A 72,089-nucleotide genomic window follows, 5' to 3' on the forward strand; every position below is an offset into this window, starting at 1 on the left:
TCCTGTTGATCGGGAGGGATGTGGCGTACTGCAAAACGGAGGAAACGGACTTGTGTTGGAGCGCTGCGGTCGAAACGGGGGTCCTGTTCATCGGGAGGGGTGTGGCGTACCGCAAAACGGGACTCCACGGGATACTGTTCATCTCCACCGTCGACCCCCTCCAGCCTCCACGGGCTACTATTCATCCATCGTCGACCTCCTCCAGCCTCCACCTGCGACTGTTCATCCACGGGCTCCTGTTCATCCAGCCTCCACCACGCGCGCTACTCCACCGGCTACTGTTCAACCAGCCCTCTCCACGGGCTCCTGTTCAACCACCCCTCCACGGGCTACTGTTCTTCCAGCCCTCCACCGTCTACTGTTCATCCTGCCCTCCCACGGGGTGGTCCTGTTCATCCTGCCGTCCACGAGGTCCTGTTCATCCAGCCCCAACCGGCTCGATCGATCGGGGTCTTGTTCATCCAGAGGCAACGTCACGGGGTCCTGTTCATCCATCCCCACCGGGAACTGTTCACCCAAACCCCCCCAGCAACGCTCACTGTTCATCCAGAGGCAGCGTCGATCGGCTTCAATTAGCAGCATGGACGGCCCAAAGAATGTCATGCAGCTGCGTCTCCGGCCCGCCCAGAACGAAAAGCCCATTTTCTATCATGATTTTTTGTCATAGAAGTAGGACCCCACCACATCTACGATGATACCGGGTTTTGTCACAATTATCGTCATAGAAGTGTCATAAGTATGACAGAAAAAAAAATGTTCGGCCGAAAATGTCACGGATGTGTCTTTTTTTTGTAGTGCCACATGTATAAACAAATCAATCAAACCAACTACACCAGCCTCTCCCTCTTCCAAACAAGTGTTTTTTAATTGCCTCAGTCCTCTCCCTCTCCCACGCAAGTATTTTTCATTGCGTGAGTTAATTTGGCATCGGAGCACAGTAGGTGATCCAAATTGGGGCACCGGATGCACAATGGAGGGCATTGATGCCCTATGCATCAAAAGTGAATTTGGCACGTGTTTTGGCCTACATAATGGAGGGTCATTATAGCCCACTTTTGTACTACCTCGTATTTAGTGTAAAATTTTGACCATAGATTTACCTAAGAAAATATGAATGCATGTCACCAAAAATTATACCATTTGAAATTATGTTCAAATATGAATCCAATGATATAATTTTTAGTGACATGCATTAACATTTTGTCAGTTAAATCTATGGTCAAAATTTGAAACTACAAAATACGAAGAGTAAACCAGGACGAAGGTAGTACTTGCTCTTAGGCTAACCATAGCGTTACTACTAGTCTAAGTTACTCTCCACTATGACTAGCCTAGGCTCCTTAGTACAACAAAAAACATTGCTGGTGATCACGTGAGAAAAAAATACTAAAAACGTTTCTTTTGGTGCAGTGCGTAGATGCAGTTTTGAACACTACACTTGTCATCGTAATTTGGAAAAAATACGAAAAAATTGAGCTCCGTTGTGATTACCATTTACTAATAGGAAAGAAGTTTCACCTCGATGAGTAGCTTCTCTGTGCACGGAAAGCATCTAAGGAATCCAACAACTTGATCCAGATTGGGGCCGATAGATTTTATTGCCAAGATCTTCACTTTGCGCACAGACCGGGTCGAGCTTATGGGAATCATTTTTTGGATGACAGTCGTAAATACATCAAGAAGAAATTTAAAAATGTGAATTTCAAAAAGACGAAGAAGAAGATGAGTGTTGTACCTGAACGATTATGGATCCAATAATGAGTTCGAAGAATTTGGCAGACGAGTAGACCAACGCTGTCAATTTCGGCGCGTCAATGACCCTGATTTTTTGTTGGACCTTCTAGATCAGATACAAGCAATCTCTCAAGGAAAGGCGCATTCTCAATGACCATAACATGGAACATCTCAAGTGATCTCTTCCCAAGTAATGTCTTGTCGCGGGGCCAACAAGACACATAAATGTTGGGGAATGTAGTAATTTCAAAAAAAATCCTATGCACACGCAAGATCATGGTGATGCATAGCAACGAGAGGGGAGAGTGTTGTCCACGTACCCTCGTAGACCGATAGCGGAAGCGTTATCACAACGCGGTTGATGTAGTCGTACGTCTTCACGATCCGACCGATCAAGTACCGAACGCACGGCACCTATGAGTTCAGCACACGTTCAGCTCGATGACGTCCCTCGAACTCCGATCCAGCCGAGTGTTGAGGGAGAGTTTCGTCAGCACGATGGCGTGGTGACGATGATGATGTTCTACCGACGCAGGGCTTCGCCTAAGCACCGCTACGATATTATCGAGGTGTAATATGGTGGAGGGGGGCACCGCACACGGCTAAAAGATCGTTGATCAATTGTGTGTCGAGAGGTGCCCCCTTGCCCCCGTATATAAAGGAGCAAGGGGGAGGCCACCGGCCAAGGGAGGAGAGGCGTGCCAGGAGGAGTCGTACTCCTACCGGGAGTAGGACTCCCCCCTTTCCATGTTGGACTAGGAGAGGAAGGGGGAAAAGGTGGAGGGGAGGAAGGAAGGGGGGCGCCGCCCCCCTCTCCTTGTCCTATTCGGACTGGGGGGAGGGGCGCGCGGCCCTGCCCTGGCCTCCTCTCCTCTCTTCCACCTAGGCCCAATAAGGCCCATTAAGTTACCGGGGGGTTCCGGTAACCTCCCGGTACTCCGGAAAAATCCCGATTTCACCCGGAACACTTCCGATGTCCAAACATAGGCTTCCAATATATCAATCTTTATGTCTCGACCATTTCGAGACTCCTTGTCATGTCCGTGATCACATCCGGGACTCCGAACAACCTTCGGTACATCAAAACATATAAACTCATAATATAACTGTCATCGTAACGTTAAGCGTGCGGACCCTACGGGTTCGAGAACTATGTAGACATGACCGAGACACCTCTCCGGTCAATACCAATAGCGGAACCTGGATGCTCATATTGGTTCCCACATATTCTACGAAGATCTTTATCGGTCAGACCGCATAACAACATACGTTGTTCCCTTTGTCATCGGTATGTTACTTGCCCGAGATTCGATCGTCAGTATCTCGATACCTAGTTCAATATCGTTACCGGCAAGTCTCTTTACTCGTTCCGTAATACATCATCCCGCAACTAACTCATTAGTCACAATGCTTGCAAGGCTTATAGTGATGTGTATTACTGAGTGGGCCCAGAGATACCTCTCCGACAATCGGAGTGACAAATCCTAATCTCGAAATACACCAACCCAACAAGTACCTTTGGAGACACCTGTAGAGCACCTTTATAATCACCCAGTTACGTTGTGACGTTTGGTAGCACACAAAGTGTTCCTCCAGTAAACGGGAGTTGCATAATCTCATAGTCATAGGAACATGTATAAGTCATGAAGAAAGCAATAGCAACATACTAAACGATCCAGTGCTAAGCTAACGGAATGGGTCAAGTCAATCACATCATTCTCCTAATGATGTGATCCCGTTAATCAAATGACAACTCATGTCTATGGCTAGGAAACATAACCATCTTTGATCAACGAGCTAGTCAAGTAGAGGCATACTAGTGACACTCTGTTTGTCTATGTATTCACACATGTATTATGTTTCCGGTTAATGCAATTCTAGCATGAATAATAAACATTTATCATGATATAAGGAAATAAATAATAACTTTATTATTGCCTCTAGGGCATATTTCCTTCAGTCTCCCACTTGCACTAGAGTCAATAATCTAGATTACACAGTAATGATTCTTACACCCATGGAGTCTTGGTGTTGATCATGTTTTGCTCGTGGAAGAGGCTTAGTCAACGGGTCTGCAACATTCGGATCCGTATGTATCTTGCAAATTTCTATGTCTCCCACCTGGACTAAATCCCGGATGGAATTGAAGCGTCTTTTGATGTGCTTGGTTCTCTTGTGAAATCTGGATTCCTTTGCTAAGGCAATTGCACCAGTATTGTCACAAAAGATTTTCATTGGTCCCGATGCACTAGGTATGACACCTAGATCGGATATGAACTCCTTCATCCAGACTCCTTCATTTGCTGCTTCCGAAGCAGCTATGTACTCCGCTTCACACGTAGATCCCGCCACGACACTTTGCTTAGAACTGCACCAACTGACAGCTCCACCGTTCAATGTAAATATGTATCCGGTTTGCGATTTAGAATCGTCCGGATCAGTGTCAAAGCTTGCATCAACGTAACCATTTACGACGAGCTCTTTGTCACCTTCATAAACGAGAAACATATCCTTAGTCCTTTTAAGGTATTTCAGGATGTTCTTGACCGCTGTCCAGTGATCCACTCCTGGATTACTTTGGTACCTCCCTGCTAAACTTATAGCAAGGCACACATCAGGTCTGGTACACAGCATTGCATACATGATAGAGCCTATGGCTGAAGCATAGGGAACATCTTTCATCTTCTCTCTATCTTCTGCAGTGGTCGGGCATTGAGTCTTACTCAATCTCACACCTTGCAGTACAGGCAAGAACCCTTTCTTTGCTTGATCCATTTTGAACTTCTTCAAAACTTTGTCAAGGTATGTGCTTTGTGAAAGTCCAATTAAGCGTCTTGATCTATCTCTATAGATCTTGATGCACAATATATATGCAGCTTCACCGAGGTCTTTCATTGAAAAACTCTTATTCAAGTATCCCTTTATGCTATCCAGAAATTCTATATCATTTCCAATTAACAATATGTCATCCACATATAATATCAGAAATGCTACTGAGCTCCCACTCACTTTCTTGTAAATACAGGCTTCTCCAAAAGTCTGTATAAAACCAAATGCTTTGATCACACTATCAAAGCGTTTATTCCAACTCCGAGAGGCTTGCACCAGTCCATAAATGGATCGCTGGAGCTTGCACACTTTGTTAGCTCCCTTTGGATCGACAAAACCTTCCGGTTGCATCATATACAACTCTTCTTCCAGAAATCCATTCAGGAATGCAGTTTTGACATCCATTTGCCAAATTTCATAATTATAAAATGCGGCAATTGCTAACATGATTCGGACAGACTTAAGCATCGCTACAGGTGAGAAGGTCTCATCGTAGTCAATCCCTTGAACTTGTCAAAAACCTTTCGCAACAAGTCGAGCTTTATAGACAGTAACATTACCGTCAGCGTCAGTCTTCTTCTTGAAGATCCATTTATTTTCAATGGCTTGCCGATCATCGGGCAAGTCAACCAAAGTCCATATTTTGTTCTCATACATGGATCCCATCTCGGATTTCATGGCCTCAAGCCATTTTGCGGAATCTGGACTCACCATCGCTTCTTCATAGTTCGTAGGTTCGTCATGGTCTAGTAACATAACCTCCAGAACAGGATTACCATACCACTCTGGTGCGGATCTTGATCTGGTTGACCTACGAGGTTCAGTAATAACTTGATCTGAAGTTTCATGATCATTAGCATTAACTTCCCCACTAATTGGCGTAGGTGTCACAAAAACTGGTTTCTGTGATGATCTACTTTCCAATAAGGGAGCAGGTACAGTTACCTCATCAAGTTCTACTTTCCTCCCACTCACTTCTTTCGAGAGAAACTCCTTCTCTAGAAAGGATCCATTCTTAGCAACGAATGTCTTGCCTTCGGATCTGTGATAGAAGGTGTACCCAACAGTCTCCTTTGGGTATCCTATGAAGACACATTTCTCCGATTTAGGTTCGAGCTTATCAGGTTGAAGTTTCTTCACATAAGCATCGCAACCCCAAACTTTAAGAAACGACAACTTTGGTTTCTTGCCAAACCATAGTTCATAAGGCGTCGTCTCAACGGATTTCGATGGTGTCCTATTTAGAGTGAATGCAGCCGTCTCTAAAGCATAACCCCAAAACGATAGCGGTAAATCAGTAAGAGGCATCATAGATCGCACCATATCTAGTAAAGTACGATTACGACGTTCGGACACACCATTACGTTGTGGTGTTCCGGGTGGCGTGAGTTGCGAAACTATTCCGCATTGTTTCAAATGTAGGCCAAACTCGTAACTCAAATATTCTCCTCCACGATCTGATCATAGAAACTTTATTTTCTTGTTACGATGATTTTCAACTTCGCTCTGAAATTCTTTGAACTTTTCAAATGTTTCAGACTTATGTTTCATTAAGTAGATATACCCATATCTGCTCAAATCATCTGTGAAGGTGAGAAAATAATGATATCCGCCACGAGCCTCAATATTCATCGGACCACATACATCTGTATGTATGATTTCCAACAAATTTGTTGCTCTCTCCATAGTACCGGAAAACGGTGTTTTAGTCATCTTGCCCATGAGACACGGTTCGCAAGTACCAAGTGATTCATAATCAAGTGATTCCAAAAGTCCATCATTATGGAGTTTCTTCATGCGCTTTACACCGATATGACCTAAACGGCAGTGCCACAAATAAGTTGCACTATCATTATCAACTCTGCATCTTTTGGCTTCAATATTATGAATATGTGTATCACTACTATCGAGATTCAACAAAAATAGACCACTCTTCAAGGGTGCATGACCATAAAAGATATTACTCATATAAATAGAACAACCATTATTCTCTGACTTAAATGAATAACCGTCTCGCATTAAACAAGATCCAGATGTTCATGCTTAACGCTGGCACCAAATAACAATTATTTAGGTCTAAAACTAATCCCGAAGGTAGATGTAGAGGTAGCGTGCCGACCGCGATCACATCGACTTTGGAACCATTTCCCACGCGCATCGTCACCTCGCCCTTAGCCAATCTTCGCTTAATCCGTAGCCCCTGTTTCGAGTTGCAAATATTAGCAACAGAACCAGTATCAAATACCCAGGTGCTACTGCGAGCATTAGTAAGGTACACATCAATAACATGTATATCACATATACCTTTGTTAACCTTGCCATCCTTCTTATCCGCCAAATACTTGGGGCAGTTCCGCTTCCAGTGACCAGTCTGCTTGCAGTAGAAGCACTCAGTTTCAGGCTTAGGTCCAGACTTGGGTTTCTTCTCCTGAACAGCAACTTGCTTGTTGTTCTTCTTGAAGTTCCCCTTCTTCTTCCCTTTGCCCTTTTTCTTGAAACTAGTGGTCTTATTGACCATCAACACTTGATGCTCCTTTTTGATTTCTACCTCCGCTGCCTTTAGCATTGCGAAGAGCTCGGGAATTTTCTTATTCATCCCTTGGATGTTATAGTTCATCACGAAGCTCTTGTAGCTTGGTGGCAGTGATTGAAGAATTCTGTCAATGACGCTATCATCCGGAAGATTAACTCCCAGTTGAATCAAGTGATTATTATACCCAGACATTTTGAGTATATGCTCACTGACAGAACTATTCTCTTCCATCTTGCAGCTGTAGAACTTATTGTAGACTTCATATCTCTCAATCCGGGCATTTGCTTGAAATATTAACTTCAACTCCTGGAACATCTCATATGCTCCATGACGTTCAAAACGTCGTTGAAGACCCGGTTCTAAGCCGTAAAGCATGGCACACTGAACTATCGAGTAGTCATCAGCTTTTCTCTACCAGACGTTCATAACTTCTGGTGTTGCTCTTGCAGGAGGCCTGGCACCCAGCGGTGCTTCCAGGACGTAATTCTTCTGTGCAGCAATGAGGATAATCCTCAAGTTACGGACCCAGTCTGTGTAATTGCTACCATCATCTTTCAACTTTGCTTTCTCAAGGAACGCATTAAAATTCAACGGAACAACAGCACGGCCCATCTATCTACAATTAACATAGACAAGCAAGATACTATCAGGTACTAAGTTCATGATAAATTTAAGTTCTATTAATCATATTACTTAAGAATTCCCACTTAGATAGACATCCCTCTAATCCTCTAAGTGATCACGTGATCCATATCAACTAAACCATGTCCGATCATCACGTGAGATGGAGTAGTTTCAATGGTGAACATCACTATGTTGATCATATCTACTATATGATTCACGCTCGACCTTTCGGTCTCCGTGTTCCGAGGCCATATCTGCATATGCTAGGCTCGTCAAGTTTAACCTGAGTATTCTGCGTGTGCAACTGTTTTGCACCCGTTGTATTTGAACGTAGAGCCTATCACACCCGATCATCACGTGGTGTCTTAGCACGAACAACTTTCTCAACGGTGCATACTCAGGGAGAACACTTTTATCTTGAAATTTTAGTGAGAGATCATCTTATAATGCTACCGTCAATCAAAGCAAGATAAGATGCATAAAAGATAAACACCACATGCAATCAATATAAGTGATATGATATGGCCATCATCATCTTGTGCTTGTGATCTCCATCTCCGAAGCACCGTCATGATCACCATCGTCACCGGCGCGACACCTTGATCTCCATCGTAGCATCGTTGTCGTCTCGCCAACTATTGCTTTTACGACTATCGCTACCGCTTAGTGATAAAGTAAAACAATTACATGGCGATTGCATTTCATACAATAAAGCGACAACCATATGGCTCCTGCCAGTTGCCGATAACTCGGTTACAAAACATGATCATCTCATACAATAAAATATAGCATCATGTCTTGACCATATCACATCACAACATGCCCTGCAAAAACAAGTTAGACATCCTCTACTTTGTTGTTGCAAGTTTTACGTGGCTGCTACGGGCTTAGCAAGAACCGTTCTTACCTACGCATCAAAACCACAACGATAGTTTGTCAAGTTGGTGCTGTTTTAACCTTCGCAAGGATCGGGCGTAGCCACACTCGGTTCAACTAAAGTGAGAGAGACAGACACCCGCCAGTCACCTTTAAGCATGGAGTGCTCGCAACGGTGAAACCAGTCTCGCGTAAGCGTACGCGTAATGTCGGTCAGGGCAGCTTCATCTCACAATACCGCCGAACCAAAGTATGACATGCTGGTAAGCAGTATGACTTATATCGCCCACAACTCACTTGTGTTCTACTCGTGCATAACATCAACGCATAAAACCAGGCTCGGATGCCACTGTTGGGGAACGTAGTAATTTCAAAAAAATTCCAACGCACACGCAAGATCATGGTGATGCATAGCAACGAGAGGGGAGAGTGTTGTCCACGTAATCTCGTACACCGATAGCGGAAGCGTTATCACAACGCGGTTGATGTAGTCGTACGTCTTCATGATCCGACCGATCAAGTACCGAACGCACGGCACCTCCGAGTTCAGCACACGTTCAGCTCGATGACGTCCCTCGAACTCCGATCCAGCTGAGTGTTGAGGGAGAGTTTCGTCAGCACGACGGCGTGGTGACGATGATGATGTTCTACCGACGCAGGGCTTCGCCTAAGCACCGCTACGATATTATCGAGGTGTAATATGGTGGAGGGGGCACCGCACACGGCTAAAAGATCGTTGATCAATTGTGTGTCGAGAGGTGCCCCCTTGCCCCCGTATATAAAGGAGCAAGGGGGAGGCCGCCGGCCAAGGGAGGAGAGGCGTGCCAGGAGGAGTCCTACTCCTACCGGGAGTAGGATTCCCCCCTTTCCATGTTGGACTAGGAGAGGAAGGGGGAAAGGTGGAGGGGAGGAAGGAAGGGGGGGCGCCACCCCCCTCTCCTTGTCCTATTCGGACTGGGGGGGAGGTGCGTGCGGCCCTGCCCTGGCCTCCTCTCCTCTCTTCCACCTAGGCCCAATAAGGCCCATTAAGTTACCGGGGGGCTCCGGTAACCTCCCGGTACTCCGGAAAAATCCCGATTTCACCCGGAACACTTCCGATGTCCAAACATAGGCTTCCAATATATCAATCTTTATGTCTCGACCATTTCGAGACTCCTCGTCATGTCTGTGATCACATCCGGGACTCCGAACAACCTTCGGTACATCAAAACATATAAACTCATAATATAACTGTCATCGTAACGTTAAGCGTGCGGACCCTACGGGTTCGAGAACTATGTAGACATGACCGAGACACCTCTCCGGTCAATAACCAATAGCGGAACCTGGATGCTCATATTGGTTCCCACATATTCTACGAAGATCTTTATCGGTCAAACCGCATAACAACATACGTTGTTCCCTTTGTCATCGGTATGTTACTTGCCCGAGATTCGATCGTTGGTATCTCGATACCTAGTTCAATCTCGTTACCGGCAAGTCTCTTTACTCGTTCCGTAATACATCATCCCGCAACTAACTCATTAGTCACAATGCTTTCAAGGCTTATAGTGATGTGTATTACTGAGTGGGCCCAGAGATACCTCTCCGACAATCGGAGTGACAAAACCTAATCTCGAAATATGCCAACCCAACAAGTACCTTTGGAGACACCTGTAGAGCACCTTTATAATCACCCAGTTACGTTGTGATGTTTGGTAGCACACAAAGTGTTCCTCCGGTAAACGGGAGTTGCATAATCTCATAGTCATAGGAACATGTATAAGTCATGAAGAAAGCAATAGCAACATACTAAACGATCGAGTGCTAAGCTAACGGAATGGGTCAAGTCAATCACATCATTCTCCTAATGATGTGATCCCGTTAATCAAATGACAACTCATGTCTATGGCTAGGAAACATAACCATCTTTGATCAACGAGCTAGTCAAGTAGAGGCATACTAGTGACACTCTGTTTGTCTATGTATTCACACATGTATTATGTTTCCAGTTAATACAATTCTAGCATGAATAATAAACATTTATCATGATATAAGGAAATAAATAATAACTTTATTATTGCCTCGAGGGCATATTTCCTTCAATAAATCCATCGGAGATTCGTCGAGGCGATGTGGAGGCTAATGAACGCATGGATCTGCCGAAGACGAAGGTACTCGAGCGCAGTACAGCTGCGGAGTTGGTGCTCTATAGCCTTCTTCGAGATGGCAATGCCGAAGTGGTCGAGCTACTTGAGTTGAGGGAGAAGAAGGGCATGTGCGACATTAATCTGGGGAAAATAGCAGGAGCTGAACCTGGCGCGGCGCAGCATTGGCGCGAGGCGGAGCGAGGACGGCGGCAGAGAGCGACATCGTCCAGCTTCAAACCTGAGCTCCTCGAGCTGATCTAGGGCGGGGGATAAGAATCACTCATCGAACTTGGCTTGGACCTTGCAGTTGGTACTAAACATGTGGATGTCAAGGTGACTGGCTGGCCCAGGGTGTGATGCAAGGATCTTGGATACTGCAGCCATGTGTTTGCTTTCCCCGTCGCAGAGGCAGCTGTCGACGGTGAGGTTGAGGGGGACGCGGCGCCAGAGGGGGCGCCACCGTCGGGAGAGCAGGGTGTTCCGCATGGAAGATTTGGTGGGGAGGATGGCGATGATGACGAGCAACATGTCATCGGGGAGGCTGCTGATGAAGTCCAGGCTCGCCGGATGTGGTTTTGGCTCGAGCTACCTCCGCTTGTTGGCTGCCTCGCTGTCCATCTCAGTCGACGGTGACTCCGGTGTACACGTGTGCTGGTGTGTATTGTGTGCTGGGTGTGCGCGAGTGCGTCCTTGTGTGCATGCCGCCGCGCACTGGTGTAGTGTGCGCGAGAGCATCCTTCACACGGAAGAACTGTGCCCTCAATTTACTAGTGTGCAGGGTGCTACCGCGAGTGGTTTAAACTTTTTTTACTTCACCTTGTCAGATGGGCCTCTAGTTTATATATTTTCACCCACTACCACATGGGCTAGCACACCAAGATAGAGAACACGAGCTGACAAGGCAGCATGTGGACTGGTTGACCCATCAACTAAACAATATATGGAGCTATACGCTCACACAGTGACCGTATAATCCCTCGTAAAGAGAGATCGAGTGAGAGGGAAGGCCCGTGAGAGATACTTAGTAGACAGAGAGAAAGAGATACTCCCTCCATTCGATAATGTAGTGCCTATGATTTTTTGAAAAGTCAAACTTTTGAAACTTTGACCAAGTTTATAAACAAATTACTTATATCTACAATACCAAAGATATATGATGTGAATTACTACACCTTGTGATGAATCTATTGATCGTTCCGGATGTAAATATTTTTCTCCACATATACCTGGTCAAACTTTTGTGAGGTTTTGCCTTTTCAAAACATCCATAAGTTATGGACCAGAGAGAGTACCTAACTAGAGAGAGAGAGAGAAAGAGAAAGAGTATGTGTGTGTGTGTGTGTGAAAGAGACATGGACAACACACGATAAAGTAGAGAGAAAAATGTGTGAGTCTTATGCAATCATATCATGCATGCATCTTGAAGGGCGGAAGCAAGGTGAGGAGATAGTGTGTGGTTGTTTCCAACAGAGAGAAAGTCCGCCAAACAAGGGAGAGAGGTCGAGATAGACTTATGGAGAAATTGCACGCATGGGGAGGGAGTGTGGCACTGATACGTCCATTTTGCATCATGCTTTTATATCGATATTTGTTGCATTATGGGCTGTTATTACACATTATGTCACAATACTTATGCCTTTTCTCTCTTATTTTACAAGGTTTACATGAAGAGGGAGAATGTCGGCAGCTGGAATTCTGGGCTGGAAAAGGAGCAAATATTAGAGACCTATTCTGCACAACTCCAAAAGTCCTAAAACTCCACGAAAGTCAGTTTTGAAATATATTAAAAATATTGGGCGAAGAAAGCACCAGAGGGGGGCCACACCCTGTCCACGAGGGTGTGGGGCGCGCCCCTGCCTCGTGGGCCCCCTGGCAGGCCTCCGGTTCCCATCTTTTGCTATATGAAGTCTTTCTCCCTGGAAAAAATTAGAAGGAAGATTTCGGGACGAAGCGCCGCCGTCTCGAGGCGGAACCTAGCGAAACCAATCTAGGGCTCCGGCGGAGCTGTTCTGCTGGGGAAACATCCCTCCGGGAGGGGGAAATCATCACCATCGTCATCACCATCGATCCTCTCATTGGTAGGGGGTCAATCTCCATCAACATCTTCACCAGCACCATCTCATCTCAAACCCTAGTTCATCTGTTGTATCCAATCTTTGTCTCAAAACCTCAGATTGGTACTTGTGGGTTACTAGTAGTGTTGATTACTCCTTGTAGTTGATGCTAGTTGGTTTATTTGGTGGAAGATCATATGTTCAGATCCTTTATGCATATTAATACCCCTCTGATTATGGACATGAATATGATTTGTGAGTAGTTACGTTTGTTCCTGAGGACATGGGAGAAGTCTTGCTATAAGTAGTCATGTGAATTTGGTATTCGTTCGATATTTTGATGAGATGTATGTTGTCTTTCCTCTAGTGGTGTTATGTGAACGTCGACTACATGACACTTCACCATTATTTGGGCCTAGGGGAAGGCATTGGGAAGTAATAATTAGATGATGGGTTGCTAGAGTGACAGAAGCTTAAACCCTAATTTATGCGTTGCTTCATAAGGGGTTGATTTGGATCCACATGTTTCATGCTATGGTTAGGATTACCTTAATACTTCTTTTGTAGCTGTGGATGCTTGCAAGAGGGGTTAATCATAAGTGGGATGCTTGTCCAAGGAAGGGCAGTATCCAAGCACCGGTCCACCCACATATCAAATTATCAAAGTAACGAACGCGAATCATATGAGCAAGATGAAAACTAGCTTGACGATAATTCCCATGTGTCCTCGGGAGCGCTTTCCTTTATATAAGAGTTTGTCCAGGCTTGTCATTTGCTACAAAAAGGATTGGGCCACCTTGCTGCACCTTGTTTACTTCTGTTACTTGTTACCCGTTACAAATTACCTTATCACAAAACTATCCGTTAGCGATAATTTCAGTGCTTGCAGAGAATACCTTACTGAAAACCGCTTGTCATTTCCTTCTGCTCCTCGTTGGGTTTGACACTCTTACTTATCGAAAGGACTACGATAGATCCCCTATACTTGTGGGTCATCAGGCACCCCGGCTCAGAGAGACCGGAACGCCCCGTATTCCAGCCCATAGATCGATGTATGTCTCTGGAATACGACACTGCTTGGCATAGAACAAATCACCTCTTATTACAATCGATAGGGGTACAAGGGGACTACATCGACACGACGACACTACACCTACCAAGGTTTCTCTATGCAAGCAGCAGAACAACTCATAGCAGTGGGATAGATTCTAGCAGCGGAACAACGATGATGACGATGGACTCCACTCCGTAGGGACTCTGGCTGGAACATTTATCCTAGCTCGCAGACACAAGATTATCGGCAAAACAAGCAAGCAGACAAGGCATGACCTGCAAACTGGCATGACATGCTAGGTCAGTACATTGAATGTACTTGCAAGCTCACAGCAACCAAAGCAATCAAGACAAACAACAGCATGGCAATTACAGGTTACTTAGCAAGGATGAACATGATACAGCTAGAGGAACAAGGCATGGACATGGTGAACAAGATAGCACTAGAACAAGAACAGATGAGCATGGCATTAGAACATGATGATACTAGCATGCAACATGTTAACAATATCATGCACCAACTTACTCTGTTCGGGGTTACCTCGTAACCATCACATGAACCACTTACCATCATGGTCATCACACGATCACCTCAGGATCAAATCGAGCTTGGTATTAACAATACCGTAGTAATCATTGCATGACCACAAGGAGCTTGATCTTTACCCTTGATTATCGCATAATACCATAAACCTCAACCATCTTCGGTATCCTCGATACCACTGTGATCCTCTCGCGATCACATAAGAATCAACCACTTCTTTCATCATCAAACCAGGGTTCTTATTAAACAGGTTATTATTACTGTTGACCCATAGTGTGACCTACTACGAACTGGGCCCATATCCGCGGGCGCGACTATTGATAGATTATACCCACTCTCAGAGGTTAGCACACTGTACCCACAACACAGAACCCATGGCCTCGTGCTCCCACTCGGGTGGACCAACGGCGTTCCGACAAAACCGATCTGTTGCCATGACACTCTCCCGGCCACTCCGACAAACTCCCCTTTGGGCTAAGTCATGGTGGCCCCGATGTCACCTCGTGACATCCAACGGCCACCGTCGTGGCAAAACTAAACAGTCCCAAACGGGGACAACCCGGGTACAACAACAATGGGCACACAAGGCTTATGTCCGCCTACCTGATCAGGGTAGCGCGCGCCCATAACCTTCCCTAGTTGGAGGCACCGGCGAGAGGCACGACAATAGACTGCATTAGGGCCTTCTCATAAAGGCAAATGCGACTGCACTGGTCAGTTCAATTTCGATGGCACTATGACTCAGCTAACAGGTGTTCAAGTTTAATAAATGTCCGGTTAAACTTGAATGCGAAAGATGCTGAGTCATAATATGACAAAATAATAATGCACATGAGCATGATATTAACATAAGCATGGAGGAGCAACATAACCATATGAATCACTAGCATCAATACTAATGCAACACTTAGACTACTAAATGCAGATGAACATGGCATCATGATCATATATAACACATGTACTTTCATAACAAATGTAATAATGCATCGAAGAAGATCACTATCACTAGCATGTACTACCAACCAACATGACATAAGAGAATAATACCAGCAAGTAGCACATACTAACAAGGTGCATAAGGGCATAACATGAAGATGAACATGGATCCACAAGCATAACCGAAACAGCAATAGCAATAGTTAAAGGAGCAAACATTTATTAAATATTCAAGTGGAAACCATGGCTACTGCAAATCCATCATGCAAGTGACTGTCGTGGCTTGCCTGGGGATGAAGGAACCCTCGGGGAGAAGTGCGGAAGGATCGCAGAAAGATTCGCTAGAAATAGTTCTCTCCCGGAGGGGGCTGTTTATGGGCAAGGGAAAAATGGTCATTTTCACTGTATGGAAACATTGTGAAAATGATACCGACAGAACGGGCTCGACGAGATGAATATGTGGGCTTTGGAATCACCTCAATCGGAGCTACGATCGCGAAGATACGAGGTGTGGAAGTATAGGGGCCAATCTGTGAAAAATCTTCTACAAACAAGTCCCTGGTGGAGTAAAACAGAAACGCATTTCTCAGATTACGTTTTCAGAAAGTGAAAACGTATTGTAAGCCGAAGGAGAAGAGGAATGCGTTTTCTTCAAAGGAAAGCGTATTTCAGGAATACGCCTGCACTGAAAACGGTCAGCGGGGCCACTGGGTCAAAGGGTGTGTCACTTACAGGTGGGGCCGGCTGGTCCTTTCTTCCTCCTCGCGCGCCCGTCTTCTTTCTCCCGACGTCCAGAGCAGAGGAGCAGGGAGGGGGGGCGGCCTGGCTAGCTCCGGTTGTCTCCGGCCGAGATCCAGCCACCGGCGAGTGCGGGAGATGCTGTCGCACTTGACCAGGGGTCCACGCGCGTCGGGGGAGGACGGGACGAGGGCGGCGATGGCGTACATAGGAGGGGCACCGGCGATGGGGCTCGCGGCTCCGGCCACCTCCAGGCGAGGGAATGGCACCAGCGGGATCAGCGAGGCGTGTCGCGTCCTTTCAGAGGGGAAACGGACGTCGGGGAGGAGCAGGGATGAGGTGGTTCCGGGCAACAGAGGAACAAGGCGAGCGGTGGCCGTACGCGGGATGATGTCCATGACTACTCCAGCGAGGGGTGAGGGGTGGAAGAGGAGCTCCGGAGAGTGGGGAAGAAGATGTTGGTGGCTAGAGGTGGAGGAGGGGCTCGGCTGGCTCGAATTTGAGCCGAGGCCGAGGCGGCAATGGTGGACGCGGCGAACAGAGGCGAGGTGAGGCCGTTCCGGTGGACTAGAGAGGCGGGGGAGGGGTGAAGAGCTGCGAGGGGACTCGGGGGCGCTTACATAGCCACGGGGAGGGTTCTAGCACACACGGGAGAGCTCGGGCTCGACGCCAATGGAGGACAGGGGAGGCTAGCATCACGGGCACGGCTGCCAGCGCTCGATGACAGCGAAACAGGAGAGGGGCTGGCACAGGACAATGCAGGAGCTCACGGGGAAGCTCTAGGATAAGGATGGGCGTCGAGACGAGGAGGAAGAGGGCGGCTACAGGGCACGCGGGCGGCCACAACCCGTGATTTGGCTCGTCCGCCCCATGGTCACCGCGTGCAAACAGTGCTAGCCCATGCTCTGATCATCCATACCTTGTCTCGGAGGTGTACCATAGTACCCCGAGTGCCAAGGAAGAAACAAGCAAGGGCAGGGGCAAAGAAAAGAGTAGCACCTAGCTCCAAAGCAGAGCAACAGGAAGGTTTTTGTGCTGAAAGGAGACAAACACAGGAGGGGATACGGGAGAGCTTTGGCATGGCTTGATCACATGCTAAAGCCACTGTGATGGCAAAATATCACAAGAAATGGAGGAGTCTAGATGGGGGTTGCTATGGAAAGGGTCCCACTGGTCAGATTTACAAGATTTGAGGTGGCACTCACATACCAGCTTGGATTGATCTAAAATTGGTAGGAGATGAATTATTTGATGATATTAAGCTTATGTAATAGTTTAACGCCATTTGAAAATACCAAAATAGTACTTGCTTCACAGAGCTTCAATCTGGACAGAGACTTAGGAAAATTGCACAAGGCAAATGGCTAGATGGAATGATCCCACATTTGGTGGAGATAGGTAATATGGATATGCGAATGCCTTGGTAAATGTTCAGCCATAATGAAGCGATATAAAATATAGTTTCTTCACAAACTGAAATTCTGACCAGAAACCAAGATTTGATAGTGAGCTCACATGGAGAGGTGTCATGAGCTCAAATTTGGAGGAGAGTCATTATTTGATCGTAGGAAGGATGTGGAAAAGTTTCAACTCATTCGAATATGCCTAGATTGCACCTCCTTCACAAAGTTCCTTTCTGGATAGAAACTTTGGAAAATAGCTGCATAATATTTACTAGGAAAATTGAGTTGAATCTTGTCATGAGGCAATGATATGGACAGAAAAGGTGTCCAAAAAGTTTGGGGTCAATCAAGAAAAGATAAATAACACTTCCTTCATAAAGTGCCATTTAGGGCAGAATAGGAAAAGAATTATTTGAGGATTATTTTTTAACATGGCAATGAAAAGTTTTGCCATATTTGAGGAATATATGACCCAAAAAAATTATGAGAATTATTTGGGAATTTTTAGAGTGACAGAAAGGTAGGTTGCTTCACAACCTAGGGCAAATAGGGTTATTCCTTTAATAGAAAAGGAATATTCCCAATAAAAAGAATATTCAGATATGGGCTAGGATAAAATGACATAAGATAGGGATGGTTTTGGAGGATGATAAGCCACTATGAAACCTAGGAAGGCATGCTCTTCCCAAGTTTTAGGATCACAGAGCCACGGAAAAGCAAATCAAAGCAGAAACTCAAAGGAAATCAAAAGAAAAAGAAAAGGCCAAAATCCAGGGTGTTACAGGGAGAGAGTGTGTGTTTTTGATAGAGAGATCCCCTTGAGATCGTGATGGGACTACATGGGTGGGACATTGAGTGTGACAAGGTGTGTGCGCGTTAGAAGATACCCCGAGAGGGATCGTGATTGACCTAGGGATGGTAGGAGACAATACGTGTGTTAGTGATGGATAGTGAGAGGTAGTCATACCTAGGAGGGAGTGCATCTGCCTACGATGGAGTGAGAGATTATGGTACATAGGGGGGTGCGTGTCAAATAGAGAGAGAACAAGAGGGGGTGTTAGATTGGTCTATGTGGTGCGAGTGAGATATGTGTATGTGTGACCAAGGGAGATATAAAGTTTGAGAGAGATAGAGGTGCCCCGATACGGCTGAGTGGTGCGTGAGAGAGTTGAGAGAGAGAGAGAGAGAGAGAGGGAGGGAGAGATACTCCCTTCGTTCGATAATGTAGTGCACATAATTTTTTTAAAGTCAAACTTTGGAAACTTTGACCAAGTCTACAGGGAAGGTAATTTATATCTACAATACCAAAGATACATCATATGAAACTACATCTTCTGGTGAATCTAGTGACATGTGTTTGTTGTTCTAGATGGAATGTTTTTCTCCACATACCTGGTCAAACTTTGTGAGGTTTGACTTTTCGAAAAATCTATATGCTATGCACCGAAGAGAGTACCTAGCTAAGTTGAGAGAGATCAAGTGTGTGTGTGGAAGAGAGAGGGATAACACATAATAAAATGGAGAGAAAGTGTGTGTATCTTATGCAAAAATATCACACATGCATCCCCGAGATAGAAAAGTGAGGTGAGGAGATACATCGAGATAGCTAGTGTGTGATTGTTTGCAATGGAGAGAGAGAGACCCCCATAACACCTGTCCAGTAGAGGTTTGGCCAACAAGGGACAGCAGTCGAGAGGGGCGTATGGAGACGAAGATGGAGGCATGGGGGAGAGAGGGTGTGTTTGTGACAGAGAGACCCCCTCGAGATTGTGATGGGACTATATGGGTGGGTGAGGGAGTTATGGACTAAGGGGTCCTTGGGGTGCCAGCCCACTGAATATGGGCCGGACTAGTGAAGCTGTGGTGTGTCCTCCAAGTTAAGGATAGACATGATCTTTTTATCACTTATTGTAATCTATCTCCGGTAACCCTAACCCTATCGGTGTCTATATAAACCAAGGGTTGTAGTATTTGGGGGGAGGACATATTCATTACCTCATACCCTTAGGGTTTAGCTCATGCTGATCTCGAGGTAGACCTACTCTGTAAACCATACTATACATCCAATATAATCAAGCAGGACGTATGGTATTACCTCTTCGAGAGGGCCCGAACCTGGGTAAACATTGTGTTCGTCGTCCCTTGTTCCCCATCGATCCTAGATCCATAGCTCGGGACACCCTACCCCGAGGTCTGACGGTTTTGACACCGACATTGGTGCTTTCATTGAGAGTTCTGCTGTTGGATCGCAAGAAGAATCGATGGCTCAACCGGTCGTTGGAGACCACACCCGCGCCGAGGGCTTCCCCGCCCTGGTCATGTCTTTGTCTTCGGCGGCATATTAGTGCGCGCCAATCCCACTGGTCGCCTTGACCAGATCGAAGGCTTCACCCCCATAAAGGGACTCGCGGGTTCAGGGGCATCGATCCCGGGACCAGCGGACTAACAAGAATCAGGTATCTCTCAGAGTCCGGCCTTGAAGCCCGACTCCGATAGACCGCCCACAAGATCTCCCGCCGAGTCACCGGAGTCTTCGGCACCCCCATGTGCCTCGCCGGTAGACCACTTGGGAAGTCTATTCTGTGCAATGGGAATCTCCGTTATCAAGCCCACGGCCTATGATCGGATAGGGCTTAAGCCCGACGACCGAGAAGTCAACACCCCTCCGGTCACACACCTCGTCGCCGCCGTCAAAGAGGCCCAGGAGGGGCCACAACCTTACAAGCTAAAGACGGTGTACACTCGAGTCTCTAGCTCGAAGTCAGACACCAGCCCAGATGTATGTCCGGACTTGATCCCCAATTCAAGATCCGGCCTCGAGCCGATCCTGTCGCATACCAGTCCGGATGTGAGCCCGCATGATTAGAACTGGACATGACTCAAGCGCCCATCAAGGATAGCCCGGGTCCGCTGCAGGAGGGAATCCTCGAATTTTTCCCACCCACCCACCATACTGAATACTCCCCGGATTCGGGAAGCCCGGACATATGGGACCTCATGTACATCAAACAGCTGCCAAACGAGGCAGTCCATCATTATTGGGCTAGATTTCTACTGGTGAAGAACAGGATAGCGCCTTGCTGTGACAAAGAGATAATTAAAGCCTTCTAGTTCAACTGCAAGGATGAGGGCCTCTTAAATGCCCTCGCACGTCGCCGAATTCAAAGATTTACCGAACTATCAGACATGGTACGCAAGTATTGTGCCATGGAGAACACGTGGAGGGCGCAACAGATGAACATGGGGCTGCCGCCCACCGCGTAGCACGGGAAGTCTCGTATTAAATGAGCATACACACATCGATCACCAGAGCGTGGGCCCGACGAAAAGAAAACTAAGCCTAGATCAGTGCTGGACGAGTTGCTGGATAAACCATGCCCAATACACTCGGTCCTGCTAGACGCAAACCCAACCCACAGACTTCGAGCCTGTTGGGTGGTGAGACAGGTAGCCAAACATGGTGAGTCAATCTTGGGCCTTACACATCCAGATAAACAGTTCGCAGCTTCACCACAGGACCACAATGTCCTTACGGTCTACGAGACATTCGCCTCAAACAATAAAAGGAAAAAGGCTCTTCGAGAGCTCAGCCATATATATCTGATACGTCTCCAACGTATCTATAATTTTTGACTGCTTCATGCTATATTATATTCTGTTTTGGATGATTAATGGGCTTTGTTATACACTTTTATATTATTTTTGGGACTAACCTATTAACCAGAGGCCCAGCCCAAATTGCTGTTTTTTTTGCCTATTTCAGTGTTTTGCAGAAAAGAATATCAAATGGAGTCCAAACGGAATGAAACCTTCGGGAACGTGATTTTCGGAACAAACGTGATCCAGAGGACTTGGACCCTACGTCAAGAAAGCAACCAGGAGGGCACGAGGTAGGGGGCGCGCCTACCCCCCTTGGGCGCGCCCTCCACCCTCGTGGGGCCCACGCTGCTCCACCGACGTACTTCTTCCTCCTATATATACCTACGTACCCCCAAACCAACAGAAGCATCCACGAAAACCTAATTCCACCGCCGCAACCTTCTGTATCCGTGAGATCCCATCTTGGGGCCTTTTCCGGCGTCCTGCCGGAGGGGGCATTGATCACGGAGGGCTTCTACATCAACACCATAGCCTCTCCGATGATGTGTGAGTAGTTTACCTCAGACCTTCGGGTCCATAGTTATTAGCTAGATGGCTTCTTCTCTCTCTTTGGATCTCAATACAAAGTTCTCCACGATTCTCATGGAGATCTATTCGATGTAATCTTCTTTTGCGGTGTGTTTGCTGAGACCGATGAATTGTGGGTTTATGATCAAGTTTATCTATGAACAATATTTGAATCTTCTCTGAATTCTTTTATGTATGATTGGTTATCTTTGCAAGTCTCTTCGAATTGTCAGTTGGTTTGGCCTACTAGATTGATCTTTCTTGCAATGGGAGAAGTGCTTAGCTTTGGGTTCAATCTTGCGGTGTCCTTTCCCAGTGACAGCAGGGGCAGCAAGGCACGTATTGTATTGTTGCCATCGAGGATAACAAGATGGGGTTTATTTCATATTGCATGAGTTTATCCCTCTACATCATGTCATCATACTTAAAGCATTACTCTGTTCTTATGAACTTAATACTCTAGATGCATGCTGGATAGCGGTCGATGTGTGGAGTAATAGTAGTAGATGCAGGCAGGAGTCGGTCTACTTGTCACGGACATGATGCCTATATACATGACCTAGATATTCTCATAACTATGCTCAATTCTATCAATTGCTCAACAGTAATTTGTTCACCCACCATAATACTTATGCTCTCGAGAGAAGCCACTAGTGAAACCTATGGCCCCCGGGTCTATTTTCCATCATATTAATCTTCCAACACTTAGCTATTTTTATTACTTTGCATCTTTATTATAAAAATACCAAAAATATTATCTTATCATATCTATCAGATCTCACTTTCGTAAGTGACCGTGAAGGGGTTGACAACCCCTTTATTGCGTTGGTTGCGAGGTTTTTATTTGTTTGTGTAGGTGCGAGGGACTCGTGCGTGGCCTCCTACTGGATTGATACCTTGGTTCTCAAAAACCGAGGGAAATACTTACGCTGCTTTACTACATCACCCATTCCTCTTCAAGGGAAAACCAACGCAGTGCTCAAGAGGTAGCAAGAAGGATTTCTGGCGCCGTTGTCGGGGAGGCTTACGCAAGGTCAAGTCAAGATTTGGACTCCCGACAATGAGCCATTTCTGGCGCCGTTGCCGGGGAGTCTACGCAAAAGTCAACATACCAAGTACCCATCACAAACTCTTATCCCCCGCATTACATTATTTGCCATTTGCCTCTCGTTTTCCTCTCCCCCACTACACCCTTGCCGTTTTATTCGCCCTCTCTTTTTCGTTTGCCTCTTTTCCGCTTGCTTCTTGTTTGCTCGTGTGTTGGATTGCTTGCTTGTCACGATGGCTCTACCTAGATTTGGTGATCTTCACCTTAAAAGGTTATAAGAGATCGAAAGCAACGTCAGGAGTTTTATGACTTTACAATTTAAGCATAATAATTTCTTTAAGAACGAGCTTAAGGAATAAAAAACTTCATGGGTTATATGAATAAAGAGCTCGATGATATGTCTAAAGAATTTTATGGTTTGAAATCTCAGATTGCTCATCTCGAAAAATTAATAGCTGAAGTTTCGGATAAGCAGGCCACCTTAGTTAATAAGATGGCCGCTAAGCCAGAAAATTTTGAAAATAAATATGAAGATCTAAAAGTTATTGATGTGTCTCCTATTAAATCTTTGTTTTGCAATATGAATCTTTAACAAAATTGTGGGTTTATGATCAAGTATATATAAGTCTCTATAAAATATACGATAATAGTAATAATATAAATATATATAATGTGGTTAAAAATACATTGGGCTGCCGATCTTTAAGAAAAAGCCCATAGGCCGGTATGGGCCTCAAAAAATAAGTTGAAACCACTGTCACCGTATTTCATGGGCTACGCATGTTAAAATACAAAACCTAGGCCTAGCTAATACTTGTTCACCCTCTAGAAAAAAATGATACCAGATCCTCGAGCGAACTGTATTATAGAGGGGGCCGGCGGCACGACTGAAGAAGCACATCAGGAGCGATTTTTTTTCTTCAGTGGATGGCTCTCGATGGCGTTTTTTTACTTGCCTCTGCACCATACAACTTGTATTTTTAGCCTCCCAGTCCATGGTGGACTAGCAGCCCATTTTCTGGGTGGGCCAACCTACAGAAACCAGCACTCGATTTTTCATCAAGCCCCAAAAACAATGTAGTACTCTGTTTGTTTTGAGGCCGAAAACATTACGGCAGGGGTTGAGCGGGGGAGGGGGCAAGACAGAGCAAAAATATTAAAAAGAGCTGATCCGCCGTTGCTACCCTAACAAATCAGGTGCAATTCTTCTCGGGAAGAAGGTGTGACGTTGACACCCACACGTCACATACCCCACAGTAGGCATACTAACAAGTTCACACACAAGCACAACAGAAAAGGTAAACATTCGTATCAAACTCAGGTTCACGGGACACATTCATATTCATAGCCAACATTCACTATCAACAACTCAAAAGATTCATATATACACAAGTTCAGCATGTCTATGGATCCAAATGATTGATAGATCACACAACAATATTCATAGATAATTCACAAAAAGATTCAGATATACACATGTTCAGTATGTTTATGCATCCAAATGATTGAGATCACAGCCAATATGATCCATGGACGAACTTTAATTACCTAGGGTACAGACTGGTAAATGGTGTTCAGTCGGAGGTACTTCTTACTAAAATTAATGCTTGTACGAGTAAACTTTCAAGTACATAAGAGGCAACACAGACAATCTGAACTTTGCTTGTAGGTTTATCCTCAAATTGTGGCCTCGTGCCGAGGGAGGTTTGAACAACTTGGCCACTACTTTCATCCAACTAGTTTACTGGCTCATCTTGGTCCTGTAGCTCGCCAAAATTCTACATTGCAGACTGGTAAATGGTGTTTAGTCAGAGGTACTTCTTGCTAAAATTAATGCGTAGAGAAAAAGAGAAGAGTTTTGCGCGGCAATACAATGTCATGCAGACATCGCTCCATGGCGGGTTCAATGGCAAACCCTCCCCACCCCTCTCCAGATTGTAATCCAGAGGAAGATATATGTTCTGAGGCGGATTCAGACGCCGCTGACCACTCCTATTTACCCCCCAATGTGTTTGCTCTACCTTGGCATGATGATGTTAGTCATATCATGCATATGTTGCCTTGCAGTGCCTACTTTTGACATCATATATGTCATCTGCTTAGTTTAGACATGTTCTGTAATGCCACCTGTTTAGTTTCTATATCATATATGGGAATTATGCAGTCTCATGTCTTTTAGCCAGCCATAATATACGTGAAATGTGCAATGCCATCCTATTTAACCAGGCATCATATATTTGAATGTTATCTTGCCCATCCTTTTATTCATTACATTTCCATTTGTCGACAATGTTTGTACATTAAACTACTCTTCCTGTGAATCAGCCATTTGGGTGGGAGATTGAAAAATCTGGAGTGAAAACAAGGCCTTCAGAGCAGAAAGTGCTACCTGTCGAAGCAGATCTCTTGTTGGGTCCCGATAGCTCCTCAGAGATGGATTCAGAGACAGATGACCAGTCCTATTCCCCCACCGAGGTGTATGCTCTAACTTGGCATGGTTATACTGCTCATATCATGCATATGGTGTCTTACATTGCATAGTTTAGACATCATATACACAATATTCAACACCATGTTCTTAGTTCAGACATCATATCTAATGCCCTCTGTTTAGCATATAAATCACATATGTGAATTAAATGATGCGATCCTGATTACTTAGATAACATGTAGGTGAATTATGTCATGCGATCTTGTTTAGTTATTCATCATATCTTTGAATTATGTTATGCTATGCTATCCAGTTTAGATAGACATCATATATGTGAAATTATGTCATGCTATCCGTTTTAGTTACACAATATACATGTCAACTATTTCATGCCCTCTTTTTTCCACACTATCTATTGCATCTGTCTCTCATACAATGTTTGTACATTCAACTATGTTTCCTGTTTATCAGCCATTTGAATTGGAGCGGGTGATGCCAGCATATAGCGGACTAAAAACACGGTCTTCAAATAAAACAGTGCTACCTCTTGGTGGAGATAGCACCCCGGTCGTACATGCACGAGAACCAGCCCTACCACACATAACCCAAACTCTCGCAGATTGTACCCCTACTGTGATGGACAGAGAACCAGCTTCACCAAATCTAACCCCAACCCCAGCAGATAGTAACCCAGTTCCTGTTGACACAGCACCATCTCCACCACAGAGCTCCCAAACAAGAGCAGTTAGTAAGGCAGCTCCAGTGCCCAAAGGGCCAGTACTACCACGGCGAACCCCAACTCCACCAGTTAGTACGGCTATTCCTGTGGAGGAAGCACAACCAGCTAGTCGTAGTTTAGCATCTATCGCATTTGATGTTGTTAAATCGTATGTGTGTATCTTCCCATCTTGGAAATATTATACTGAAGATGAAGGAAAATGCAAGTTGCAGGTGTTTGTCCAGGAGTTATGTGTAAGTAATGTTATTCATGGCAATTACTTTGCTTTGTCCCATACATCCTACCTCCATGATTGTTATAATACATCAAATTTTCCCATTTTTCTCTATAGAGAAGGACCAATTTGGAAACTCAGGATGAGGTAACCTGTGCTAATACCTCTGCTATCTTCAAGAATGCTTGGTGGCAGTATCAGAATTACCTAAAGAAAATGTACTTCACCGGCAAAGAAACTCATCAAATTCCCTTATGTTCTCCTGAGACACATTTACTGGGAACGCCTTGTTCTGTACTGGTCCCGAACCAAGAATGTGGTAAGGTCTATGAGCTCATTTTCTATTTTAAGTACTATATTGTTGCGTCTTACTGTACTTTGTTCATGTAGAACAAGTGCCTAAACCTGAAGAACAACTGTTCTAATTTAAGATTCCATTGCTATCATAGTTCAAAAAAGTGCTAGGCGTTAATTGTGCGTTTTGCCACCGCCTTGTGCTTTACTGACCAAAGCGCGTGATTATGCGCAGTTATGCACAGATTAAGCGTAGTTATGCGCAATGCGTTTCGCCAACGCCTAGAGCCTAGGCGCGCTTAAGCGCTCGCTTAGGCGCGCCTTTTTTAACTATGATTGCTATCATGCATACTGCTTTCCTCTTGTACCACTGTATTTACTCATACAAACTTAATTTTTAATTGAAGGATCCAATCGAAACTCCAATGGCACAACAGGTATGTTCACGCATGTTTCTTTAACAGGCTTGCTCTTATCAATAGCTCTGTTGATTTCAATTTCAATTGTGTATACAGTTGACTTCTCATATCATGCACATTACTAGCATCACAACAGAGCCAATAGTGTTGTTGTACATGTAGACCCGTGGTACCCATCTGAAATCTTGTTGTGCCGTGTAGTTTCCCACGCTTTGTATTCTTTCACTGCTGCTTTGTCTTGAACTGATATGATTTGAACCGTGTCTCTATTTTGATTTGGCAAGACAATGCAGTGACCATAGGACATAGATATATGTTTGTTTGATGCTTTTATTATGTATTAGTACTTGGCAATAGAAGACTTGGTAGTTTAATCCTGTCCACCTTACTAATGAACTGGTTCACCGAAATGAGTTTCATATACTAGTACGTGCTAAACCTGTTATGTGTCTGCTTGTTTCTTCTTTTAGAATGCTGACAGAATATTGGGGAAGAGTGCCTTATTAAGCAATGGTAAAGGAAGTAATGCAGATAAGGTTCAGGATAGTGACACATCCTTGTTGGTCTCCAACAAAGCTGATAAAACAGCTAAGGAAGACTATCTCGAAGACAGTGAGACAACCCCAAAGTCCTGTCTTGGTTTAGTGTTCGAGTTACTGGCCACTACCGCTTGCACAAGCTATTCAAACTCACTGTCTGAATCAGTTCGGTTTCTTGAGTCTCAACTACAAGCTGAAAGACATCGATCAGCTGTGCTGCGACAAGAAGCGGAAGGACTGTGGAAGTCCCTGGAGCATTCAGATGCATACTTTCTGGTGCAACAGCAAGCGTTGGAGTATTTTAGCGCCAAACAGGACAAAGCTAATAAGCTTGCTAAGCTTATTGCCAGCATGGTGGATACCACGTTTCTTGAGCTCTTCTGAAGTTGTTTCAGTTATGCTCTTGTTTTGCTGCCGCGTTTATTTGCACTGGTAGCCAATTTTGACGGCCAGTGTATGTAATATGCTGCTTTGTTCCCTATATTTGCACTGGTGGCGAACTTTGATGCCTAGTGGATGTAATATGTGTAATAGCGGTAATAGGCTAGCGTTAATTGCTTGCTTATTTATTTCCTTATTGTCTTGTTTAGTTGTTTGCTTGTAGTCATTGCAGTTCTTTTTCTGTGTTTTTCTAGTGGCCACAATAACCTATTTTTGGAAACTAGGCCAAAATAATCATGGCAACACAGGGACTGTTGTAACCATGGGCCTCCTGCGGGCCGTACGATCCATGGGCCTTCTACGGGCCATAGGATCCATTGGCCTTCTATACGAGCCGTACGATCCATGGGCCTTCTACGGGCCGTACAATCCATGGGCCTTTTACGGGCCGTAGGATCCATGGGCCTTCTACGGGGCATGTCATCATTTCGCCAATCATGGGCCATACTATTCGTGGACAATAACGAGCCGTTAATAGGCCGTATTTGATAACTCTATGAAAACAGCCCAACGGGTTTTTTTCGACATGAAAACGGCCCAACGTATTAATGGGCCACAAACGGGCCGACTGTAACCACGGGCTGAATTTGGCCCACAAGCAGAAAATGACAGTAACGGGCCGTAAGTAACCGAATGCTGGAAATGAGCCCAAGAATAAATGGGCCATGAGAAGGCCGAAAGATAACATGGGCTGGAAACGGCCCAACGGAATAATGGGCCATTAATGGGTATAAAGTGATACACTGTTCATTACGGGCCAGTTTTACCACGGGCCGTTAAGGGGCCAAGGGTTACTAAGGGCCTCATATGGGCCGAAAGACGTCATGGGCCATACATGGGCCGGAAGTTAAAACGGGCTGGAATTATATTGGACGGCCCAGATGACGCTACTGGGCCTAATTCGGATAGGCCGTAAACGGGCCCTGGGATAGCGGGCTATAAATGGGCTATATGCGAACAGGTCATTAATAGGCTTGCCGTGGGCTGGCCCGCCACCTTTTGACCAAGTCAAACGGGCCGGCCTTTTCACAGGAATGGGCCTCTGTTGGTCCGTGCCATGTGTCGACGTATCATAGGCGCTTTCGGTCCAATGAGTGGATGGCATCTGTCCCAACGGTGAGCCGACATGTGTTTCCTCCAGCCAATGATGATTTTACACGTGGAAAATCCCCATTGGTCGGGGCTGTTAACGGGTTATCGGATCCAAAACCGGACCCGATAGCTTAACGGCGTTCCGTTACGGTGGATGTCACCCTTGACGAAAGCACTTCTGTGACGCGCGATTTATCGTCATGGAAGTGGACACTTCCGTGATGATAATTTTGGTAATGTCATGGAACACTTCTACGACAGCACATGTATGACTATCTTGATTCTGTCATAAATTTTTCATGGATGTACATGCATGACAGAAAACGTGACATACTATGACAAACACGTATCATCACGAAAGTGTATTTTTTTGTAGTGTGTGGTTGTCAAAACCAAACACATAGACCAACTGGTAGATGACCTACGCCAAACCTTTGACAACCTGCGGGCTTACGACATACGACTCAACCTGGAGAAATGCGTCCCTCGGGGTCCCCGCCGGAAAGCTACTCGGATTCATCATTTCCCATAGAGGAATCGAGGCCAATCCAGCCAAAATTAGAGCGTTGTCTCAGCTCGCAATACCAACAGAGCTCAAGCATGTCCAGAAGCTGGCAGGATGCGTGGCAGCCTTGAGCCCCTTGATTCCTCGGAGAAAAGGCATTGCCACTCTACAAGCTGCTCAAAAAGACCAATAACTTCCAATGGACAGACAAAGCAACTGCGATGCTTGAGGAGATTAAAACACTTCTCGTCGGCAACCCTATCCTGGCCGTACCTAGTGTCGGCGAGCCCATGCTACTATATATTTCAGCCACCAATCAGGTGGTCAACGCGATGCTCGTCGTGGAGCGGGAGTATGAGGGCCACAAGTTCCAAGTCCAGAAGCTGGTCTATTATGTGTCCGAGGTACTTACACCATGCAAATAACGATACCCGCATTATCAAAAGATAGCCTACATGGTTTTTATGGCATCCCGAAAGCTACGACACTACTTTCAAGAATATTTGGTCACAGTGGCATCAGAGGTCCCCTTGAATGATATAATCAACAATAGGAACGCCACGGGCCACATCGCCAAATGGGCCATCGAGCTCCTCCCCTTCGAGATAACATACAAGCCACGCCGAGCCATTAAATCTCAGGTGCTGGCCGATTTTATAGCTGAATGGACCGAGGCCGAACTACCCCGGGAGTACAGTACATATTCACACCGGACAATGTATTTCGACGGCTCAAAGATGTTAGCCAGACTGGGGGCTGGGGTCATCCTAATCTCCCCCACAGGCGACACTGTTCGGTATGTCCTCCAAATAATGTATACAGACTCCAACAACGCAGCAGAGTACGAAGAGCTACTACACGGTCTTCGTATGGCCACGTCAATGGGCGTGCAGTGCCTCGAGGTAAGGGGAGATTCAAACCTGGCGATCTCTCAAGTCAATGGCGAATTCGATGCCAAGGACCCCAAGATGGCAGCATAAAGAAACGCGGTCCTTCGGATATCGTCCCGATTTGAGGGCCTAGAATTTCACCATGTCGCTAGAGACAGCAATCAAGCAGCGGACGTCCTCGCCCGCATGGGCGCCAAGTGCGACCCGGTTCCCAAAAACACCTTCCTCGAGCGGCCCTTTAAGCCCTCCGTGGTGTGGCAGGACGACGTCACCGGCACACCACCCAATGAGCCCACTCACAATGTCTTGCCTGAAAATGAACCGGACGATCATGTCATCGGCGGCTCCGCACTCGAGGAAACACCGTCGGCGTCCTGGGACCAGGGGTGCCCAGACTTGCCTGCCTGCGGCCCATGACGTGGCTCCATCAGCGATCTGGTATGACCCAGCTTCAGGATCAACAACCCAAGACCCTCGCGAGGGGCCAAGCCTCGCGAGGCAGACTACACCAAGACCTCCTCGAGGGACGGCCTTCTCAGGCTGACTCCCGAGGAGCAGAGATCTCTATGCAAAGCTCACCTCGCGAGGTTCAGGTGACGTGAGCCATGACGATCAAGGCCAGGCGGGCGCTAGCGGGCGCAGTGTATCAGTTTCCTCTTTTGTGCTAAGGAGGAAAGCGCAGGCGCGGAGTCCCGAGGAATCAGCCAGAGGTTTCCATTTCGGTGCAACAAGACAAGACCGCCAGGGCAGCAGGACGGAGGTCATCGCCGAGCCCACCACGGCGTCATGACCAGAGGCTTTTGCAGGCGAAGACTAATTTTGTCAGGGTAGCATGTACTAGCTCTCCCCCTTCAAATTTGGTCGTTGTGGGATCCCTTCCCGCCTTACATTTGGGAAGAGGACCAAGGCCACTATAAATAGGACCTAGCCACCACCATAGAGGGGGACGAGACGAGACGAGGAAAAGGGAGGGAAGATCATCCTCACCCTCACCAGCTCATCCGAGCCCAAGAACACTTCTCCTCCTGAGGCTATTTTTCCCACTATACTAGTTCATCCTCAGCCCTTCGAGGCGAATCCACCACAAAGCAGGAGTAGGGTTTTACACCGCAAGGTGGCCCGAACCTGGGTAAACTGCCGTGTCCCTTTTCCATTCGGTTCATCGAGCTAGGCCGTGAGATGAGCGAGTAGGCAGACCGGGAGGACGAGTTCTTCGCACGCACCCCAGAGTTCGAATCTCTCAAGGGTCTGCGGAACCCTGAATCTGACATTTGGCGCGCTAGGTAGGGGTGCATCGGAGCCTCTCTTCCGCCGGTCGACTCGCCACCACTCCACTGCTTCCATGGCTGACGCTCGTCAAGCCCCTGCTGAGCGTCGGGCCACCCTCGCCGCCCGCGTCGCCCAGACGGCGCCTGCCAGCGGGCCTCCCCATCGGTCTCCATCGCTTGTCGCCAACGCCGCCACTGGCCAAACAGGGCACGAGCAGCAAGCTTCGCCGCTGCACCCCTCCGTGCAGCGTGATGGACGCACGGCCACCCCGTCGCTGACTCCGGCTGGTTCATCATCTCATGCTCTTCACGCCCCAGCGAACGCGCAGGCTGTGTTGCTCATGGAGCGCGAGCTCCTGCGCTATCACCCCGTCGACGACCTCTACAAAGACTGGCTGGACCGCATCGCCGAGCTCGTCAGCGCCGCCGGGGGCTCTCATGCACCGTCTCTTTTGCTACCTCACCCATCGCCTGCGGCGGGTGACGTAGCCCACGGATTGCCTCCTCCACCACTCCCTCATTAAGAAGTCGCCCTCGCACGAAGGCGCGAGGCCCCGCGGCGCGACCCGTGATGTCTACTACACAACCTTCTTCTTGTAGACGTTGTTGGGCCTCCAAGTGCAAAGGTTTGTAGGACAGTAGCAAATTTCCCTCAAGTGGATGACCTAAGGTTTATCAATCCGTGGGAGGCGTAGGATGAAGATGGTCTCTCTCAAGCAACCCTGCAACCAAATAACAAAGAGTCTCTTGTGTCCCCAACACACCCAATACAATGGTAAATTGTATAGGTGCACTAGTTCGGCGAAGAGATGGTGATACAGGTGCAATATGGATGGTAGATAAAGGCTTTTGTAATCTGAAAATATGAAAACAGCAAGGTAACTAATGATAAAAGTGAGCATAAACGGTATTGCAATGCTAGGAAACAAGGCCTAGGGTTCATACTTTCACTAGTGCAAGTTCTCTCGACAATAATAACATAATTGGATCATATAAATATCCCTCAACATGCAACAAAGAGTCACTCCAAAGTCACTAATAGCGGAGAACAAACGAAGAGATTATGGTAGGGTACGAAACCACCTCAAAGTTATTCTTTTCGATCAATCCATTGGGCTATTCCTATAAGTGTCACAAACAGCCCTAGAGTTCGTAGTACAATAACACCTTAAGACACACATCAACCAAAACCCTAATGTCACCTAGATACTCCAATGTCACCTCAAGTATCCGTGGGTATGATTATACGATATGCATCACACAATCTCAGATTCATCTATTCAACCAACACATAGAACCTCAAAGAGTGCCCCAAAGTTTCTACCGGAGAGTCAAGACGAAAATGTGTGCCAACCCCTATGCATAGGTTCATGGGCGGAACCCGCAAGTTGATCACCAAAACATACATCAAGTGAATCAATAGAATAACCCATTGTCACCACGGTTATCCCACGCAAGACATACATCAAGTGTTCTCAAATCATTAAAGACTCAATCCAATAAGATAACTTCAAAGGGAAAACTCAATCCATTACAAGAGAGTAGAGGGGGAGAAACATCATAAGATCCAACAATAGTAGCAAAGCTCGCGATACATCAAGATCATATCACCTCAAGACACACGAGAGAGAGAGAGATCAAACACATAGCTACTGGTACATACCCTCAGCCCCGAGGGTGAACTACTCCCTCCTCGTCATGGAGAGCGCCGGGATGATGAAGATGGCCACCGGTGAGGGATCCCCCCCTCCGGCAGGGTGCCGAAACAGGGTCCCAATTGGTTTTTGGTGGCTACAGAGGCTTGCGGCGGCGGAACTCCCGATCTATTCTGTTCCCCGAAGTTTTTAGGGTATATTGGTATATATAGGCGGAAGAAATACGTCAGGGGAGCTACGAGGGGGCCACGAGGGTGGAGGGCGCGCCCAGGGGGGTGGGCGCGCCCCCTGCCTCATGCCTCCCTCGTTGCTTTCCTAATGTGCACTCCAAGTCTCCCGGGTTGCTTTCTTTCCAAAAATAACTTCTCTAGAAGGTTTCATTCCGTTTCGACTCCGTTTGATATTCCTTTTCTTCGAAACACTGAAACAAGGGAAAAACAGGAACTGGCACTGGGCTCTGGGTCAATAGGTTAGTCCCAAAAATAATATAAAAGTGCATAGTAAAGCCCATGAAACATCCAAGACAGATAATATAATAGCATGGAACAATCAAAAATTATAGATACGTTGGAGACGTATCAACCCGCCGCGCAGGGCGCTGGCGCGCGAAGAAGAAAGCTGCCAGGTGGTCCAACGCCCGCAAGGAGAGGCGTGTGCGCTTCCAGCACTGCCGTGTCAAGACCGCGCGCCGCCTATGGCGTTGGTGCGCGAGCTCCAAGATCTAGCTCCACCTCCACGACGGGCTCGTGTGACCACAGCAGGCTGCCGCGCCTTCACTCCCGAGCTTCGCAGCTCGCCTTGGTTCGCTCACCGTGCATGGTGCGCCGCTGTCTAGCGTAGTCAGAGGATAATAGTAGGGACCCACCAGAGTCATGGCAGTACGCAAGCAACTGCCTTGTTATTACAAGCCAAAAAATGCTTCCTCCTAATGGTTTGACATCTGGGTCCCACGCCATTGTCAACGTATAGTCAATAAACGAGAGAATTACACAACGAGTTGCTGACACCAGGGACCCAGCAGGTCGCGCAGTTGTTATTTAGTTTTAGAGACGGAGCAGGGTATCAAAGGGGTTGTGCGAGGGCTGTAGCCTCTCTAGCCTAGGGTTTTATTTTATGTTTACCACATGACGAGCCCAGTTGTTTTTATTTTCTTTCTGAAAATGGCGAGCCCAGTTCTATTTTTTTACAGAATACCCAACCGAGGCCTATTGGGCTGCAAATCTTTCAAGACGATGACGGATGTATTCGCTTTCCCAGAAAATGGGCTATAAGTAGTAAGAAATGGGCTGTAAATTTTAAGAACACAACAAACCGGCAATTAGTTTCAAATTGCTTTTTTTAGGATTTCATGATTTTAAATTTCATTGATTGTTTTTGCGTGGGAATTTAAGTTGGATTTTAAATTGATATAAATTTAATTTTCAAATTGGTTTGAATGTGACTTGAAATTTTGAGATTAAAAAAGTTTGGACCGCACTGAAATATGCAAAGTTTCATTGTATTTTTTAACCGTGGCCAGAATATGGGTTGTAATTCTACAAAAAGAATATGGGCTCCAAAAAAATCCTTAAGAATTAGCAAATGGGCTGTAAAGTATTATAAAGTAGAGAGGCTGACTGTAGGGTCCCATGTGGTCCATGGCCGCACGCATGCAAGTGCCTCCTTATCACGCAACAGAAATGATTGCACCTCCTGACAGTTGGGACCCACCAGCTACATCTTCACACGCAAGGAAGTGCCTGCTTATTACACGGGGAAAAAAGTTTCCTCCACCTGACAGCTGAGACCCACCAGCTACATCTTCGCACGCAAGGAAGTGCCTCCTTATTCCGCGCAAGAAAAATGATTCCTCCCGCTGCTAGGTGGGACCCACCAGATTTGGTGGCTGACTCGTGGGCCTACTAAGTTGACATGTATGCAGGGTTTTGTCAACCTAGTCAACAAACGATTCTAGTAGCAATGACCATTGGATGTTGATCCAACGGTCATGTTGCTTCTTCAACCTCTGATCTTTGTGCTCCAGCCGCCCAAACCAGCGCCGGCGGGACCGCCTGCTCCTGCCTCCCGTGGCCGGTTGTGCTGCCACCGCTGGCCATGCCATCTCTCTACTCACCCACACCTCATGTTATTCTCCGGCGACGACAGCCTCACACCGCAGCCGAACCAGTCAACCCTCGTACTCCCCTCCACGTGGGCATTCGCTACTGGGTGTTCCCCAGGCTCCGTGCCGTTCCCTTCCTAGCCTCGTTGTCATCCGCCACCTTGGTGCTCTTGGCGCGGCGTGGTCAACGAATGACAACCATCGGAAGACGACTGTACACGGTGACGCTGGCAGCTGGACCCACCAGCTACATCTTCGGATGCAAGGAAGTGCCTCCTTATTACGCACAAAAAAATGATTCCTCCCCCTGATAGCTGGGACCCACCAACTATATCTTCGCACGCAAAGAAGTGCCTCCTTATCCTCCCTGACAGCTGGGACCAACCCGGTCGAAGCGTACGTAGCATTGTCTGTCTGGTCGCGAATGTGTACGTAGCGTTGTCGTAGTACAGGCCGGCCCCTATGGAGCAGTCCATGCAGTCCCGCCTAAATTGAGTACATGTACGTATAGCCACGCTGCCAAAAATACAGGCACGTATGCACATACGGCCGGGGTCTCGAACATGTACTCACGCATACGTACGGCCAGGGCTCATGTACATGGATAGGCATCGGACGACAGCAACGGCCACCTGTTCATCGGTAGCCAACCGGCTGGGTCGGAATAGAGGAAACATCGTCGTGTTCACCGGGAGCCAAGCGACTGGGTCGAAACGCATCATGTTCATCGGGAGCGAAGCCACTGGGTCGAAACGAGTGTTGTTCATCGGGAGCCATTCGGCTTGGACAGAACAGCCGAAACGGGGTCTGACGTACCGCAAAACGGAGGAAACGATCTTTTATTCGACCACGTATGGTTGAGACGGGGCTCTGTTGATCGGGAGGGGTCCGGCGTACCGCAAAACGAAGGAAACAAACTTTTGTTCGAGCGCCTATGGTCGAAACGGGGTCCTGTTGATTGGGAGGGGTCTAGCGTACCACAAAATGAAGGAAACAGACTTCTCTTCGACCACCTACGGTTGAAATGGGGTCCTGTTCATCGTGAGGGGTGTGGCGTACCTTAAAACAAGACTCCACATGCTACTGTTCATCCATCGTCTAGCTACTGCCTCTCGCTCCAACCTCCACGGGGGTACTGTTCATCCACCTTCATCCTCCAGGCTCCACCGGCTACTGTTCATAGAGCCTCCATGGGGTCCTGTTCATCCACCCCCAACCGGCTTGGATGTGGAGGCCTCCTCGGGGTCCTGTTCATCCAGCGGCAATCGCCTACTACCACAGGACCTGTTCATCCAACCCCCACCAGGAACTGTTCATCCAGAGCCAACCAACCGGCTTGACTCACCACAGACTCATTCTACGTACCGCGTGCATGGTAGCATGGTCACTGTTCATCGAGAGGCAACCCAACACCGGCTAGCTACATCTCACACGGGGGCTCGATCAGCTTCAGTAAGCAGCAGCAGTGATCGATCGCTCGGGTTCAGTTAGTAGCAGTAGCGAAAGAATCACGATCGGGTTCAGTCAGCAGCGAATGAATTGCTCAGGTTTAGTTAACAGCAAGGGATCGATCGCTCGGGTTCAGTAACATAGCTAGTGCGATCGCTCGGGCTCAGTTAGCCAATGCCCTCGCACACACGCGCCGTATGAGAGAAATACGCAAACGACAATGCATCGTTAGGCCCCTACCACCCACCGTAACCGGGAACTCCCTGATATTTTCTTCGCCCTCGCTTCTACCACGATTTTTTCCGTCATGGACGTCCCAAAGAATTTCATGCAGGTGCGTCTCTGGCCTGCCCAGAATGAAAAGCCCATTTTCTGTCATGATTTTTTGTCATAAAAGTAGGATCCCACCACATCTATGATGTTACGTGTTTTTGTCACAATTATCATCATAGAAGTGTCATAAGCATGACAGGAAAACTTTTTGTTCGAGCCTAAATTTCACAGATATGTCTTTTTTTTGTAGTGTGCGGATGAAGCCGTGGTAGATGGTGGCAAAGGTATATTTCTTGGAGTTAGGCTAACTTCTCACCAGGATTCGGAACATGGCACGAACGGGATTTCTCCCGAGTCTAAGTAACAAACCTTCTTGGAATTGAAGATGTGGCTCGATGACTACTCGGTTACGCATTATCGTCCACACAAGGTGGTTCACACGGATGTCAATGTGCGTTACACGGTTGGATGTGAGGAGGACTGATGTCCATGGATTGTGCGTGCAAGACCATGGAAAGGAGGGCCCACGTGGCACATAGTGAGTTGTGTACCAAGTCACATGTGCCGAGGCAAGAAGGTGGATGGCAAGGTTGTGTCCCAAAACCACAGACAACTCACGTCTGAATTCATCGCTTACAGGCTTTGCAACTCAATATCCTCACTTCCAACTATGAGCATTCAACAAGTCATGGACCTTGTGAAAGCCATCTTTCATTACAAGGTGAAATGAGGCAAGGCATGGAAGGCAAAGCAAGCCGCATTCAAGATGTTGTATGGCAGTTGGGATGAAGCATGCAACCAAATCCCTATGTTGTTGTTAGCTATGTTCCAATTTACATGTTTTTTCACATGTTCTTCTTGTCATTACTAACTATTATGTTTCTATCATCGTAGGTATGGCGGCTTCTCAACCCAACAAACCAACAATGAAGGGGGTGGAGGAGAAGGATGGGGAAGGTGACATGGCAGGGTGGTGGGAGAAGGCTGCGAGGAAGCTGAGAGAGGAGGATGCAGCCGCATTAGAGAAGAAGAAGCAACATGAGTTAGAAGCCTCAGGATCTACACTGTGTGATATGGTGCCTGAGAGCAAGATGTTGCACGTACACTTAGAAATTTTTTGGCCCCAGAATCTGCCTGTAACCTTCTGTTGCTCTCTGGACTACATGTCAAGATGTGCGACGCCTTGCTCTTAGACACCACACCACACTGTGCACCGCCTGGCTGCACTGTGTGTTGTGGCGTCTGAGAGCAAGGCGTTGCACGTACACTTAGATTTTTTTTGGCCCCAGCATCAGCCTGTAACCTTCGGTTGCTCTCTGGACTGCATGTCCAGATGTGTGATGCCTTGCTCTCAGGCGCCACCACACAGTGCAGCGCCTGACCCTTAGGCGCTGCACTGTGTGGTGCAGCGCCTTGGTGTTAGGTGCCATGCATTTGTTAACTGCAAAATCAGAAAAGTGACTATTGGATACATTTTCATTCAACATTTTGATTAATGATAGATAACATGCATCCCAAATACCACATTAAGGAACAACATTATCACAATTTCAACATCACTTCAACTTGAACAAAGACAACAAGTTCAACATCACTAAGAGGTACCGTCACTTCGAATTCAACAAAAACAAGTTCAACATCACTAAGAGTGCTACAAGTTCATCAACATGAGAAAATGACAACTAGTCGAGTTACATAAGAAAATGACGACGACTAGTTCCTTCCACGCTTATTGCTGCCTCTTCCCCTCTTGACGGCTATCTTCTCCTTCCTAGAAGGAGCAACCGGCTCCGGATCCTCCTCCTCCACCTCGTTCACATAATCATCCAAGCTCGCCATCCGCGAGGTGCCACCGACCGTCCTCTTGCCTTTATTGTTGAACTCTTTGGGCGTGTACCGATCGATTGCCATCCTAGGCTTTAACATGTATGCTGACCGAACTTGATAGTTCTGCAAGGTCATGTCATCATCAACCTATCATAAAAGCAAACGATATGGTAAAGAACGTGCGTCATGATGAAGTTAGCAATGCACCAAAGAGATGAATATGTGCTATTGTCATACCTATTGGGTGAGCACACCCTCACCTCCAGATGAGTTGTCGACGTATTCTCATCCTCCAAATGAGTCCCATGCTCAGATTGGGGATCAGAGGGTGTAGTGGGCCTAGGCAACGTAGGTTCTGAGTATTCGGGGTCACGGCCACCGACAAGGTTGGAAAACCGCCTTAACCTTTGGCCCTGACGCTGTAACATGGACAAGTGAATACGATATCAAACTTAGCAACATATGTAACATGGACAACTGAATGAGATTTATACCTTAATGAATGCTCGAAGGCACCTTCCTCTTTGCCTTTTCCAAGCGGGGTTGTTTCCAGAATAGCCTGGCTTTTATTAGCTGATTTCTTGATCTGGTTGCCCTGTGGACGGGAATGACATAAAGATGTTAGTCAAGCAAAGATGTAATATGGCCAATAGTGAAATGCAGAGGGGAACACTTTACCAGAAAGTTCATCACTGGAGAATAAGGGACTCGGGTCCCTTCCTTGACATATTTGTTGTATTTGTGCTGGGATAGCTCATCAAAGACAATGGGATCTTCCAAAATCTCCTCACCATACGTCGGCTTGCATAACTCCACATGAGTACTTGCAAGATACCATTTCAGGTAATTGTTGAACGCAAGTGGGTAGTGCTCACGAAGCTTGGATCCTGCAGTAGCCCGAGCTTGCTCCACACTAAGCTCGAACATGGTGACATACTTCTTATGATGTTTGTCCCAGTCCTTGATCTTTCGCTACTTTTTCATATCCAACCTGCATGTTAAAACATCAAATATTAGCCCCATCAAAAAGGACCTAACAATGCTAAGTGCACAAGGTTAATTCTATCTTACCTGTGAAGCGCTTTCTCTGTGTCATGCCATTCTGATGGGTGAGCCTGGAACAAACCAAACTGGCGGTAGATACGATGCGGCATGTGAAGCTCAATCGCCCAGTTGCATATGAGTGGGCACCGCATAAGCCAAAGATGCCTATCCCGCATGCACATCGGATTCAAGATGAAATCTCCTGCATTACCTAATCTATCGCTAGCGCCATATGGCTCCCGTTCCACCTGCAACATAGCACAACAAGCAACATTGATGTCGAGTTCTCATGAAAGCATGAGAATGAGTGAAGCAGTGTGAATGCTTACCTGCTCAGCAGTAATCGTGTCCAACTCGTTGGTGTACTGCCTATACATCATAGTGACATCGCTAGTCTTCTCGGTTACCACATCCCACTTCTAAGCCCAGGTGGGGAGCCGTAGTTCATCGCCGTGGTCATCCCAAGCCCTGTACGTTATGTCCTTCAGGCGTCCGGCCGGCAAGCGCTCCCAGCTCCATACAGAAAGTACGAGCATACAACCACCAATACATCCATCCTTTGAGATCCTACAACAAGCATCGTCCAACTGCACATAAAGGAAAATGTGGTTCACTTAGAACAAAATTGCAATGATAATGTTGCAATGAAGTGAAAACAAACAACTGACTACCTGTCGGTACAGGTAGGCCAGTGCCACCAAACCCCGACTCCATTGGTTGTCGAAGACGGTGAGCGCCTTAAGCCACATCCATGGAGCGTTCTTGCTAGTGGCGTCAGCAAACAAAGTCCTGGAGATAACGTACCACATGTAGACACGAGCATATGTCTGCACCACATCCTCATTAGCATCTTGAGGGCAATGCGCAAAGTTCGCAACAATCCAGGTGAATGGAGCTCCGGCTCTTTCCTTCTTATCCCCTCACCTACTGGAGCCTCTGCAGGAGACATACCAATAAGGGCCTCCATCTGCTGGCACTACCGATCGGAATCGGTGCTCATACAGAGAGTCTTCCCCTCGATGGGAAGACGGTGATCAAGGCGACATCCTGGAGCGTCATGGTCATCTCCCCGGTCCATAGATGGAAGTTGTGTGTCTCCATCCTCCACCAATCAACCAGCACAGTGATTACTGCAGCATTGAGGTTCGGCGTCGACCGGCTGACCAGCTGAATGAACGGGAGGAGTCATGTCTGCCTGATGTATGGTGTGTACCGCTCATCGTAGGGCATGACACCACAAGAGACACCGTGAGACCGAATCTTCAAAGGTTGAAGAAACTGCAAACAAGCAAGCCAGAGTATTAAATATGGGGCATGTCTATTTGAACTAAACACAAATTCCAAAATACCAACTAATATCATTATTACCTTCTTCATATCTGACATAAGTAGGCCCGGAGTTGAGTGTCATAAAAACCATCGAGAAGCCAAACCATCCTACAAATTTTAAACAAAAACAATCCATGAGAATTATTTACAATAAAAGCATGTCAACAATGATCACAAAAATGTTATGTATTGACAACAATATTGGGTTGCACAATGGAAGCATTATCTACAATACTCACTCAATATTGGGTTGATAATTATCATCTCAAATATAATCTACACAAACATGCCAACATGTATATTGTCAAAGCTGTTTCAAATCCTTATGGATGAAGGAAATATGCCCTAGAGGCAATAATAAAGTTATTATTTATTTCCTTATATCATGATAAATGTTTATTATTCATGCTAGAATTGTATTAACCGGAAACATAATACATGTGTGAATACATAGACAAAAAAAGTGTCACTAGTATGCCTCTACTTGACTAGCTCGTTGATCAAAGATGGTTATGTTTCCTAGCCATAGGCATGAGTTGTCATTTGATTAACGGGATCACATCATTAGGAGAATGATGTGATTGACTTGACCCATTCCGTTAGCTTAGCACTCGATCGTTTAGTATGTTGCTATTGCTTTCTTCATGACTTATACATGTTCCTATGACTATGAGATTATGCAACTCCCGTTTACCAGAGGAACACTTTGTGTGCTACCAAACGTCACAACGTAACTGGGTGATTATAAAGGTGCTCTACAGGTGTCTCCAAATGTGACGCCCCCGATTTGACCGTACACTAATCATGCACGCAAATGTGTACGATCAAGGTCAGGGACTCACGAGAAGATATCACAACACAACTCTACAACATAAATAAGTCATACAAACATCATAATACAAGCCAGGGGCCTCGAGGGCTCGAATACAAGTGCTCGATCATAGACGAGTCAGCGGAAGCAACAATATCTGAGTACAGACATAAGTTAAACAAGTTTGCCTTAAGAAGGCTAGCACAAACTGGGATACAGATCGAATGAGGCGCAGGCCTCCTGCCTGGGATCTCCTAACTACTCCTCGAAGCCGAACTCCATGTAGAATCATCCTCAGGATCTCTAGCTCTTGGACTCCAGCATCTGGTTGCGACAATCAGGTATAGAAAGGGGAAAAGAGGGAGAAAAGCAACCGTGAGTACTCATCCAAAGTACTCGCAAGCAAGGAGCTACACTACTTATGCAATGGGTATATGTGTAAAGGGGCATGTCAGTGGACTGAACTGCAGAATGCCAGAATAAGAGGGGGATAGCTAATCCTGTCGAAGACTACGCTTCTGGCCATCTCCATCTTGCAGCATGTAGAAGAGAGTAGATTGAAGTCCTCCAAGTAGCATCGCATAGCATAATCCTACCCGGCGATCCCCTCCTCGTCGCCCTGTTAGAGAGCGATCACCGGGTTGTATCTGGCACTTGGAAGGGTGTATTTTATTCAGTATCCAGTTCTAGTTGTCATAAGGTCAAGGTACAACTCCGGGTCGTCCTTTTACCGAGGGACACGGCTATTCGAATAGATAAACTTCCCTGCAGGGGTGCACCACATAACCCAACACGCTCGATCCCATTTGGCCGGACACACTTTTCTGGGTCATGCCCGGCCTCATAAGATCAACGCGTCGCAGCCCCACCTAAGCACAACAGAGCGGTCAGCACGCCGGTCTAACCCTATGCGCGCAGGGGTCTGGGCCCATCGCCCTATGCACACCTGCACGTTGCGTACGCGGCCGGAAGCAGACCTAGCCTAGTGGCGTTCCAATCCAATCCGGCGCGCGCCACTCAGTCGCTGACGTCACGAAGGCTTCGGCTGATACCACGACGCCGGGATACCCATAACTACTCCCGCGTAGATGGTTAGTGCGTATAGACCAAATGGCCAGACTCAGATCAAATACCAAGAACTCGTTAAGCGTGTTATGTATCCGCGAACGCCGACCAGGGCCAGGCCCACCTCTCTCCTAGGTGGTCTCAACCTGCCCTGTCGCTCCGCCATAAAGTAACAGTCGGGGGCCGTCAGGAACCCAGGCCCACCTCTACCGGGGTGGAGCCACCTGTCCTTTCAGCCCCCTCATCAGAATCACTTGCGGGTACTCCTCGAGCCGACCCGACTTTAGTCACCACATGTGTCATGTATAGAGTATATAAGTATATACCCGTGATCACCTCCCGAAGTGATCACGGCCCAGTAGTATAGCATGGCAGACGGACAAGAATGTAGGGCCTCTGATGGAACACTAGCATCCTATACTAAGCAGTAGGATAGCAGGTAAGGGTAACAACTGTAGCAACAATGACAGGCTATGCATCAGGATAGGATTAACGGAAAGCAGTAACATGCTACACTACTCTAATGCAAGCAGTATAGAGAAGAATAGGCGATATCTGGTGATCAAGGGGGGGGCTTGCCTGGTTGCTCTGGCAAGTAGGAGGGGTCGTCGACTCCGTAGTCGAACTGGGCAGCAGCAGTGTCGGTCTCGTAGTCTACCGGAGAGAAGAGGGGGAAGAAACAGTAAATACAATGCAAACATAAGCATGACGATGCGTGACATGACAATGAGCGGTGCTAGGTGTGTCCTAACGCGACAGTAGGTGGTACCGGCGAAGGGGGGGAACATCCGGGAGGTATTCCCGATGTTTCGCGTTTTCGGACAGACGGACCGGAGGGAGAAAGTTGCTAGTTCGATAGGTTAGGGAGGTGTGGTGGACGAACGGACTGCATATTCGGATTCGTCTCGTCGTTCTGAGCAACTTTCATATAGAAAACATTTTCATCCGAGTTACGGTTTAAAAGATATGAATTTTCAAAGTTTATTTGAATTTCTGGAATTTTTTGAATTACGAAAAAATGAATTATGACGTCAGCATGAGGTAATGCTGACGTCAGCAGGTCAACAGGTCGGCTGACCAGTCAAACCAGACAGGTGGGTCCAGTGGGACCCACATGTCAGCCTCTGTTAGTCTAACAGTAAGTTAAACTAATCTAACAGTCTAATTAGAGGGGTGGGCCCCATATGTGAGTGAGTGATTACTTAATATAATTATTTTTATTTATAAAATAATTGCTAGACTAATTAACAGAAGGGGGGCCCACATGTCAGTGGCTGGGCCTGCCCAGTCAGCACGTTGACGGGTTGACCCAGTCAACGGGGCCCACGGGGCCCACTGGCATTGGCACTGGGGTGGCCCCAGGCCAGCCACGTCGGCGGCCGGCGCCGGAGCGACTCCGACGAGCCAAACGCGGCGGCGCGGCTCGGGAGGGGCGCGGGTTTCGCGCACAGGGGGTCTGCGGGGTTGTGGCTGGGCGCGTTCGACGCGGCTCGGCGCCGCGCGTCCAACGGTGGTGGCCGGAGTGGCTGGAACGGGCGGGGGCGAGCGCTTCGAGCTCGCCGGCGGCGAGGTGCTTCGGGCTGGGGCGGGTGCGGCGTTAGAGCGCGCGAGCGGCCGAACTAACAAGCTAGGCGGGTGCGGCACGATGCGGCCGAGCTAACGGGCCTACGCCCATGACCAAATGGTCACCGGAGACCCGCCGGCGACGAGCTCCGCGGCGCTGCGTTCGGGCGCGCGTGGGGAAGCAGCTAGGGGGGCACGCGAGAGAGAAAGGACAGGGGAGGAGGGGGGAGAGGCTCACCGCGCGGCACACGGAGGCCGGTGAGAGGCTTAGGAGCAGCAGGTCGGCGCCGGGGAAGAAGGGGGTCGCCGGCGTCCGAAGTTGAAGACGAGCTCGGTGTGCTCGTTGTAGGGGCTCCGGTCTCCAACGGGCTGCACCAGACGAAGCATCGGGCGACGGCGGTCCTTGGAGACAACGTGGGGCGGCGAGGTGGGCACGGTGGCCGTGTGAACGACGGGAACGGCGGCGACCGCGTCGGGCGTGGGGAAGGAAAGAGCAGCGCGGATCTGGGGGGGAAGAGAGAGGCGCAGGGGCCGAGAGGTGAGCGGGGGTGAGTGGGAGAGGGGCCCGAGGAGGCGGGGGGAGCTGGCGTCCTTATCCTTCCCGTCGCCGGCGAGGGGGTGCGGCGGGGACTGCCCCTGTTCCGACCCCGGTCGGGGGAACAGGGAAGGGGGGCGAGTGGGAGAGGTGGGCTGGGCCGGGGGTCGGCCCAGTTGGGCCAGGGGTGCTGTGGGGGGGGCTTCTCCTTTTTCTTTTTCTTTGTCTGTGTTCTTTTGCATTTTCTTTTTATTTGTTTATTTTCTTTTCTGTTTTATTTATTTTAGTTAGCAAAACAGTTTACAAAAATACAACCCCTACTCCTAAATTAGCATCATAGCATAGGCCACCTACTCCAAAAAGTTTGGTGATTATATAAAGTAGATTAACATTTGTTTAGTATTTAAAAGCATTTAAATAATTGTTTTGCTGCTGTTTTTACTTACTATAGTGCAGTTAAATACTTTACAAAAGTGTGGTTTCTTCACCAATATTTAATATGGACTATTTGGCTCACTCCGAACATTTTAGTTTTAATATTTGTAAACTTTTATTATTTGCTTTTATCTAAATTTTGAATTTGTTTCGGTTCTGAACTATCGAGAGTTTATCAGTAGTAAACGGGGTGACGTGGCATCGTTAACGTGGGATTACTGTAGCTTAATTATCCGGGCGTCACACCAAAGGTACTTGTTGGGTTGGCGTATTTCGAGATTAGGATTTGTCACTCTGATTGTCGGAGAGGTATCTCTGGGCCCACTCAGTAATACACATCACTATAAGCCTTGCAAGCATTGTGACTAATGAGTTAGTTGCGGGATGATGTATTACGGAACGAGTAAAGAGACTTGCCGGTAACGAGATTGAACTAGGTATCGAGATACCGACGATCGAATCTCGGGCAAGTAACATACCGATGACAAAGGGAACAACGTATGTTGTTATGCGGTCTGACCGATAAAGATCTTCGTAGAATATGTAGGAACCAATATGAGCATCCAGGTTCCGCTATTGGTTATTGACCGGAGAGGTGTCTCGGTCATGTCTACATAGTTCTCGAACCCGTAGGGTCCGCACGCTTAACGTTACGATGACAGTTATATTATGAGTTTATATGTTTTGATGTACCGAAGGTTGTTCGGAGTCCCGGATGTGATCACGGACATGACGAGGAGTCTCGAAATGGTCGAGACATAAAGATTGATATATTGGAAGCCTATGTTTGGACATCGGAAGTGTTCCGGGTGAAATCGGGATTTTTCCGGAGTACCGGGAGGTTACCGGAACCCCCCGGTAACTTAATGGGCCTTAGTGGGCCTAGGTGGAAGAGAGGAGAGGAGGCCAGGGCAGGGCCGCGCGCCCCTCCCCCCCCAGTCCGAATAGGACAAGGAGAGGGGGGGCGCCCCCCTTCCTTCCTCCCCTCCACCTCTTCCCCCCCTCTCTCCTAGTCCAACATGGAAAAGGGGGGAGTCCTACTCCCGGTAGGAGTAGGACTCCTCCTGGCGCGCCTCTCCTCCTTGGCCGGCGGCCTCCCCCTTGCTCCTTTATATACGGGGCAGGGGGGGCACCTCTAGACACACAATTGATCAACGATCTTTTAGCCGTGTGCGGTGCCCCCCTCCACCATATTACACCTCGATAATATCGTAGCGGTGCTTAGGCGAAGCCCTGCGTCGGTAGAACATCATCATCGTCACCACGCCGTCGTGCTGACGAGACTCTCCCTCAACACTCGGCTGGATCGGAGTTCGAGGGACGTCATCGAGCTGAACGTGTGCTGAACTCGTAGGTGCCGTGCGTTCGGTATTTGATCGGTCGGATCGTGAAGACGTACGACTACATCAACCGCGTTGTGTTAACGCTTCTGCTTTCGGTCTACGAGGGTACGTGGACAACACTCTCCCCTCTCGTTGCTATGCATCACCATGATCTTGCGTGTGCGTAGGAATTTTTTTGAAATTACTACGTTCCCAACAATGGAAGCATATATTGTCAAATCTAGGGTTATAAATCATCTATAAATCAAATCCCTATGGAAGAGCATACGTGATTATTAATTCAAATGTACACACAAATTCCTATGTATGTGATTTACAATACAAATCAACAACATGATGTTCCCCAATGTTTACAAGTAATCTACATAGGCTAAATCAACACACATTCAATCTATTTCCCATAGAAATTTCAAATCAATCAAAACTAGGGTTTCATCACAAACACGAAGAATGGGGATGGTATTTTGGATAGAAAGAAAGGGATTGGAGGAGATTACCTTCTAGGATGGATTGGGCAACAAATCCACGGACGAAATCTTCAAATCTGAAGTTCTTTGGACAGAGGATTGATAGGGGGAGTGGAGAGAGCCGCTGCTGCCGTCTCTGTTCCAACCACTGGAACGGATGGATGGGGATGGGGAAGGGCCGGCCCGCTGCGGTTACTAAGTCAGCATGCAGCGCCTATGCGCTAGGCGCTGCACATGGCTGTGTGGCACCTACTCTCTAAGCGTTGCACGGCCAGGTGTGGGGCCATGCCTGGACCAGGGATGCCACGCTGACCGGACGTGCAGCGCCTTAGAGCTAGGCGCTGCACAGTGGGGTGCATCGCCTTGCTGTCGGGCGTTACATGAAAGGGTCAGTTGAGCTATTTTTTTTAAGCAGTTCACACTGTGGATGCTCCCACCAGCATAGCACGGTCCCGTGACCGGACACATGCCGCTCCAGCACTGGTGCTCGGCCTCACCCACTAAACTGCACTGCTCTGTACTAACGTCGTACCGAATCCCTGCTATCGCGGGCCTCAAATCCGTCAATGGCGTCCACGCCCTCCCTCACCCTCCTCCTCGCTCTTCTGCTGCCCCTCATCCCTCTCGCCGTCGCAGCTCCGGAGAAGCACCTCGTGACCCACCTCCCGGGCTTCGACAGCGCCCTCCCATCCAAACACTACGCCGGGTACATAACCGTGGACGAGAGCAATGGCAGGAGGCTGTTCTACTACCTGGTGCTGTCGGAGCGTGATCCGGCCATCGACCCCGTCGTGCTCTGGCTCAGCGGCGGCCCCGGCTGCTCCAGCTTCGACGGATTCGTCTACGAGAACGGTCTGGATTGATCTTATTCTTACCTCTCTTCCGGACCGGCAGTTTCTTTTGTTATCTTCTTGTGATTTTGGCTGGGATGACCCGTCCGGTGCCCTGTTCTTTGCTCAGGTCCCTTCAACTTTGAGCGCGGAAGCACTCCCGGAGGGCTGCCCAAGCTGCAGCTCAATCCCTACAGTTGGTCAAAGGTAATCCGCATACCTGAACACAGTTTAGGAGCACAGGCCTATCCCGCAGCAGCCTGCCCAGAATTTAGGAGTACTAATCTTGTTCAGCTCTACTAAATTGTCATAGAACGAGCAGTGTTTTTTTCCATGCCAAGTGATTGAATAAATGTGTCATTAAACTAGAGTAACTAGGTTTCAAGCATGATGTACCTGGACTCCCCTGCCGGTGTTGGATGTCATACTCATTGAACAAATCGGATTACAAAACAGGTGACTTGAAAACCGCAGCCGATGCGCATATCTTCCTTTTGAAGGTAATAATCTCTGCTTCAGTTGCGATTATTTACATGACATAATGCAAGAAACTGGATGCTGATTTTACTCGTTGTTGCAGTGGTTCGAGTTATACCCGGAGTTTCAGTTGAACCCATTCTACATTTCCGGAGAGTCATATGCAGGGATATACATGTTAGGTTGATCTCTCTCCCGTTCGAACCCAACGGGTCGAACGGGCCCCTGACTCGCGCCCTGATCGGGGGCGCCCAACCAAACCATGGTTGGTGGGCCCCTTGACCCGCGCTATATAAACAGAGATGGGGGCCGGGGCACGACCTACGAGGTTAATCGCTGCCACAATCCCCACCGACACTCCCTACCGATCTAGGGTTAGCGCGGTGCTCACGGGAAGCTCCACCGCCGCCGCCATACACTCTCTGTCATCACCGCCGTCGCCATCCACCATTGCCACCTCGGCGGGATCATTGACTCAGAGAGAAGGTAGGACTACCGGATCTAATCTAGCCTAGTGATCCAAGAGTCCATCAATGGTATCAGACTGGCTAGGATATAGATTGATTTCGGTACAAAGGTAAAACAGAGAAAGACAAAAGAAATCCCCTCCCCCAAGAACCCTAGACAGGGCAAAGAATGAATCCTCCACGGAAAAAGTAGCGCCGCCGCAAGGCCGCGCCGTTCCTCTCGATCCGGACGGGCATCGGCAAGCCGAGCCGTTCGGAAGAAGAACACACCCTGCAAAGGGCAAAGGGGCACCGCAGCCACACCGTTCGACGGCGGCGCGCTTCCGCTGAGGGAAACGCGTCACCGGCGAAGGGGAGGCAACGGCGCCACGGATCGTCGCCGGACGCAAAGGGAAGGGCTCAGTCGAGCCTCACTCGCCTCTCTTTGCCACTGGATTCGGTGGATGGGGCGAATGGAAAAGGGAAGGCCTGCTCGCGCGCGGCTCGCGCGGTGCGGTGGCTTCACGCCGTCGCCGGCGGAGCACCAACCCGGCTGCAGGGGAGCAGAGGGCTTGGCCGCGCCTCACTGCCGCTCTTTCTGTCAGAGCAAGGGGGAAAAGAAAGGGGAAAGGAGGGGAAAGAGAAGCGGCGCGGTGGCGCTCGTCGCCGTCGCCGGCGACGCGGCGCGGTGGCCGTCACCGGCGGCCAGGGGCGGCGCGGCACGGTGGTGCGGCGACCGACGCGGTGCGCTGACCCGCGGTCGGATCGAGAGAAGCACCGAGCGGCGCGCGCGGGGGGAAACTCGCTAGGGTTACGCTCGATTCGATCGGAGCGGCTGTTTTGTTCGTCCGATCCGCGCGCTGGACCGTCGGATGAAATCCGACGGCCAGGCAGCAAACCCTAAGCCGCGCCAGGCCAAGTGGGCCGAAAGTGAAGGCGGGCGTAGCCGCGCAGGCGCTGGGCTGTGGCTGCAGCTGCGGGCGGCCCAGGCCGGGTCGAGGCGGCTCGACTCGCGCGAGCGTGCGGGGGAGCAGGCCGTGGGCCGCTGCGGGTCTCCCGCGCCAGGCCGAGGTCGGGTGGAGCTGCCATTTTTTATTTTCGTTTTAATAGTTTTTAGGCAGTTTTCTAATAGATTTTCTATGCAATTTTTCACCCAACGAAATTTTGTTTAGAGTACAAAAAAGTAAAAGAAAATGTTCTGAAAAGTAAACAGAAAAGTTTCTGAAAATGAAAATAGAAAATTTTCAGAAAAATAAATGTTCATGAATTTTACAAAGAAAATAATAAAGTTCATGAATTTTTATTTGATCAAAGAAAAGTTTCTGTAAAGAATAAAAAGTTCATGAATTTTTTATTCATGTTTTTCCGCTGCGTAAATAATTAATAGTGCTCTTTTACGAAGAAAATAAAAGTTTAGATAGAATTAAGTTTTTAAGAGCATGTTAAAGTGATTATTAAAATGAATATGGTTATGTTATTTTTATGACCAACGTTGTTAATAACATGATCATGTTTATTATTGAAAATAAAAGTGCTCTTTTAAAAGTGAATAGAACTAAAGTAAAAGATTAAATTGTTGCTTCTGTAATGCATTTTTTAACCAACTGGTTAAAATTGCTTAGAGAGTAAAAGAGTACAGATTGTTTTTTGAATAGAATATTGTAAAGTTTCCGCTGCAAAGTAAAAGTTTTATCCTCCGATTAAATTGGAACCAACGGGAAAGTTTAATTGGAAGAAATGCTCTAAGCAATGTTTTTCCCCTGTGGGTGAAATAAGATGCAGATAGTTTCCGCTATGACAAAGGAAAAGATATTTGTTTTAAAGTTAAAAATATGGTATTGTTATTTTCTGACCAACGTTGATGATAACAGTGCTATAATTCTATGAGTCTTATGTTCAAAGTTTAAATCTCTGATAAATTTGGTATCAAAGTGATCAACTTTTTAGAGAACGGATAAAGATCAAGAAATGCTCTTGAACTAGAGAAATGTATATTGCTTGTTCCCGCTGCAATAAAGTTGATGATGATGATTAATTCTTAGCAAAGTTGTTTAATAAAAATACTATCATCACATTGTTTATGAGTTATATGCATTATTTCCATTTCTGCCCAACGGTGATATGGAATTAATGTAGAAGGATGATGTTTATTCTAATTCTGCCACAACGGTGATTTAGAATATTAAAGAAAGTTTCAAAAGTTTAATGTGCATTTTTTTAACCAGACCAACGTAGGGTTATTTTTATGCCAATTATTGTTGATTATTGGTTATGTTTTCTCAGACTAAAAGTTTTTCATGCTTTCATTCGTGAAAGCGAATGGCTGGGTACTTGTGCCCCGAAAGATGACTAAGAAAGGTCATAACGTGAGGGAGTATGTTCTCTCTAAAGAATAGCATCAAAAGAAAAGAGATAGATCATTGAGAGTCATGGTTGATGAATGTCTTTCATGTACTCTCTATGAAGAAGATTTTTCAGTCAACATGATTTGAGATGAAACAAGCAACATGCGTGTTTAATTTGACCAACGTCGGATCAAACATGTGTGTCAAAGAGCATTCAGATTTATTCCTAAATTTGATGATTGAATATGCAGTCAAAAGAGCCAATTCTGGCATTTATGTTCCAGGGAACATAAATGCCAGACCAACGTAGGTAACGGGAAAAGATGATTATGATAAAACCTGCATGGCGGGAAAGGTCTGGGAAAATACCTGCGTAACGGGGTAAAGCTGACATAATATTATGTCAAAAATCCCGTATGGCGGGAGAAATTCTCGCAAGAGAAAGATATGATAACTCATGTGCTTTTAATGTATCCCACTCTCGGAGAAAAGAATGGAGTAGCTGAAAGGCGCAACCGTACACTTATGAATATGGTGTGCAGCATGATGAGTTATTCCAACTTGCCATTGGGATTATGGATGGAGGCGCTTAAAACCGCCATTCACATTCTCAATAGAGTACCAAGCAAGTCGGTGCCCAAAACACCGTACGAGATATGGACAGGAAGGGTGCCCTCCCTAAAACACTTCAGGGTGTGGGGGTGCCCTGCTGAGGCCAAAATGTTTAATCCAAACATTGCAAAGTTAGATCCCAAAACAGTAAGTTGCCACTTCATTGGCTATCCAGACAGATCAAAAGGTTTTCGTTTCTACTGCCCTGACAGATATACAAAGTTTGTAGAAACGAGACATGCAGTCTTCTTAGAGGACGAAATGATGAGGGGGAGCTTGGTAGCTCGGAAAATTGATCTTGAGGAGAAGAGGGTGCATGCACCTAATCCGATGATTCAGGAGCCATTTTTCTCACTACCAGTTGCAACTCCACCCATGACAGCTATGGGAAAAGACCCGGAACCTGTCCGTCAGGAGCCGACTGAACCCGATGTTGAGCATGAAAGGGAGGTGCAACAGCAAATTTTAGAAGAAGTGCCAGAAGTTGAGGCACAAAATGTGCCAGAAACTGAGGCCCTTAGAAGGTCTACAAGATCAAGAAAGTCAGCTATTCCTACTGACTTTAAAGTTTATAACACAGAAATGGTTCATATGGAAAAAGATCCCACCTCATATGAAGAAGCCATGAGAAGCCCTCATTCATCGAAGTGGATGAAGGCAATGGAAGACGAGATGAAATCGATGAGTTCCAAAGATGTTTGGGACTTAGAGGAAATTCCTAAAGGAGCCAAAACAGTAGGCTGTAAATGGGTCTACAAAATTAAGTATGACTGTAAAGGGAATATAGAAAAGTATAAAGCACGACTCGTGGCAAAAGGATTTACACAAAGAGAAGGGATAGATTACAATGAGACATTTTCTCCAGTCTCATGTAAGGATTCCTTCAGAATCATAATGGCATTAGTTGCTCATTTTGATTTAGAGTTACATCAAATGGATGTTAAGACGGCATTTCTGAATCGTGATTTAAAAGAAAAGGTCTACATGAAACAACCCAAGGGTTTTATCATGGAAGGCAAGGAAAATATGGGATGCCGCCTGAAGAAATCCATTTATGGATTAAGACAAGCCTCTCGGCAATCAAACGATTAAAAGTTTTGGATTTAAAAGAAAATATTGAGGATAATTGCATTTATGCAAAGTTTAAAAATGGGAAATATATTTTCCTAATCTTGTATGTGGATGATATCCTGCTTGCTAGTAGTGATGTTAGTCTACTACAAGAAACAAAGAAATACGTATCCTCAAATTTTGACATAACAGATCTTGGTGAAGCATCATATGTTTTGGGCATAGAAATTCACCGAGATAGGAACAATGGAGTCTTAGGACTATCGCAGAAAGCATATTTAGAAAAGGTTCTTAAAAAGTATAATATGCATGCGAGCAAAGCCACATCCTGCTCCAATAGTCAAGGGCGATAGTTTTGGGAAATTCCAATGTCCCAAGAACCAGTATGAGATCGATCAAATGAAAGCAGTACCATTGGCAGTTGGCAGCTTACAGTATGCACAAGTGTGCACTCGCCCTGACTTAGCTTTTATCACCGGGGTACTCGGTAGATATCAAGAGAATCCAGGCCTAGAGCACTGGAAGATGGTAAAGAAAGCATTGCATTATGCGCAAGGCACGAAGGACTACATGCTAATATACAGGAGAAGTGATTCCCTAGAGATAAAAGGGTATTCAGACGCAGATTTTGCGGGGGGCAGAGATGATAGAAAATCCACGTCAGGATACGTCTTCACTCTCGCTGGGGAGCTATTTCGTGGAAAAGCTCCAAGCAGTCGATAGTTGCATCATCCACGATGTATGCAGAATTTATAGCATGCTTCGAGGCCACGGGGCAGGCGATATGGCTAAAGAAATTTGTACCCAACTTGAAAGTGGTAGATTGCATTCACAAACCACTAAAGATGTACTGTGATAACCAGCCCGCAGTATTCTATGCTCATAACAACAAGTCGAGTAATGCTGCCAAAACAATAGAGATAAGGTATTATGTTGTGAAAGATAAAATCCAGGATCAAACTATAAGTCTCGAGCATATAAGGACAAAGGATATGCTTGCGGATCCGCTAACGAAAGGCTTACCACCCAATGTGTTCAAGGAACACTTAGCCGGCATGGGTTTAAGGGAAAGCCTTATGATTCCTGGATAGGCCCAAAAGGAACATAATTTGTTTCTGAACATAACGTATGTTGTAGATGTATGATTCTAACGGCAATTAAGCCGTGACGATGAAACATGCTCTATGTACCAATATGTGATGAAACAGATAAACTAGAAAGTATAAAGTTAAAAGTAAAGTTGAGATCAAGGGGGAGAATGTTAGGTTGATCTCTCTCCCGTTCGAACCCAACGGGTCGAACGGGCCCCTGACTCGTGCCCTGATCGGGGCGCCCAACCAAACCATGGTTGGTGGGCCCCTGTGCCCCGCGCTATATAAACAGAGGTGGGGGCCGGGGCACGACTTACGAGGTTAATCGCTGCCACAATCCCCACCGACACTCCCTACCGATCTAGGGTTAGCGTGGTGCTCACGGGAAGCTCCACCGCCGCCGCCATACACTCTCTGTCATCACCGCCGTCGCCATCCACCATTGCCACCTCGGCGGGATCATCGACTCAGAGAGAAGGTAGGACTACCGGATCTAATCTAGCCTAGTGATCCAAGAGTCCATCAATACATTCCTACACTAGCTGATGAAGTTGTTAAAGGTGGATTTTGTCACTCACAGCGAGTAGATTATTCATAGTTGAGATCAGAAGTTTCTTACATCTCATCTTTACGTCGTTACAGGGATACAAATGGCTCTGAAGCCAAGAATCAATTTGAAGGTCATTCCCACTAACATTTTATTCGTCGCCATTTAGTTGTGCATGCAAACTTGTGTGTGAGTTTACAGTCTGAGGTGTTTGCATCCAGGGCTATCTAATTGTTTTTTTTTTTCTTCTTTTTGCGGGAGCCAGGGCTATCTAATTGGTAATGGAGCAACCGACGCAGACTACGATTTAAACTCTTTTGTGCCGTTTGCACATGGAATGGGTCTCATATCAACTGACTTGTTTGAGGTGTTTTGCTTCGTCTTGTTTCTGCATAATTGCCGGTGCCACAAGTAGTTTCATTGTGGACAGATAGCAAGCTAACAGTGTCTTGACTGTTTGCCCTGTTTCAGGATGTCAGTGCTGCTTGCCACGGCACATTCTGGGGAAAAGTTAATGATGTGTGCCAAGAAAATATAGATAGAGTCCGTTGGGTAATATCCATGTACCAGAACCTGTAAACCGACAAGCAAATACGCAACCTTCCAAATTCTGTAAGGCCTCAATTTGTGTTGTCATCTGCAGGAACTGAAAGACCTGAACACGTACAACATTCTTGCACCATGCTACCACCACCCTGAAGTCCAAGAGACAGCGTTCGTGAACAGCAGCTTGCCATCAAGCTTCAGAAAGCTAGGTGAAACAGAGAGGCCTTTCCCAGTGAGGAAGAGGATGGCGGGGCTTTCATGGCCTCTCGGTCTTCCTGTGAGCAGCGGACATGTCACGTTGTGGCCCGAGCTTGGCGGTAAATCACTTCCATGCACGGTATGAAAATTATATCAATGCCCTTATAGTTATATGTAGATCATTTACAATTTGTTGTTTTCATTTTCCATACACATACATCATTTCATAAGTATGGTTGGTCCTCTCATTTATAACAATTATATGTCCTCAGAGAGTGATGAACTTGCTACTATATGGCTGGATGATGAAGATGTAAGAGCTGCCATTCACGCCAAACCGGTATGATGGTTGATGCGAGACAAATTAGTGTGAATTTAATCCTAAAATTGGCACAAATTAACTAACTCTTGTTTGTCGGGAATAACCTCGATCGAAATTGGCACATCAGAAAAGCTTAATTGGATCATGGGAATTGAATACTGCAAGAATAGACTACATTCATGATACAGGCAGCATGGTGGAGTATCACAAAAAATTCACAGCCATGGGATATCGCGTACTTATTTACAGGTATGGGGCACACCTGCAACTTGATCATTTGACAATGTTAACACTGAGTAACTTGTTTCCTGCAAAAGAAGACACCGATTAATATATGGAATCAAATTAGGGTGAAGGTTCAGTAGAGAACAGGTTGAACTACTAGGAAATAATACATTTAACTGTCCAATCAAACTGACTTTTTTCTAGTAAAGCAAAACTAACAGATTGGTTGTGCATAATACATTTTCTGCTTACGGTTATTGCTTAAGAACGGAAGGAAAAAAATTCATATTTGAATAGGATAGCGAAGCACAAGTCTCGATTCAATGTAAAGAACGTGAATATAACCTTCAGGAAGAAAACAACCCTTTCAAACTTTAGTCCTAATATTTATTGTGGGTAAATTGGTTCAGACAATAGTATTAGACTCTTGATACCTGGAATTTTTTCGAAAAGAGGGGATGCCCCTCGGCCTGTGCATGAAGTGATGCACACAGCCTTTCTTGGTACCTGGAATAGAAATTAGCTTTATCAATAAGGATATCTTTAACCCACATGCTTACATTGATGTACATGTGTTGTGCTTAAGGCATAAAGTTGTCCATTTAGAATGCTTCAAACGAACGGTGGAAACACAACCGTCAGAGAGAATCACTCTGTAAACAAATATAAGACGTTTTAAATCACTAAAGTAGATGGCTGTCTGCATCCTATGATGCAGAGGCCGGGGTAATCCCCTTTCCGAAAAAAAATCACTAAAGTAGTGACCTAAAATGTCTCACATTTATTTTCAAAAGAACTTCTCGAGATCTGGTTGGCAAGATTAGGCACTCTCTCCCTCCCCTCGAGTTGCTCCCGCAAGCGACCGAGGGGATAACCCTAGCCGCCGGCGCGCGTTCCCCCTCCCTCCCTTCCCTCCCCTCGCCACCGCCTGTCCGCGCCGCCGGGCAAAGCCCGGTGGGTGCTGGCGGCGGAGGGGCCCTTTCTCTCCCCGCTCATGGGGGCTTGGCGCGGGCGGGCGCTCCCGGGCGGCGGCGCGCGGCTGTGCTCGGCTGCGGAGTTGCGGAGCGGCATGCCGGGCGTGGAGGGCTGGACGCAGGTGGTGCAGGGCGGATGCGTGGCCGGGGTGGCGGTGGCGGTGGCGGCGGCGGCGGCTTCGGCTGGATCTGCCCCGCGGGCTGCGGCGGCTCTGTTCAAGGCGTGCCTGGTGGCCGATGGGCGGCTCAGGCGAAGGTCGACCCCCTCTCCTCTACTCTTTGGCTGGTGTGTGTGGCGGACGGTGGCGGCCGGCTGGTGGATGCCGGCGGCTCGACGGGGGTGCCGTTGGCTGGCTGGTGGTGGTGGGGGCGGTCCGGGGAGGGAGGCAGGGGGCCTCCTGACCGTGCCTATGTCTCGGTGATCCATGTCCCCGGTGGAGTGGTGCGGTGGCTGCGGCGAGGACGAGGCCGGCGGCTGCCGGCGCCCCTCCCCTGCCTGGATCTAGCCGGCTGGGCCGCCTTCCCACCAAAGGGTCCGTTTTGGGGTGGAAGGAGGTGCCTTCTACCTCTTCACTGGTCGGTGGCGTCCATTAGCCGTTGTGGTGGTTCCGGGGGGGGAGGGGGTCTTGGATGCCGTGGCGGCGGCCTCAGTGGTGGTGGTAGTCGTGTTGCTTGTGGGCGGGGGTGCGCGGCTCAGGTGTGGGCTGGTCGCTATGGTTGTTCGGGCGACGCGGCGGCCGGTGCTTCGGCGAGCGGAGGTGTTTTGAAGGTGGAGGGTGCGCCAGGAGAGATCCCCTGCTCGGCTTCGGTTGGGCCGACGACGGCGGCGTCCGCGGGCATTGTCTCCTTCCTGAAGGCGTCGTCGTGGCTACTCTCCTCCTTCGGATGGTCCAGGTGAAAACCATGATCCTTTGGATCCGACGGCGACGGCGCTCCGGTGTCGTTCTCCTTCTTGAAGGTGCCGTCTTGGAGGCCTACTTTCGCAGAGCTCAGCTTCGTGGTTGTTCCTTTACCTGTTGTATCCGGCCTTGGGTGTGTTGTGTGCTGGTGTGGTGTGGTGTTGAATTGTTTGCGATGATTGTTATCGGTGATGGTTGCTTTATAATATAAACGGGGGAAACCCTTTTTCAGTATTGTGGATTTTTGGCACTATGGGTCACAAATTGGTCATCTTTTACAACTCACAAGTGTGTTTTTTCTTTTGCGAATAACTCACAAGTGTGTAACTTTGTCACTTTGTTAGTGCTCATACTTTTGTGCAATACATACTTGTGTGATAAATTTGAAATGTGCAGCCTCCCCTTTTTTGCAACACGGGGTATGTACCGGTGCTCACCTTTGCATTTTTCCGATATGTAATCACTTTATTGAAAAAGAGAAATGATGTTTAACAACTTTTGGGTGTTTAATTGTACAGTGGAGATCATGATCTGTGTATCCCTTTCACTGGAACGGAGGCATGGGTCAGATCATTAGGCTACCGAGTTGTCGATTCATGGCGACCATGGCACTTTGGGGGTCAAGTTGCTGGGTATGATGTTCTACCATCTTTCTCTACAACTGTACATGTTTCTCCTTGATTATTCACCATTCACATATGTTTCTGATTTAGTTATATATCTGCCATCTGATGCGCCAATTGATAGATGACAAGAACTCTGTCTAACATAACTAGCATGCATGTTTTTATCACTATTTTTTTGAAACGGAGGCAAATGTTTTGCCTCGTCTCATTAGTTAAGTAGAGTTGCCCGGTCCTTAGCTGTTTTGGACTTCATGTTAGCATTAACAAAACATAAAAAAACATTTATCTGAACTGATTTAAGTTCCCTGCTTTATGCGACCGCAGATATACACAAGGCTATGATCACAATCTCACCTTCCTCACCATAAAGGTATGCAAGCAAGCTTTGAAGTCCATCTGGAGAATGTTGTAGAGACACAAACTTAAATCGACAAGAGTTTATTATATGGCTGAGGTTTTCTGACAAGCACCATGTTTCAGGGATCTGGACACACTGTTCCTGAGTACAAGCCCAAAGAATCGCTGGCATTCTACACCCACTGGCTGTTTGGAGAAAAGATCTAAAATTGATCTAAATGAAACAATCAAATTTTGTAGACATGCATCTTATTTTTTTCCTAGCTGTTTTTATTGTAGATTTTGATAAAGACTGTACCTGTACCTGTTTTCAGTGTGAAACCCAATAAACAATCCAAGGCTCTGATAAATTTCCGCGTACATTCTCTTGCTGAGCGTTAGAAACACCAGAAAAGCAGGTGAAATATACATAAAACTGGACATTAGCATTCTACCAGAAAACATTACACCGGCGACTCAGAAAGCTACTGCAGAAAGAAATATCATGATGATCTAGAGAAATACTAGCAACCAAGGTTTCAGCTACAACAACCCATACAGTTCCTCCCAAAAGGACACAATCAGAACGCAGTCAACGCAGACAATCACTTGAAGTTCAGCAGCGGGCAGCACCTGCTATGGCCATCAGGCACCATGTGGTGATGTGGCGAACTGTTCATATGGTTTGCCGGCAACAGCAACCACAATGAATCACAAGTCAGTATATATGCGAACTTTAGAATAGACCAAACAGCAGGGTACGCTGTTGATTTTGGAGAAAAGCAGCAGCATACGAGCAAACAAATTACACAAGTGAACCTTCAATGTCTCGTGCAGAATGGATACTTAAAATGACATCAGAAACACACTGAAGTTACTTATTGCAATCATCCTAGCCCAGAAACATTTTCACTAGAACAAGTTGATTTATGGAAGGTATCCATGTCGGAGCAAAACAGCAGAGCCATGCCCAGTAGGCTATCAGCAACTTGTCACTGCAACCCACGCACACATCAACACTACAGTAGCTCCATGTCAGCTGCAGTGGCTGAACCATTGGCGTAAACAGGGTGGAGAGTGTGCCCAGCTACAGGTTCAACATGAATCCATTTCCTGCCAGTCAGCTTATTCCGCTCGAACCGCACATGGCCTTCCTTCAGAGAGAAGATAGTGTGATCCTTCCCCATGCCAACATAGTTCCCAGGATGGAAGCGGGTTCCTCTTTGTCGTACGATGATGTTTCCTGGTTCCACTTTCTGGAAAAATAAAACAAGTGTAAACGTTGGAGAGCGGTATGAGATCATTTTCCTTTTTTTTGGCTATAATAATGAGATGAGTACAGCGACTACCAATGTTACAATGTATGGTATGATTAAAGCAGATGCCAAAATATCAAAAGTAGGACCCTGATAAGTGCCACATGTGTGGCACGAAGCAATTCCGCCCTGATGTTTATTGATGACAAGTTTAGTTACCCGAGGATGGCAACTTTAGTTGTGAAGCATGGCAACTTTCTGTTTGGGTGGCAAGTTTCAGTTTTTTTGGAGTTTTTTTTTGTTTGGCAACTTTCATGTAAAAAAGGTCTGGGTGGTGTTACTTCGTGCCAAACGTGTGGCACTTATCATTTGGGCAAAAGTATTAGCTATTTTCATGTAATTTAGGAAATTATTCAGCTAATTTGGTTCAAGGCCATGAACAAGAAGAAACATCAAAACCATGAGGGGCACTTGAAGATGGCACCTCTCCACCAAATTTCTTAACACCCAGATACTTGGGGTTAGAGTCGCGGCCATTTTTCGTTGACCCAGCAGTCTTTTTTGTGGCCCAACGCCTAAACACCAAGCTCATTCCTCCAGATGTCTCTGGAATTAAGTACATACAAAATAAGGATCAGGCCACTGGCCCAGAAAAGGAAGAAGATATAAATTCTAAACTTTGATGTCACAGACTGTCTAAAGCCTAAGCTCATTACCTGTTGAGCTAGTGTACACTGGAACATTTGAGATCAGTTCTTTGATGTTTACTCTCCTGAAAACTGATGAGAGGGCCATCTTGCTTGCCACAGTTTACCTGTAGTCACTATAAGGATTCTCTCAAATATACTCCCTCCGTTCCAAAATAGATGACCCAACTTTGTACTAAAGTTAGTACAAAGTTGAGTCATCTATTTCGGAACGGAGGGAGTAGACATTAATAAAGTACTGTGGACAAAAAACAAATTATACTCATGCATTGTGCCTTTTTCTGCATTCCATGGTGATTACTCCCTCCGTTCCTAAATATAAGACCTTTTAGGGATTTCACTATGAACTACATACGGATGTATATAGACATACTTTATAGTGTAGATTCACTCATTTTGCTCCCTATGTACTCTATAGTGGAATCCCTAAAAGGTCTTATATTTAGGAATGGAGGGAGTAGTTTTTACAATACGTTGCTCTAATTTTACTAAGCTAGAGAGACAACCTATAAATGTCCAAAAGGGCTCCACTAACCTATGTTCTGCTATGTTAATACTTTTGGTGAGGGGGGTTAACCGAACAGAAATGGTATTTTGGACATTTGCTAACATGAGATCAAAATATGGTGGGGGGGGGGGGGGGGGGGGGGGGGGCACAGCACGGGAGGCAGCAATAGCAGCAGCAAGCAATTGAGGATGGGGGAAGACCGAGGAGAGTTGGCCGGGGAAAATACCTTGCTTGCGGACGGGGGAAGAGCTGAGGCGACGGGCGATGGAGGTGGAGGCGGCTCCCGGCAGCGGCGGCGCGCTTGTGCACAGATGCGTCAGGGAATGGATCGTCGCCTTGGTGGAGCGAGACGAGGACGAGGCCTCGTTCCTACGCTGCTGGGCAAACCTAAGTGGGCCGGCCATGGTGCAGCCCATTTAGTCATAGTTTTTGGGCGCTGCTAGGCGTCGGTCAGCCCGCGGATAATTTTGAAAGATCCGCCGCCTCGCAAGCTGTTCGATCTGACGGATGGAGCGATGGAGGGTCACTTTCTATCACTGCAACACACGTCGTGTTGCAGAAAATTTCCGCAACATGGATTATGTTGCGGAAAATTTTGCAACATAGGTCAAGTTGCAGATTATTTTTGCAACAGATGTCGTGTTACAGTTTTTTTCAACAGATGTCTTGTTGCAATAATTTTTGGCGACAGAGGCCTCGTTGGAATTTAATTTGTTTTGTAACAGAGGTCTTGTTACAATTTTTTTTCTGCAACAGAGACCTTGTTGCAGGAATTCGTTGTAGCTACCAGCAAGCAGCGACCACGTTGACCGAAAGAAAGGTTGATGCTCCCTCGGGATGGCGGGACATGAACGTAGCTCCTAGCGGTGGACGCGGACACCGATGCTTCCCCGGGACGGCAGATGCAGCTTGAGTTCGGTCGCACCGTGACGGTCGACGTTCATGATGGAGGCGGGCGGCTCGTCGGCGTGTTGCCGGCGGCGGTCGAAGCAGCGCGAGGAGGCGCCGCCTTGACGGGAAGCTCGGGAGGAGCATGGGTGACCACTGCTCTCGTGGGGACCCAGATCCAGATCCCGCAACACACCAGTTGTTGCGGTGGGGGAAATTACAACAATGACTCAGTTGCGGAACCTAGTCTGGGTAATACGTTGCTCCTAGCCATCTGATTAAAATCAGATCCAACAGCCACGGAGGCGGACGACGCATAGGTCGTTATCTGCCGGGTGATGCTAATCATTTCCCATAGTTTTCTTAATTTTCGGAAACATAAAGGGCGGCGCTAGGCGCCGGCCGGCGGATGTATTAGAATTATCCGCCGCACCGAGGTCCGTTCGATGCGAGCACTAACAGCCATTAGATCTAACAAACCGCGTCCGCTGACCCCGTCATAACTTCCTGAAACAATGGCTTTGTTTCAGAAACAATATCCCCTGGCCACTTGTTCGGTAATTAATATATGTATATGTATGATTAAGACTACAAGAGCCATCAAGTAGGATATAGTACTTCGGTTAAGACTTTCGAAACAAGGTATGGATTTCATATCATGAGGACAGAATGATAAGACTACAAGAGCTATCAAGTAGGATATAGTACTTCGATTAAGACTTAAGAAACAAGGTCTAGAGGCCAAAAAGCTTGTGTAAATTACCGAACTTAGGCGTGACAATTGGATCCCAAGATGGAGGCAACTCGTCCACCCCAACAAGAACCCAGGCTGCTGGCTGTCAAAATAAGAACATATCAGAACCTTCCAATCAGTAATTAAAAATGAAACAGGGAAAATCAGGTATATTCCAATCAGGTTACATCATATCATATCTTTCAGTTCAGGCAATACTCCAATTTGCAATCAAGTACAGACTCAAAACATGAACTCACAGTATCTATATAATCTGGCGAACTGTCATTTTACACAGCCTAACAGTTAGGACCAGACATACTATCAATCTAAATACAGAGAAAGTTATACCAGTTGAAGAATGTCTGTGTAAAGATTTGCAAACTATGCACAGCTGTATCTTGCTGATACTACACTAATCAAGATGTTAGATTCTACAGATCAAACAGCAGCAAACAGAGAAGGTGAAGGCTTTGATTCTACACATAGCGACATCAGACAGCAGTAAACAGAAACGAAAGCTGCGGCAAAACTCTGGCAAGTCAATACAGACTTTACAAAGCGACCCAGTAGTTCAGAGATGAGAGGAAACTGACCACCATTTTATAAGGTGAGGTGTTGGGCTGATCACTAAGCATCAACATTCTCTGCTATACAACATTGACTTGTGGGATCCAAAAATATTTCCTTATTGGCCCATTCAAGCAATTTCTAACTGGCCAACCTGTAATCTGCAACCTACTTCTGAAAGAACTAGTGAAAGACGCCATGATTTACTAACAACCAAGAAAACGAACAGAAGAATATTCTGCACAGTATAAGTTTCCATTTCAAATAGAACATACCACTGCACCGATAGATTAATCTATTAGCAAAACAGTCAAGCAAAGATAAGTTTAGGCTGGCTGACACCCGAGAAAGCACATACTTGGCTCTTATTCAACCATTCAAAACAATTCTGAGAGAATTGAAAATAAGAGAATTCAATAGTCTCCCAGAGAACAGGTAACTTCTAACTTTAGCAGCAGCAGTGCAAAGAACAAGCGGTCAAACTTGACCAATGAATTATATAGAACAATAGTAACTCCAAAATTCAGCTAAACAACTGCAAGTTGCCAATTACACACTGGAAATGCAACATACAGCAGATCATCCAACAACAGATAACTTTCGGTTAAATTCAAGCAACCCATACAAAAGAGAAGCAAGCACCAGGCATATCAGCATATGGTCACAGCACATACAGACAACAGTTCCAACACCAAATTTGCTCCATGGTCACAGCACATACAGACAACAGTTCCAACATCTAATTTGCTCCATGGTCACAGCACATACCAAGATCACAATAACTATTTAACAATCTGCACCACACTGCCATTACAATCATCAATGAAAAAGTTGGTTTACAATCTGCCAATTTATCCTCAACACACAAACTTATGGCAATCTCGACGGCTAGGGTTAGGGTAGAAGAGGACGGCGTTCTTGGCAAGCTAGCTGGGTAGGGTTAGGGTACATGTGGAGCTGGGGGTCGGAGACGCCGTTCTTGGCGTGCTTGCCGGTGAGGACGAGGCGGACGGAGGGCGTGCGGGAGGTGCCAGCCATGGAGAGGAGGGGGGAGGGGAGGGGCTGCGGTTACTAACCACCGGGGAGAAGTCCAGTATGCCGGAGGAGATCGCCGGCGTCGAGGCGGCGAGGCGTCTTGGGGAGGAGTCGGCGGCGGCGTCTCGGGTCGGGCGGCGGCGTGAGTCGGGCGAGCAAATCCTCGAGGGGGCGCGTGGGAGGAAGTGGGTCGAAGGGGGGATTGAGGGGATTTGGCCCATGTAACCTCGCCTATCAAACGGGCCCTCGGGGTTTTCCGCGGGTTCTGGGCCGCGCGAGGAATATCGGCTTGAATCCCCCACAAACCACGCGTACCAAACGAGGCCTTAGGAGGGTCAGTTCCTGTTTGGCTTAGGATCTTCAGTGGACAATGGATAATTCTCCCTCTGTTAACTTGCTCGCTTAACTAAATCCTCTGCATCGTGTGAAATACAGTTATCTACCTTTTTTTTTAAGAATCAACTCAGCTGAAAGTTAAATCTTTTGCAGATATTGTACGTCTTGAGCTCCCACAGATTTTACCACCATCATATAGGGGCATCAGTATTCGCTATATTTATTATGTTAGGAGTACATTGTTTGGGAGATTGATTGACTTGGGTAATGAGGATCAAACTAAAGGCAATGTAAATAGTGTGGTGCAGCTGGTGAGTTTTCTTCTTGTAGTTGGCATAAAATTCTACTCCTTAAGTTCACACAATCTGTGCTGAAATCAAATTGACCCTAGTCTTGTAAATATTATTCTTTTATTAATTTAATTGTTGTTTTCGCTCAAAAAATAAAAATCTTTGCTGAAATGTTGGAAGCCTTGATTTGTTAACCATGGAAGGGGAGCCTTGGCGCAGTGGTAAAGCTGCTGCCTTGTGACCATGAGGTCACGGGTTCAAGTCCTGGAAACAGCCTCTTACAGAAATGTAGGGAAAGGCTGCGTACTATAGACCCAAAGTGGTCGGACCCTTCCCCGGACCCTGCGCAAGCGGGAGCTACATGCACCGGGCTGCCCTTGATTTGTTAACCATCCATAATTTCATTGGTGATTTGTATTATTCAAACCGAGTGCTCTAGCCTGTGACTTGTGAAATGTATCTAGTGCATGCTTAGTGGATGTACTAATGCGATAATTTTGGATCTAAGATTCTAACTATCCTCGAAAGAAAATATGTTAAAAAACTAAAGCCCATTGTTTGCATATTAACTTTTAATATAAGATTAGAATGCCAAGTAAATATTGTAGAATCAGGAGAGGTGTACCTTGTCTTCCAACTCGAGGAAGGGGCTGCTCTCTTTTCTCTCCTTTTTCCTGTGTGTCTTGTGTGTGTGGCGGCTCTAGCTCAAAGACTTAGACGAGCTCCTCTCCTTTAGGTCAGTCAGCCATTATGGGCCAGCAATACATGGGCCATGAGCCCCTCATCCAACACTCCGCCTCAAGAGGAGTGATAGATATCTATCATTCCCATCTTGTCACACGCTGGATTGCATTATTTAGTTCCCAATCCTGTAGTCAAACAGTCTGCAATCTGTTGCCCAGAACTCACATGCTCAATCTTAATGATCCCAGCATCAAGCTTTTCTTTGATGAAGAATCTGTCTATTTCCACATGCTTGGTTCTATCGTGTTGTACTGGATTGTGTGCTATGTTGATTGCTGATTTGTTATCACACCACACATTCATACAACTAGTCTTCAATATCTTCAATTCTTCTAATAAATTTCTGGTCCACAACATCTCACTCAGTCCCTTAGACATGGCTCTGTATTCAGCCTCTGCAGTTGATTTGGAAACAACAGGTTGTTTCTTGCTTCTCCAAGATACTAGATTTCCTCCTACAAAGACACAGTAGCCTGAAGTTGATCTCCTGTCATCCAGGCAGCTAGCCCAATCAACATCACAATAATCATCTACAACAAGGTGTCCATAACTCTTGAACAACAACCCTTTCCCAGGATGAAGCAGCACAAAGGTTGTGGAGGAGCAACTCCACCTTGCTGCTACAATGTGTACATCACAAGTGTTGAAGGAACAGCTTCAGCGTGTTGTGCTAGATATCGCTCTAGAGGCGAATGTAGGACGATAGGCCAGCAAGAGTTCAATCCAGAACTCCTAGGGCACAAGATCTACTCCCAGATCTTAGATAAGAACAACAAGTTCTATTATAGGTAGTGGGTACATAGTCTGGTTTACAATGTAGAGGTGAGGACCTCTATTTATAGGGCTTTGTGAAGCCTTCACATACTTCTACTTATAGCTGGAATATTGTAGAAACATTATTTAAGTTTCACCATTCTACTCATAGCTACTCACAACTAGAAGACTCTAGAAAACAATAGGTAGGATAGAAAAGAGAAGAAAAGAAATACTACACTAGAGTGGAAGTATCGAGAAGTAGCCAAACAGATCTGGCATGTGTTTTTCTTTCTTCTCATCTAGTGTTCCTCATCACAGGAGTGCCTATCAAGTATCTCAAGTACCGCCTCAAGATGTCCACTTCTAGGCTCATGCATGTATCTGCTCACAACACTTACCGCAAATGCAATGTCTAGTCGTGTATGACACAAGTGTAACAACCTCCCAACTAATCTTTAATATCTCTCCTTATTCATTGGCTCTCCTGACTGAGCTGTCACTTTGTGGTTTTGATCAATTGGAGTTGACGCTGCCCGACATCCTAGCATCCCTACATCGCTTAGGAGATCTAAAGTATACTTCCTCTGAGATAGCGCATTCCCCTTGGCAGACCTGGCCACTTCTATGCTCAGGAAGTATTTGAGTCGGCCCAGATCTTTGACTTCAAAGGCCTTACCCAAACACTCTTTCAGTATTGCTATTTCTTCTTTGTCATCTCCTGTGATAATAATATCATCCACATATACGGCAAGTATAGTGATTTTCCCTTCTTTTATGTCTGTATAACAGTGTATGATCACCGTTACATTGCCCATACCCCATACTACATACAACACGTCTGAACTTGTCGAACCATGCTCTTGGAGACTGTTTCAAACCATAAAGAGATTTCTTTAACCTGCATACCTTGCCAACCGTCTCAGATGTAGAGAACCCCGGTGGGATCTCCATGTAGACCTCCTCCTTCAAGTCCCCATGCAAGAAAGCATTCTTCACATCAAGTTGATGTAAGGACCATCCGAAATTCGCCGCACAGGAGATTAGGATCCTCACAGCGTTCATCTTTACTACTGGAGCAAAGGTCTCATCATAGTCAATGTCGTAGGTCTGGCTATACCCCCGTTGCCACAAGCCTTGCTTTGTATCTTTCAATCTTCCCTTGTATCTTTCAATCTTCCCTTCTGCATTCTGCTTCACAGTGTATACCCACTTGCAGCTGACTGCCTTCTTTTCTCTTGGAAGAGGTGTTAGTACCCATGTCTTGTGCTTACTTAATGCCTCCAGCTCCTCTATCATAGCTGCTCGCCACTTTGGATCCACTTTTGCTGCCTTCCAGTCAGTTGGAAGAGACAACAGCTGAAGAGAAGCAACAAATGCTTTGTGGACTAGAGACACTACAAAAAAATACACTTCCGTGATGATACGTGTTTGTCACAGTAGGTCACGTTTTCTGTCATGCATGTACACCCATGACAAATTTATGACAGAATCAAGATAGTCATACCTATGTCGGCGTAGAAGTGTTCCATGACATTACCAAAATTATCATCACGGAAGTGTCCACTTCCATGACGATAAATCGCGCGTCACAGAAGTGCTTTCGTCAAGGGTGACCGACACGTGGCATCCACCGTAACGGAACGCCGTTAAGCTATCGGGTCCGGTTTTGGATCCGATAACCCGTTAACAGCCCGGACCAATGGGGATTTTCCACGTGTAAAATCATCACTGGCCGGAGGAAACACGTGTTGCCTCACCGTTGGGACAGATGTCATCCACTCATTGGACAGGAGGCGCCTATGATAGGTCGACACGTGGCACGGCCCAACAGTGGCACATTCCGGTGAAAAAGGCCGGCCCAATAAAAAATAGCAGGCCGGCCCATATAAGGCCTACTTGTGTCAGGTCCATTTAAGCCCACGGCCCATACGAGATGTGCCAATTCGGCCCGTCAACGGCCCGTTAAAGATTTGACACCATTGCAGCCCATCGTCAGTTCGAGCCCGTTAACAGCCCGCTATATATTTGGGCTCAATATCGGCCCGATGAGATTTCGGCCTGTTAACGGCCCATTCAGTGGATGGGCCAATTTTCACAATGTACATCTTTCGTCCTTTTAGCGACCCATTTAAATATTGGGCTAATTTCCGGCCCGGTGTGTCTTTCAGCCTGTTGACGGCCCATAAATCAGTTGGGCCATTTGTAGTCGGACCTGAGTTTCGGCCTTTTAGCGACCCATTTAAGGTTGGGCCAATTTCCGGCCCGGTGTGTCTTTCAGCCTGGTGACGGCCCATATATCTGTTGGGCCATTTGTAGCCGGACCTGAGTTTTCGCCTTTTAGCGACCCATTTAATTGTTGGGCCAATTCCCGGCCCTGTGTGCCTTTCAGCCTGTTAACGGACCATAAATGAGTTGGGCCATTTGTAGTCGGACATGAGTTTTGGCCTTTTAACGGCCCATGCCCTTCATGGTCCAATACCAGCCCAGTTTCTCTTCGGCCTGCTAAAGGCCCACAACACAGTTGGGCCATTTACAATACGACCTGACTTTCGGCCTCTTAGCAGCCCATGCTCTTCATGGTCCAGTACAAGTCCGCTGTCTCTTTCGGCCTGCTAAAGGCCCACAGTATAGTTGGGCCATATGTAGCCCGAACTTAGTAACGGCCTGTTAACGGCCCGTGAAATCAATTGGGCCCACCTATTGCCCGCTTCGATGTTAGCCTGTTAACGACCCGGGAGTTAAGAGGGCCGACCATTAACTTTCGGCCTGGTAACGGCCCATTAACTTAATGGGCCCACTAAAGTTCGTACATGTCTTTAGGCCAAATTAGATAATTTGAGCCCATTACGACGAGCAATTATGCACAGGACCAAAACCGATCAAGCAAAGGTACGGCATACAGGGAAAAACGTTGCACATCCAGCATATATTACAGGAAATTACATCCACTGGGCAATCAAAGATTGATGCCAGTGCAAATAAATGAACAGAACCTAACGATCTACAACGTCACAATCTGCAACCTCAGCACGGATGACGCCCATAAGCATGTGGGCAAGTTCTTGCTGCTTTGCTACACTCTCTCTGAAAACATTGATCAGTTGTTGTGTCGCACGACTCTGCACCTCTGATTCCTCCACCATTTCCATCATTCCTTCAGCCATTAATTGGTTCACAAACATACATTTTTTTCCGTTGCATTCGAGATAGAGGATACTGAACAGATTCAGATGGCGATTTTGGCAGGCTTGTATTATTGATAGTGGAGAGTGTCTCGACCACTGCATCATAACATAAATTATGAGGGGAACCAAATAGATTAATCATGAGTTATTGGCATATTACCTGGCCTAGATTTATTGGAAAGAAACAATGGTCTTGCCTTGCTGTTTTCAGAGTTTGTCTTCTTATCTTCAGCAGCCTGCACCAAATTAAGACAGTAGCATTGCTATCATTGGCCAAGTCAGATAATAGGAAAGCAACATTGGCACAACGAACATTTAGGCAACTAGCCAACACCAATTTAACACAATATGGCACAGCTATCATCAGCCAGGTAAGGTAATACGAAAGCAACATTGACACAATGAATGAATGGGCAACCGGAGCAGCACTACAATTCAGTAATGTGCATGATATGAGATAGTACACTCATGCATCTCAGTATGCAAAACTACCAGGCAGTTTTCTTTACAAAAATCAACATTGGCGCCTTTAACATTTTGCTACAACTAATTTTAGATCAGACAAAGGTTGGATTCACGCCGATTAACAAAATACATGCTGATGTAAAAATAATAGTGATATACAATAGGTACTTACATCAGCATTGGAGCACAGAGAATTCCCGCAAGATGTTTTCCTCGAATACAATCCCAATGAAGGAAATCTTCTATCATTAACCTTATTTTCTAAAATAGAGATGGGTAAGAAACATGTAGAAAATATGATCAGAATGCTATAAAATTTCATGATGCGAGGATACGCACACGCTTCTTAGAATGGAGTTGACATTCTTTTGCTGGACTGGAGCGGACTAGTTCTTTGGCCACTGGAATCTGCTTATTGTCAGTGGGAGTTGGGTTTCTCTGTGCTGGAGCAGTATCTATGAAAAATGGAGTTGGTTTATTATCTCCTGTCATTTGGATTTTTTGCAAAGACCTGGTTTGTAACCCTTCAGATTCTAACATAGCCGTCTTCCCCTTGCATGCCTTATATAGAAGAATGGTGCTTCAATTATAAAACATGCTACAACAGATATGGAATAGGTACTGAAGAATAGAAAGGCATGACATATTGACATGTATTCCCTCCATCCAGAAATAAATGGATGGGTCTAGGCGTATTTCAGTTCTAGATACATCCAGTTTTATCCATTTCTGCGACATGTAATCCAGACGGAGGGAGTATGATGTAAGAGCTAGGGATACGACAGGACAACACAGTAAAAAAACACTGAAAACCCACTGCAGAACCAAAGTAATCAAACCCACTGATATGAGATAGTACACTCATGCAGCTCAGGATGCAAAACTACCAGGCAGTTTTCTTTACAAAAATCAACATTGTGGCCTTTAATCATACATTTTGCTACAACTAAATTTAGATCAGATAAAGGTTGGATTCACGCCGATTAACAAAATACATGCTGATGTAAAAATATAGTGATATACAACAGGTACTTACATCTGCATTGGAGTACAGAGAATTCCTGCAAGAATCTTTCCTCACAGACGATACCAGTGCAGAAATTCTTCTATCTGTTAAGCTTATTTTCTAAAAGAGAGATGGGTAAGAAACATGTAGAAAATATGATCAGCATGCTATAAAATTTCATGATGTAAGGATACGCACATGCTTCTTAGAATGGAGTTGACAAATTTTTGCTGGACTGGAGCGGACTAGTTCTTTGGCCACTGGGATCTGCTTATTATCAGTAGGAGTTGGGTTTTTCTGTGCTGGAGCAGTATCTATAAAAACTGGAGTTGGTTTATTATGTCATGGCGTTTGGATCTTTTGCAAAGACCTGGTTTGTAACCCTTCAGATTCTAACATAGTCGTCTTCCCCTTGCATGCCTTGTATAGAAGAATGGTGCTTCAGTTATAAAACATGCTACAGTAGAGAGATGGAATAGGTACTGAAGAATAGAAAGGCATGACATATTGACATGTATTCCCTCCATCCGGAAAAAATGGATGGGTCTAGGCGTATTTCAGTTCTAGATACATCCTTTTGTATCCATTTCGGCAACATGTAATCCGGATGGAGGGAGTATGGTGTAAGAGCTAGGGATACGACAGGACAACACAATAAAAAAACACTA

General features: G+C 46.6%; 2 protein-coding genes, 1 long non-coding RNA gene and 1 pseudogene across 4 annotated transcripts; 2 read left to right on the top strand and 2 right to left on the bottom strand.

Moving 5' to 3' along the window:
- Positions 1-13,832: 13,832 nt before the first annotated feature.
- On the bottom strand, positions 13,833-17,018 carry LOC120976583 (uncharacterized). The gene is made up of 4 exons (XR_012204562.1): positions 16,045-17,018; positions 15,789-15,870; positions 15,600-15,680; positions 13,833-14,115 (listed from the first exon to the last, which is right to left on the bottom strand). It is a non-coding gene; the product is annotated as an uncharacterized lncRNA (long non-coding RNA).
- Positions 17,019-29,563: 12,545 nt separating this feature from the next.
- Positions 29,564-30,322, top strand: LOC141042794 (uncharacterized). Its single transcript, XM_073511689.1, has 2 exons — positions 29,564-29,746; positions 29,789-30,322. The coding sequence occupies exons 1-2, from the start codon at positions 29,564-29,566 to the stop codon at positions 30,320-30,322; spliced, it is 717 nt and encodes a 238-aa protein (XP_073367790.1).
- A 17,574-nt stretch (positions 30,323-47,896) lies between these two features.
- LOC109777386 (serine carboxypeptidase 1-like) lies at positions 47,897-59,313 on the top strand (annotated as a pseudogene).
- A 420-nt stretch (positions 59,314-59,733) lies between these two features.
- On the bottom strand, positions 59,734-64,847 carry LOC109777387 (uncharacterized). Of its 2 annotated transcripts, none has more exons than XM_073510213.1 (5): positions 64,681-64,847; positions 63,065-63,137; positions 60,915-61,012; positions 60,683-60,804; positions 59,734-60,198 (listed from the first exon to the last, which is right to left on the bottom strand). In XM_073510213.1, exons 3-5 carry the CDS (start codon positions 60,991-60,993, stop codon positions 59,962-59,964), a joined length of 438 nt encoding a protein of 145 aa, XP_073366314.1. In that variant the 5' UTR covers positions 60,994-61,012; positions 63,065-63,137; positions 64,681-64,847; the 3' UTR covers positions 59,734-59,961. The 2 variants fall into 2 exon arrangements, with proteins under 2 accessions (XP_073366314.1, XP_073366315.1); XM_073510214.1 differs by having other exon boundaries at positions 60,915-61,021; positions 64,681-64,835.
- Positions 64,848-72,089: the final 7,242 nt, after the last annotated feature.

The sequence above is a fragment of the Aegilops tauschii genome, chromosome 3 (genome assembly GCF_002575655.3).
Source record: "Aegilops tauschii subsp. strangulata cultivar AL8/78 chromosome 3, Aet v6.0, whole genome shotgun sequence".
Taxonomy (NCBI): Eukaryota; Viridiplantae; Streptophyta; class Magnoliopsida; order Poales; family Poaceae; genus Aegilops; species Aegilops tauschii.

Excerpts from the sequence above, each read along its gene's own strand:
- LOC141042794 (XM_073511689.1), top strand. The coding sequence starts at position 29,564 with ATGCTTGAGGAGATTAAAACACTTCTCGTCGGCAACCCTATCCTGGCC. Across the intron at positions 29,747-29,788 it reads TGGTCTATTATGTGTCCGAG|ATAGCCTACATGGTTTTTAT; the intron begins GTACTTACACCA and ends CATTATCAAAAG.
- LOC109777387 (XM_073510213.1), bottom strand. The coding sequence starts at position 60,993 with ATGGCCCTCTCATCAGTTTTCAGGAGAGTAAACATCAAAGAACTGATC. Across the intron at positions 60,805-60,914 it reads AGTGTACACTAGCTCAACAG|AGACATCTGGAGGAATGAGC; the intron begins GTAATGAGCTTA and ends ACTTAATTCCAG. Across the intron at positions 60,199-60,682 it reads TTAAGAAATTTGGTGGAGAG|AAAGTGGAACCAGGAAACAT; the intron begins GTGCCATCTTCA and ends TTATTTTTCCAG.